Raw genomic sequence first — 72,089 nt, forward strand, 5'->3', positions numbered from 1 at the left:
AAGCTGCTGTAGCTTTTATCTAGTAAATAAATGTTTTCTGCACAGGTTTACCTTGAAAATATACTCATACAAGGATGTAGAGATGGAGATGGTGATTACCAAGTTAATTTCACACCTGGCAATTTTTTTTTTTCTTTCAGTACAGTTATGACTCTGGGCTTCACTTGCATAAAAATATAACAAAAAAAAAAGAATAGCAATATGCCAACAAAGTAATATGCCAGCTATTGGAAATAAAACCGCTTTGATCTGCTTTTGATCATGGCTTATGCCAGTCATATGGAGCACTTAATTAAAGTAGCTGGCACAAATGACGGCAGCCAGCGGGAGAAGTTGAGGATTATTTGTACTTGTGTAAAAGAGAACCAGGGACACTCGCTAGCCATGAGATCATCACCTGCACTGGCAATACGAAACTGGAGGATAATACCGGACCTGAGAAGACTATGGATATATATATTTTTATTCTGCATGTTCACCGCAGACCTCTACAGCACCGGAGTTGTTCAGGCTCGGCCATTTTAGAAGTTATCCGCATATACCGCATCTATTCTCCATTACTAATGTACAGTTTCTCTAAGGGGTGCTGGAATATCACAGCGGGGGGTGCAACGCGCTATAAAAGAACGATAAATATCCACGCTTAAAGTGGTGAAAGGGCAGTTAAAAGGAGTATAATGAGATATGTATGAACCAGTGTTATTTTCATATTCCTGGCGTTACATCTGTATGGGAGATGTGGTGCTGAGAGTGCTGACAGCCTGTTAGTGATCCACTGAGGTATTCAAGGCCCGCTTTTTTGTTTCCATAACAATATCTTTCCATCTGTGTAAACTGCGAGCAACAAGACCCCATTGCTCCATCTTTTGTGCAGCCGAAATGGCCCAAATATAGCAAAGGGGATTAGTAGATACTTTTTTAATTTACTCTAGCAAAACAGTAATATCAATATTGCATGATGATGATGGCGATAGCAATGAGAACCCAACTGTGTTTCTAACAAATTATTTTAGTTAGTGTCCATGAGAAGTCTAAGCTAAATCCCTGCTATTATACACATCAAGCACTGTTATCTATTGAATTATTTACTCGTTAGATTACCAGAGCGTCGGCAAAATGCATCCATTTGAACTTGTGCTATGTTGTGATAATAACAAAGACTCTAATACCCACAAGGCCTTGTGGGGCACTTAGGGAAGTCAGTGCATTGTCTCTTTGTCATGCTGCGGTAACCTGTTCATTGCTGCTAGCAGCTATTATATTAATTAAATATTCGATGCTGAGCAATGTCAGTAGTGTAGCGCTAAGTGGTTGATGTTTTTGTTAGTTTCTGCTGTTCTAATTGCATGACTAACAGAATTCCTTTGACAAGGCTTTAAAAATGTCTGCTAACTCCGGAAAGGCTTTCTCTCCAAAACTTTGTTCCAAGGCAACAGCATTCAGCCATAACATCCTCATTCAAGTGCAAAGTGCGACATTTTTATATCTGATCTTCCTCGTTTTTGCTCGCAGCCTTTTGCCGCTGATAAAGAGGCACTGAGCATTTGAAATGGAAAGTATGTATTAGATGCATGTGCTGTCCCATAATGCATGGGGAACGTACGGTGTGGTCAAGATAAAGGAAGCACCGAACTGAAGTCCTCCTACAGTCGGAAGGTTCTGGCGATTCTGTGCCGTGTGCCTGGCATGGTTTTGGTCCTTGGACCCTTTAGATGCCAATATGCGAATTACTGGTAACATACTGTGAAAGCCAAATTCCAGTCAAATACATTGCAGCAGCGGGTTATCAGACAGGACTGAATAGCTTCAGTGTCAAACCCCTATCCAGGCACGGAGAGGCATACTCCATTTAATCGTCTAAATACACACTGTGTAATACCAGTAATAATTAGAGGAAGAAGAAGAAGAGGGGATGATACCAAAGCCTCATAGAGATAACCTTCACTCCATTATGCATTTAGTTCCTGATGGATGGAATGGAATGGAAAAATGGAAATAAATGCATGAGGATGTGCTTATCCAAAAAAAACCATGTGTTCGTATAGTGGATAGACGAGTATGATCGTAAAGTCAATGAAAGTCACTGTGGCCAATTCCAATTTTTTTTCTGATTGTCAGCCAATACCGCCACCACTGGATCTATCTATACTGTTAACTATGGATCCTCTACAATACATGGAGACACCATCTCCAGAAATGCAATCTAAGGATTTGCACTTCTTATTCACGTCTAAGTTCATAACTGATTCTCTTTATATGTGTATATATCAACAGATATTTCTGAAATTTGATATTTAGATTCTCAAATATCTTTGAATTCATGATGCTTACCTTTTTGTGGGGAACTGGTTGAAAAAATTGTGGCAGAAGACCTAAAATCACATCAGAAAGTGTGGGTTTTTTTTTTGGGCGAGCGGTTGAGGATATAGGTGTGTTACTATACACACCTATACTTACTATACTTTGTGATCTATATTCTGTTCTGTACGTCTGATTATAATATTCTAATTTCTAAAAATAAATAGTTTGAAAGAAAGAAAGTGTGTGTCAGGAATTGGCCAAAGTTCTGCTGCATTCTGTGGTCCATTCAGGCACCACATCTGAAACCAGGTTTGTTTATAGATTCTGAACTGGACTATGGACCCCTATTCAAATTCAGACTAGGGAGGATAACTTTACATTAGCTCATACTGAAATATACTAAATTAAGACTAGTGACATAGTAAAATTTCCGTCTCTGCTAGTCGACTCCTTGCCATGTGCCATCTTGCCTTGACTTCTTTTTATGTTTTTTTCTTTTACAGTATTGACTAGGGCTGAAACGATTCCTCGAGAAACTCGAGTAACTCGATTACTAAAAATCATCGATGCAAATTCTTTGCATCGAAGCTTCGTTTAATCCACATAACTATATACACGCTCAGTGTTTCGCACGGATGATTATTACTGTTGCACAACGCGCTGGAGAAAGAGAGAGAAAATAGCGAGGGGCGAAGAGAAGAGACAGGCCAGAGAAAACAACAGAAAGTGTCCAAAGTTTCGGATCCAGTGTTGCCAACTTGGCGACTTTGTCGCTAGACTTAGCGACTTTTCAGACCCCCCTGGCGACTTTATTTCTCAAAAGCGACTAGCGACAAATCTGCCGACTTTTTCTGACCATGGGAAGCAATGTTAATGTGTTGAATCCCAAAGCATTTGGCAATAAATTGGTTTGGCTGATGCTGGTTTTCTCTACTTGCTTGTCTAATCCAGAGAGGTCTGACGGTCACAGCGCTTCCCACACAGTGTAGCTCCCTCCCTCCACTGAGAGCAGGGACTGTAGGATAGGGTCCACTTGTAATTGCTACCGGCGTACGCCGAAACTGGCCGGGTGGGCGGAGTCAGCACTTAATATTAAAACGGGATGAGATGAAGGCTAGTAAAGAATGCACGTTAATTATGGCTATATGTAATGGCTAGTTAAGAACGTAAATCAATATGGTGGCTAGTTATGATGTCCCTAAGTTAGCTAAGTTTTGCTCAAGAAAATAACCAGAGAAAATAAAACGCTGCAGTCAATTTGTGAAAGCCTGAGCTTCATTCATGTTATTATTATGATAGGCACACACACATACACACACACACACACACACACACACACACACACACACACACACCTACTCCCCTCACAGTGATGCATAAAATACCCCAGAAAGCAAAATATCAGGTGGTGTAAGTAGCAATTGGAGCCTAAAATGCACCAGTCCAATACAGCAGGTATATTCAGTTTAGTTTGATTGCAGTGAGTAGGGTCAGCAGGTGTAGGGCAACCCTTCAACATAGCAAATAAATGTACATTAGCCAGTCTTATGAACTTGTATGATATTTAGGCCTAGTAATAAATATCAATAATAATTATTATTTCACCTCGTTTTCAGTAAATCACAGTGTTGTATGGACAGCTTCGTGCGGACAGCTTTTCTCTTTTGTATATTTACTATTGCTCTTTAATAAAGCAAAAGTATTTCTTATCCGATTACTCGATTAATCGATGGAATAATCGGTAGAATACTCGATTACTAAAATAATCGATAGCTGCAGCCCTAGTATTGACCACTCTTTTATAAATTATGACTGTAAGAAAAGGATAGGAGACAAGAACACAAGGGAGGAAAAAATCCCTCAGGCAATGCAGCGGAATTCAGCATGGAAGTTGTGAAACGACTGAACATGGCAAACTCAAATGGATTGCCCCTCGGGGTTCCCGTGACACTTTTCTGTATAGATAAATAAATGTGTCGATTTAAGACGAAGGGCACGACCAAAAAAAAACAAAACAGAGAAAGAAAAAAAGACATCTCAGGGTCTTTTATCTGAACAAGGAGGTGATTGTTTGTTGATTTCCTCTAAACTGAAAATGACTCTGTCCCAACAATGGGAGATTAAAGCGAGTGCTATTCCCCCCGGGCCGGCGCGGATCACTTCAAACACTTGTGCAGTTTGCGGTGGGTCATTTGAAGGGCTTCGGTTGTGCATAAACCGATTCACAAACCTGTAAGGACGGGCCCTCCAGAGAAATCTCCCACATCGTGCACATTTAGTGTAATTATATGAAGGGTCTGCGGCTGAATGTGCTCAAAATTTCTATTAATATCCATTGTTGATCAGCTATGTATGGCACATACAGTATGACAAATGATATAGCGGTTTTAAAGGGGCTATTCTTCTCACTGTCTCCTCATGGACAATGAGGAAAAGGGTCTCGCGCTGTGGTGTTCCATCATGGATGTCAGTTCTGACTGATGATGAAGCCCATAATTAAATATATCCCATACTCTATACCTATACAGGGTCTATTGTATAGGTGTTTTTTCCCGTTATTAGATAGTTGAAGGTGGGCAGAGACAGGAAAGACTGGGAGAGAGAGAGAGGGGATGACATGCGACAAAGGACCAGGGCCGGATCCGGCATGGGCCCCAGACCACCGGGCCACCAGGACGCCCCCACGCTCAATATTTTATAATTGTGACTTTGAAATCCATCATTGTGGTTTTTTGATTGTCTTTCCCATCTTTTATTTTCACTGTCATCGGAGTTTAATGAGGGGGCTTTCATGTTTGCCGGCTTTCAACAGGCAGGTACTGGGAGGTGGCTCACTCCACTGAATTACATAACCATAATCATATTCTGGAGACAGTGTAAAACACACCCAAGGAGATCATTCACAATGGCATTTAAAGGAAAAATCCACCCTAAAACTCATTAATACTGTTTAAAAAAACAGTTGTATCTTGCATTTCCGGGCCCATTTTGTCGTTTGGTGGTGTATTTTTCTTTTTCCTGTGGATTACTGGACAAATATAGAGAAAGTGACTTCAGGTTTTGAGGTACACATCAGGTTTTGGTTCAGTCCCTCCGAATCAAAGAGCAAGGGCTTCTTTCCAGAGCCGCCACTCTGCCTCATTTTTGTTCAACAATCACACGGGGAGAAATCCATCGTAGAAGACCAGAGACACCGGTTTCCCCACCGACAGAAGCCGCAATAATCCATCATGCGACGCATTTGCGTAATGGGATGCATGATGAATGTAGGGAATCACTAACAGAGGTAGAAGTAGACGAGGTAGGTTGAGGGAATAATGTGTCGTGTATAATCCTAATCAGTTTGCTTTGACTTTCTCATCTCCTCAGATAACTGCGATGGCCCCTTGGCGTCCGCGGTGCGTGACGCGTCTTTCCAGAGCTCGTCACAGTCCTCCGCCAGCAACGCCCCCCACTTCGCCAAGCTCAACAGAAGAGACGGTGAGTGCAGAAGGACCGCCATGTCTCCCGCGTCGTATTTCTTCTGTCCCACTGCCCAAGGTCGTAGCGTTTCATTCCCAAGCAGAGGCTGTAAAACATAAGACCTAGAGAAGAGAGCGAGGAAATTGTCATTTGGCTTTGAAGTGACATTTCCCTTTGGTTCGCCATTTTCATTTATCAACACTCTTGCCTAGCATGTCTCCTTCAGCAGTCATCCTTCTATGTAAGCAGTTGGAGGAAGGTATATTTAGCACCTCTTGACTCGCTTTAGTAATTGCAAAGAGGCAGTTCTGTTTTTTAATTAGCAGTCCTGGTACACACACACACACAATATCATCATTAATCCATTTTAGTCGGCATATACAAGTAACACTTTGTAGTTGCCGTATAAAAATAACAGCAGCTACACCAGCATTGGCATGGTGGGGTAAAGATTCTGAGTCAATACCTGTCTGTTATTAATGTCCATCTGCAGCTGAGCATGCTGATGCACAATCATTTGTTTGCTTTTGTGTTGAGTTATTATCATACCTGGATCAACTTCAAGGATAACCTAAATTAATTATTTCACTAAAGGCAGCAGTCTTTGGATGTGTCATGTCACCTTTGGTCCACACACTTTTTCCAAAACAAGGACTCTGAACCCCTTTGGGAGAAAGCACAACTCCTCGGCAAATTAAAATGACTTTGCTTTGCAATTTCTGTGACTTATTCAAACACAACACAGCATGATTTGACTGACGAAAAGCAATCAGTTTGTTTCATTCAAGTGAACGGTGTAAAACATTCTTAAAATTAATCTCTATTGAGGGATTGATCATAAAAACATCAAAAACCTGGCATTCAATACCTCAAAATGCTTGAGAAACCGCGTTGCCTTAGCAGACTCATTTGGATGACTGCTGTGATAATTCAAGGCCAGGGACCGGCCTGGGTACCACCCAGTCACTCAATATCATTTAATGTAAGAGGGTGAAAAACACATTCAGACACATTTACCTGCCGTGAGACTCAAACCACTCAAAACCAAATATAAAACCATTTTTGATTTTATCATAAGAAAATCTACATGATCTTACAGCCTGAAGAATGAGATTAGATATATTCAGCCATTTTATAGTCTTTTAAAGTATGGTAGGCATAAAGCTCTCAGATGTATTGTTGGAATAATAATAAGACATAATACACTTAATAATACTACATCAAACATCCATTATGGTCTTCCCGGAGTTTCCCAGACATAACTAAACTCCTTGTCCTTCATAACCGGTCGCCACCTTGACCATACGTATTTACTCTCTGGAATTACTCTCATAAATACTGAATAGGACTAAATAGACTGCGGAATATTCTGAGTAGGCTGAGCTGCAGCACAGACACTTGGATGTCATTTCAAAAGCGTCACAAAAAGACCTTTGTCACCTTTGTCAAAAGGCTGTTTCAGGAGTGCAGCCATTATTGATGCAGTCGCCATTGTTGTAGTAGCAGGAGTACTAGCAGTACCAGCAGTAGTGTTCATGCTGTTGTAGTAGTAGTAGTAGTAGTCATAATAATAATAATAGCAGTAGTAGTATTAACAGTAGTTAAGGAGATTTCCCACCAAATCCAACCCAGTGACACACAATGTAAAACGCAGTGTAGAGGCTGTTAGAGGCTGCCAATCCTCCCTGATGGTCTTGTTTATTTATGGTAATTATCCTAATGATTTATTGATCTTAGACTGCTAAACACGCCACCCTTAAGTGTTGAAAATATTTGAATCTATTTTCCCCCGGACTTCATTCCATCACTGCTTGATTAAGTATAACAGATCGCTCCCTTGGCAGAAATCTCCATATTAATAATGTAGTAAACGTAGTTTTTTTCAGTGAAATTAGGCTGCATGTCTGGGCCATCTCCTCATTACATGACCTGTAACTTATTTATAATTCTGCTACTATCAGAAACCCTCCATGGTAGTAGCCATGGACGAACCTGGAGCTAGATCCTGAGTTACCTTGCCTACTTGTAAAAATGTCTTACGGGGTTTGACTTCACTGACATCTCCGGATGAAATAATTCTACTCTGGTCAATCTGTATCCTTTTCAGGGACAAGGTATTGGGAAAGCTAGGCGTGGCAGTTTGACCTTCTGATTGGCCGGTGGCCAAGATTCAAGGTCCGAGGGTGGCAGCGGCACTCTAAATAATGAAACAAATGGAAATGTGAATTGAGGAACTCTTATGCCAATCATGTACATGCCCCGTCTTTCAAAAATTCAGTTTGTAAAACCACGGTCAACCTTCACTACGTGCTCCTGCACCAGCATAACCCTGCTCCCTGGGGGGCGGCTCTGTAAACGATGCTTCCTGCATAACGGAGACTCTGGTTTGATATTCTGCACTCATCTGCTCCCATGGTGTTGTTTCCCAGCCCACAGCGGCTGAGTAATGAACCTTTCTGCCAGAGCTGACCTGTTTCTTCAGCTTGATAGCTGAGGAGCCTGTGGGACTTCAACACATCTTTATGGAACTCACGATACCTACAGTATCCACACACACTTTAATCATGTCCCTGAATTCATAACAATGGCGTACAACTAGGCTGAGGACAAACTAGGCTACGTGTGGGGTGAGCAAAGTCTCAAAATCCATTGGACATAAATGTAGAAAATAGAAATACAGAGGGTGGGACCCAAATACTGATTTCTAGCTTTTACTGAAAAGTACTTTGGGTATAGCTCAGGAATCTGACCCATGCTGCTCTGAAAACATCTAATTTAGCAGTCACTCAAAGTTGAACTCAATTCAATAAGCATTCAATAATTCAATAAGCATTCAATTTTGTTGCATTTGTTTCTGCATGTTTCACAGTTTATTTTGTAAGACATATATTCATATTGTGGTAGCTGCTGTGTAAAGTGTAAGACAACCTCAGATGACATGAAAAAGGCCAATTTCTCCCTGTGCTTTGCTCTACTTCTTTGGGGATAAGCCACAGTTTGAAAACCAGCAATAAATCAGTGGATCAGAGCTGAAGTAATCTCCCATGGGTTTAACACTATCGTATCCACTGTATGATGGGAGAGGGCATAGACAAAATTACTTCTCACTGCCAATGTCTTAGCTCTGGGTTTTATTAGCACAGGCTTCCATGTGCTTTACAAGATGGAAAAAATGTCTCTGACAAAAGACAAAAATCAAATGACAAAGACAAAATCCACATCAGCTGTAAATGTATCTCTTCACATACGAGTGCCCGCCTACATTGTTTTTTTAATTTTATTTATCTCGTGTGCAATTCCCTGCGTGAATTAAACTCTAATTGCACTACACTTTGATCTTTGGAGAAAAATACTGTAGCTCACCACTTATCTTTTTGTGATGCATTTGTTAAAGCTAATAGGTAAACTACTCCTGTATCTCTTGTAGTCCACGACAGGTAAGCACTCCAGTGGTCCAAACACACACACACATACACACAAACACACACACACACACACAGATGTTTACCATCTGATCCCAGAACTATACAATACAACATTTATTAGTTGAACTCTCCTACACTACATTCATACTTTATGTTAACACATTATATTCTCATTAAAACCTTACAATATATGACATTTTTATGTGAGCATTATTGCAATCAGCAAATTAATTGAACATCCATTCACAAGACATGATCCAGTCCGATGTGCATTGATAAGTATGGATGCGATACCCTGCTGATAATTTGTTTCCCTTTTTTGTGTATGTGTGTGTGTGTGTGAGTGTTGCTAGTGCCATCTGTAAGGCAAAGCTGTCTTACAGTACTTTCAGACAGTCTTTGTCTTGTCAGTTGTCTTGCTGCTGTTTTCTTCCTTAATTCAAAAGCCAAAATGCTGCCACACAGCAGACTGAAAACCCGATGGAGCATCCTAACTTAGGTTCTCAGTTTGGCTTGAGTCCATCTTGTCTCTTGCATCTACACAGTAGTGAGTTCAGCTGTGATCATTGGAAGCGTGATGACCCAAGCTACATCCTAGCGCGCTCTGGTGCTCAAACAATACAAAAGAGAAAACCTTCTGACTGTTATTCCTTAGATATTTGACCGCGGCTGAAATCGCAAACATTTTTTCAACTCCACAATACATATCATCAAGGTTTTGTTCCGCTGAGTTTCGTGTCACAAACATCCCTAGTGAATCTCTCTCCAGTCTCATGTCGTTTGGGTCTCTGTCCCACCAGGAGCAGGAGGCTGGACTCCGCTGCTGACAGACCGGGAGCCCTGGCTCCAGGTGGACCTCAGGGACAGGATGGAGGTGACGGCCGTGGCCACACAGGGGCGCTACGACAGCTCCGACTGGGTCAGCAGTTACCTGTTGCTCTACAGCGACACGGGCCGGGCCTGGAAACAGTACAGACAGGAGGATGGAGTAGGGGTGAGTCCTTGCATGGTACCAGATACAGCACTTTTTTTGTTTCAATTGGCTGCATTGCTATATACAGTATGTGCAGTATAGGTCTAGTGTATAAAATAAGCCTTTGGTGTCTGGTCTCTCCTGGAGGACAGACAGAGTCAGTGTGAGTCTTGGCATGGACAAGCTAATGGCGCCCTAACTGGAGCCATGCTTTGCTCAATGCAGTTGCAGCCAATTAGAAGAATTGGCAAAATTGGATGAATGGTCAAAACCCAATGTGGCACAGTGACACATTTTGCAAACCTGGTTTAATAGGTTTCTTTATCCCTATTTGCATGGGACTAATAGTACCTGGGAACATCCAGAGATTTGTAATAATTGCGGAGATTAGCCTTCTCTAGATGGCATTAGTATTACCAGGGGTGGTCTGTAATTTGATTTTGCCTATGCATATCGCTCAGTAATCAGGACAGTAAAAGAGTTTACTGAGGGAATGTGATAATCCAGTGTTAAAAAGTGCTGATATTTCAATTATTTGGAGTTGACGAGTATTGATTGGAGAATTGTTTGTTCACTCAGAGCTGATACGGCTCGGGGGCGGCTGTTCCAAACTAACCAGCAAAGTGTTAGATGAAACCTGATAGGTGTGGAATTATAGAAGCATTGCATAGTGTTGATTTTTACACTCAAAAAAAAAAAACTCTTCAATTGGCTCCATGTCATTGCAAAGAGTGATGCCGCTCTACTGCTCCTCTGGTTATATGGTCCTTATAATCCAGATGCCAGGTGCGCAAATCGGTAATTGTGTGAAATTCAAGATGTGGACGGGATGAAATTGCGGAGTCCTGAGGAGAAAACTGCCAATCACCAGACCAGTTTTCCTCAATCATCATGAATTTAGGCTTACTACATGGAATTCTTGGACTGCATTTTTACGTATAAAATAATAAGAAATAACCGGCATGGATACATATATGATGGCCATTAAATCCCTCTTGAAATGCGCTTGTACACACACACTCGTCCCTCATTTCCTTTCCTCTTACCCCTCCGACCCACAGTTAACACACACACACACTCGCTGGGTTTTTCTGAAACGGTTCCTTGGCATGGTTTGTCTGTTCTGACCAGTAGCTGTTGATATCCATGATTTTACTGCATACATTACACAGAAATACAGAAGCGCAGTATATGCTTTCAGTGCATCCACAGACATATCTCATGTTTTATGTGCAGGAACTCTGTGCGCCTCATCACACTGTTGTTTGTAACGGTATGTGAGTAATCATATGTGTGAAATTAGTTTCCATGGAGTTTATCTCAACATCCTGTTACGGCCTTTTTAGTGCTAAAACATCATCTAACTTCTCCAGATCTCTCCCTGTGAAGAGATTTAGGCTATTTAATATTGATCTGAATCTTAGTAATGACCCAGGGGGGCGACAGGATATACATTTTGACAAATTTACAGACATATTTGCTTTTATTTAGTTAATATGTTAGAGCAAAATTCAAAACAAAACAATAATTGCAGTTGGCTCCTATAATCACTTGCAACCCCACTGCAGGCATATCACTCTTTCAGCTGTCTTGCCTAAACACTTGCAGCTGAAAAAATAGCATTCCAAGGGTAAATTTTGTAGCCTGCCATATTTGCAAAACACACCTTAGTAAACCCCTCTGCAATCATGGGCACTATTTGAAGTGCAGTTTGTTTTGTGCTGCACCATACTTTGCGCCCCTGTTATTAAAGGAGGCCCTTTAACTCTGTTTAACAGCTATTCATAGTATTCTGTTCCATCACCACTCGGCCATCTTGGTAGGAAAATTACAGGTGATTGTAATAAATTAACAGGTGATTAAAATCCAATAACAGCCACAGCCAATGAGCTGTGTATATGGTAAAGCACCATATTGGTAGGAAATGCATGTGACATCATGGGAATACTATGAATTGCTAATGTTTCTTGTATTTCTGGGCCCATTTTGTTGTTTGGCGGCGTCTTTTTCTTATTCCCGCAAATAATTGACCAAATTTAGACCATGCAATATTGTCTAAATTCTAAGACATTTCCAGAGCAGCTGCAATGCAGTTTGACAGCAGATCATTTTTACATGTAGATCATTTGTATCTCCATGCAGGTTCTGGTGTCAGTCCTTCAGAATCGGAGAGCAATCAAGAGAAAGGGCTTCTTGCTGGACTCACCATTTTGCACTGACAGTAAACAATCCATCGTAAAGGAGACAATTTCTCCACCAACAGTAGCCTCAATAGACCAGAATGCAATGCAGCTACAAGACATGTTGTGTTTTGAGTAAGGGACGTGACGCTCACTTTCCTCATCTGGAAAAACTCTCAATCTATTATAACTATTACTCTCTCCAACATGTTTAACCCACAGCCGAATGCAACAAGTTCACACCCCTTCTCTGGGGGTTCTCAAAAGGCATTCTGGGAAATTTCCAACTGAAGTAGATGCAGATGAGGCAGGTTGAGGGAAAGTGGGTTCATCAAAAAAGTAAATTACCACACTACCCCATTTTTTCCTTGAACTTCATCTTCATCTCTGATTTGCTTCACCACTTTCAAGGCTGCAGTCGTGCTGCTGACTGCAGCCTCATCCATGTAATGCCAGGAAAACTCACTACCAATATCTCTTATGATAACATAACATGCAGATGGTTATTTTAGTTTGCATCCTTCATCCTGCAAAGCGTCGATGTACTAAATCCCGACTGTGATGCGTTGGCTCGCCGAGGAAGATTTGAATCAGAGAGTCTAAGGGGGGAAATGACATTGCTAAATAAGACCTCTGGCCATAAAGAAAAGCATGAGTCAGCGTCTGAGCTCTTGTGTCGGCTCAGCAGTATAAGGGGACCGTTTCAAGCTCTTCTTGAAAGCATTCACACATCTTTTTTGGTTCACGGTGAGGGAGAGAGATACGGATAATCGTAGTGATCAAAAAAAAAAAAAAAACCTGTAGATGTTTCCTCAAAAGCAAGCAGGACTGTGCAGAATTTTCATTGTAAATTGTGTCATTGAGAGCCGGAGGGGCTCTCAATGACACAATGACACCTTGGAGTAGTGATTTTCTCTCTGCATATTCAATTTCTATTCTGGCACTCCAAACCATTTTTGCAGGCATTGGCTAATCTAGCAACAAGTGCTTTATTTTGATGCCACTAGCCTTCCAGCGGGAAATATTTTACTCAACCGACCTTGCAGTGTGCGGACTTATAAAGACACGATTAGATAGCCAGTATCTACGGATGACAATTTCCCCTGGTATATTTGAGAATTTTCCATTTTCATCTCCCTGCAGCCCCTCTTTGGAACACAACCTCATCTTTGAAAACCACTGCTTTCGATCAATATGTTTGTAATGGTGCCTACGCTGACATGCCAAAGCTTCCTCAGGTTTGGAATTGCCACACATCACTCTGATACCTTCATTCATCCTCATCTTTAGCGCCTTGTCACTTAGTGACAGTTAAACTTTGATTCTGCTCAGGAAAGAAGTGCTGAGTGAAAAGGATTTCTGAGTGCCTGCCTCACCGCTATCGCTGTCTTTTCTATTCCCAAAGATGCTTTTAGATGCTTTCATGTCCGGAGCTGTCATATCAGTTCTGGTTTTCAAGGAATCTACAGCCTGCGAGCTCGCTGTACTTAGCTGTACTACAGTAGAAATGCAAATGCCTTGTCTGTGGTGGATTGAAGTTGACGGGATGAGGCGGAACATGTGAGGTGTGTGGTTTTAACTTTTATGAAACCCACGTTTTGTAATAGGAAGCAGGATACTGGTCCTACATACAGTACATTAACATGTTTTGGACCAAAGACTGAATACATGGTTCACGGATGGTTTTACAGGCTGTGACAACGCGACATCGACTTGAATCAGAGTTTTATAGACATGACAAGCTGCTGGCTTTGCCTGAAGTCGGCTAAATTTAGGTTTGGCAGCCACACGTCTGAATTAGCTGAACGCGAGACAGGTGTGTGAACAGTAATTATAGACGGGTTTCCTGAGCATGTTCAAGGGTGTTCGATTCTGAGCGGGAGACAAGATGCTCTCACTTTGGTGCGTCTCAAGGTTTTTTTCCATGGCTTGCGTGTGCATAGGCGCAGAAAGTGCCAGACATGAAATGAATGAATGATGAATGCTATTATATGTCTGACAATATATGAAAAATAAGAGTTATCATCGCCGCGAACAGTGCAAAGAAGAGAACTGTCATATAACCTTAGTCTAATAGCTTGTCTCAATTCAAAAGAATAGCATATCAAATGGCCAATTTCCTATGCTATCTAATTATTATATATAATTCATGTGGTGAAATTAAACATGCTCTTGTTCCGCTGCTACTCCCGGCCACATAAATTTATTTCTCTTCATTAAACCTTTCATTTGAATCCTCTCTGGGGGGTTTTCGTTCCCCTTTTCGCCGAAAGACTTTGTCCTTGATAAGAGGAGGAGAGTGTCACTCTCATCCAACCTATTGTGCTACAGAGGTTTCAGAGGGTTCAACCTCATCGTAATTCCCCGTGAAAGGTGTCAGGGAGCCTTTTGAAGTTGGCACAAGGTACTTTTTTCTGAAAGTTTTTTTTTTTCCCGCTCCTGCGAGTCGGAGGAAGCGAGGGAGAGAGAGCACCTTCGGAAAAAAAAAATATAGTAGTCATTGTTCATTGACATGCTGCTGGTTATTTTCGCAAAGTCCCAGGATCAAAGACTATGAAAGGCCAGAGCAGCTGCGGCGTCGGTCCGCCTGCATACAAATGAGGATGAGGCGGCCCGACAACAACGGTGCGAGTTTCATTAAATGCCGATCTGCATTGCGCTGCGGCGTTTTATGCAGGCAGCGATATGTCTTTAGCGTTCATTTTGCTTCCCCCGTCGAACAGACGTCTAATTTGGGGCAAGTGAGCGGCTTTTTTCTCTTTTTTTTTTCTTTCTTTTACCTCTGAGTAACCTCCTAATGGTCAGCCGGATCATTGTATTCCTCCTCCAATCCTCTTCATTCCTCATCTGTTCTCCGCTCCTCCATTACATGGAGGCTTGGACAGCCCACAGGTGATCAATATGGAGTCTATTACCATTTGAAGATTGGGTGGCTTAGAGCATCACTCGCTGGTCAATGGGGAACGTCCATGGATCTAATTGATGAAGAACCTGTGACTTATTCGGTTGTTCGGGCAAATAACTTGAAGGTGTTGAATTTTTAATTGGTCATGGATCTTCCGCTGACTGAATCCATTCGGCTCTCCGCAACGACTGGCCTTCAATGGAGGCCTCAGCTTGATGCATCCAGATGCATTCAGGGCCGAAAGTTTATTTCCATTCCATTCCTATCGCCTACTTTTGGGGGAAAATCGCCTAAATGCGCTGAAATTGAAATTAGCTTTACTGGTCCATGTAATGCTTCAGCGGAGTAATCCTGTTCATTGGAGATTACCATGGCCATTCATACAGCATTTGGTGACATCAACCCAGAAACGTTACATTCTCATGCTTTTAGGGTTTTATTCGGAATGTATGTGCAATGTTGAAAACAAAAAAATGAGTTTACTCGTAGATATTTTAATTTAACACAGATTAGGGTGTTTGAGCTTCATTACAGTACTGTACCTCAATAGAGAACTGAGCTCTATGTGTATTCTTGTACAATATAACCATCAGCAAGCCATGCCTCTTGCTGAAGTAATGGTACATGATTTGTGATAGATAGATGATAGAGTCGTATCTCTCACTTCCCTCAAAGTTGGTGTCCCAGGTGCTATTCTGTGTTTTCCCCCTCACTGAACGGAGTAAATAATAGATTTCCTTCACTGATGTTTGCCTATGTGCAACTGTAGCGGAAAATCAGAGGCAGCGGAATCAAGGAGTGCTTACATTTCCCCATGGGAGAGTTTTGCTGTCTTAGCCTCCGCTGTAAGCCTGGTAACCATTGCACTCAGGTGCTGTCTTTCCACGACACGTACCCAGGTCCGCTGGGCCCCAGGGACCCCGCACAGCACCATACTGCTCCTCAGCAAGGCTTGGGGAGGGGAGAAGACTGTTTGTCAAGTAAACACTAAGCCACCCCCATCCCTGTCAATAGTTATTGGATGTAGGCAAAGCTAAGGATTCTCTTGCAGGTTCTCTTGCAAATACATCTCACTTTGATATCATGCTTTGTAAGGCTGCGTTCACACTACAGCTGAAAGTATCTTGATTCTGTTTTTTTTCCCCCTCACATGTGACACAGACCTGATGTTTTCTAATCAGTGTGAACAGCACAAAGCAGCATGGAGTCACATTTTTTCAATTCCCATCTGGACTACATGGATGTGTGGTGGGACTGAACAATAATTCAATATTATTGTTTATCGTCTTTCAGTAGAATGATATTGCAATGAAATATTGAGTCATTTTGATCCACAAATCTGTTGTCTAAATTAATGCTAAATAGACAATACTAATTAAAATCTCACAAAATTATATCTGTAATAAATTAGGGAATATTACTTGAAAATGACAGTTTTATCGTACTTTATATTACTATGCAGTTCATTGCAATGAACCACAATTAGATTAATTACCATGTCATTTTGCATGTTAGCAGATAGAGTTATATATTGACATCAAAATTCTTTCATGGTATTCTCGATAAGGCATGTATCCTATATTATATATATAAGGCATGCATCCTGTATTATATATTGCATTTGAACGCTCAAATCGGATTTTGTCAGTGTTGCCATGACAATAAGTAAATCTTAAATCTGAGATGAGTGTCTTAAATTTTGGCACCACGACAGCTTGGCTGAGCAATGTAAGCATGAAGGACAACAAGACACAACAAAGACACAACAATGTAAAGAAAGACAAATGGCCGACTTGACGCCTCAATTCAGTCAAAACTCAAAGGCAACACAAATGTGTTGGAAACAAGTGGGAGAAGTGTAGGTAGAAAAATGAATGTTATGCATTTTGTTATTCTTACAGTCATCAAAAAAATCAGATATGAGCAGTAATTCAGAATTGAGCATGAAGGCCTGCAGTGTGAACGCAGCCTAAAACTGAGCTTCACTGTATGCGTCTGTGCCAAAGCACAACTGTGTGTCATGTGAGGATCGGCTTGCCTGGGGACATAATTGCGCACGACACACACTCAGCTGATTTAAATCATAAGGACGCCGCTCATCACAGGAGAGGAAGAGTAAAGAGTCTTAATGAACGGGGAGGGAGGCGGCTCAACAGTCGATACAGGAATAGAAATAATGAAGTCACTGTGGGGTTAGGACTGTTTATGTGGACAATGACTAACCTCAGCCCTCCGGCCCTCTGGGAGCTCTTCTGCACCCTCAGGCCTCTATCCGGAGACTCTGCTTCATCTCCGCGCCGTAATTGGGAGGATGTATCGTTGCATATTTTTTCCGATTCATAACAACAAGGAGCACTCTGGGGAAAGGCTTAGCTTTCGTCAGATTTAAAATAGTCTAGTCATATGGGATTATGGAAAGCGACTGTTTTTTTTTTTTTTAAAGCTACAGGCTACACACTTCAGGCGACACAATTCTTTTTAGATTAAATGTTCAAATAATTATGTGTAATGCCATTCATTCATTTTCCATACACGCTTGTTCCTATTCAGGGTCACGGTGTGGGGGGGGGGGGGGGGGGGGTTGTGGAGCCTATCCCAGCATGCATTGGGCAGAAGGCAGTGACCCAGGATAGGTCGCCAGTCCATTACAGGGTGAACTCAGACAGATAAACAACGCCTTTGGGCAGTTTAGAGTCTCCGGTTCACTTGACCTGCAGGTCTTTGGACTGAGGGAGGAAACCGGAGCGCATGGAGGAAACCCACGCACACATGTGAGAACATGCAAACTCCAGAAAGGACCAGGGACCCATTTCACTAAGTTTGCAACAATATCATCTTTAAATGAATGGCTATTCTAAAATGAAAGACATTTAAAGAGACAATAGGTCCCTTTAATAGAGCAAATCTCATTCAATGGCATGAGAAAATATTTGAGCATGTGAACATGCGTGCAATCCAGGCAATAATGAAATGATGCTTGAAGTATGTCACAAGGACCCAGCATCTGCAATACAATATTAAGGGTTACTTGCACTAGTGGTTATAAATAAAAGCTATTACTATTCAAGGTCATTGCAAACTTTGGACAAATTGTGTCTTTCAAGCCGGATTATAATCAATAAGATGAGTAGACATTAAAGTTGCATTGCACTTTACCTCCATGCCTTTCAAGGTGCACTTAAGGTATCTGTAGCTACAGACTGCATTAGGGAAGGCTTACCCAAGCTCTCTTTTCTCTCTCTCTCTGTCTCTCTCTGTCTCTCTCTCTCTATCTGTCTCTCTCTCTCTTTCTCTACTCTCTCTCTCTTGCTGTTGGTGTCAGCAGAAGTTTACGGTCATTCCTTTGAGAACTTCCTTTATTAAACTACTGCCATCATAACCACTGTAAATGCTGTACTATAACTGCTGTTCCCCTGCTATGTTGTCTTTTTCCTTAAAGGAATACACCAAGTTTTTGGGAGTTTGATCTATTGGTAAACTTCCCCATTAAGTGATGAGAATGTAGACACCAAATTCATCCACTGGTTTTGCATGGAGCCTACCATCAGGCTCCATGCAAAAGCAGTTTGGCATATAGTATGTTAAAGGATAATTCTGGTAATTTTCATCCTGGGCCTTATTTTCCTAGCTTTTGCCATGATGACGATTGATTGTGCTCAAAGTTTTATCACTTCACTTTACTTCATCATTTGCTTTACCTACCTCAGGTTTGTTGGTAGCGCTGCTCTCCAATACACACCCAAAGGGCAAACACAGTCTCCAACAGAAAGCAATTAAAATACGTCCTTTCAACACAATAACACCCATACAGCAGTGGGACATGCCTACATCAGATTTTCCAATTATCCATTGCCTGAATGCATATTTTGTGGAATTAGACATGTTATTTTAACTAGCGTGAGCTAGTTGACAAATAGACTGTTCAAGTAGGCTACTCTGAGGCTGGATTCATGCCAAATTTTCCTTTGGATAATACTAGTGACCTACTATCTCAATATAGTGTATTCTACAGTGTTAGCATGGAGCCTATCACTCCACATGCAAGGAACACCGGAGCCAGCGATCTACTAGGGATAGTGTATGATTTTGGTGTCTATGTTCTCATCACTTAACATGGACATTGACCAATGAGCCAAACTCCAAAAAACGTATTTTTGTATTTCTTTAAGGTACACTATGTAAGATATTTGTAAAATAGCACCCCCTGCAGGTGCAAAGATGAATGACGAATCTAAATCAAAACAGCGCTGCATACCCACACCCTTACCGAGCGAAACAAATGCAGTCAATACTCAAATGGTTCAACACTGACAACACAAGTCCGTTTGGAGTAGTATATTTATGATAGCACCTGCAGAAATTACTCATGGCCATGAGGCATGACTTCTGCCATAATGTTACCACCTACTTTAGCAAAGACAGCTATCAGTAACAGCTGGGGATCAGTGTGGGTTACACTCTAGATTACTACCATTAAGGCTAATAAATTGGATATGGCATATCAAAACAGGCCACGCTGACCAATTATTAATGTGCTTTAGCAAGGCTTTTGTCAAAAGGCCAGATGATGATCATAAACAGAGCTGATGTGCGATAATGTTATCTTTCTCCTATGCGCTGTTAGGTAACTCTGCTCACTGTAGATATATTTACAGAACAGAATACAGAAGACAACATAAAACTACACCAAATCTAAGTCCTCAAATCCAAATTTTTCAGTGAATTGGTCGGCTAAACTTAGTCACGGTTACCATAATAGACGTTGGTAGCATCCTGCCACTACAGCGGCACAGCATAGCAAGAAACCTATTTTTGTGAATCAGTGGCACATGGCGTAAAGTGCAGTCAATGACGCAAGGCGCACAGGGCGGCACGACTGGTGTTTGATAATCACCAGTGAAGAAACAAGGTGGGATTAGGAGGAATACATTATCAGTGGGTGTGGTAGGGGTTGGCGTCAGTCATGACTGATCAAATTGCCTCTTCCCTCCAATTGAATTCAGTGCGCTCTGTGCCACGGCGCTCTGAAAGTTTGGTGATGGAGAGAACAGTCCGGAATCATTCCGCCACATTAGCTTCTCCCAAGAGGAAGCTGATGTCCTTGTGCGGGAGGTGCAGAATCGCCACAAGCACCTTAAATTAAATTATCTTGGGACGAGATAACACATTTGGTGACTGTGTTGCTGTGGTCCTAGGAGAACTGTTGCTCAATAGAAGAAACGGTTCAGTGATATTAGGCGAAGAGCCAAACCGAAGTTGGCGGCGAACCTCAGGGACTGTTTGGCTACCAGAGGGGGACCATCCACCAGCCAGTCCCTGACATCTATAGAGGATGCATCCTCCTCCACAATCCCCACTCTACTGTATATACTGTAGTTAGAATGAATGAAAAATGTTGTATCTTGTTATGTCCTGCTTGAGGGATTTACATCAAAGACAAATTGGCCAACATATAATCGACAAAAAGGGGTTGGTAAGCTCTTGAATAGGATCTGCTCATGCGTGCATCGCTTAGTAAAGCCACGAAAATAGCACCGAACACGACTGCGTCGTGCACCTTCGGCCTGGTCTGAGCAGGCGGGCAGCAAAAGCGTAAATCCCGGTAATCCTTGACACCAAGATTGCACTGCGCTGCTTGATCGTTACTGACAAACCCTCTACTGTGCCTCTCCTCCTAGTCAAGTTTGCGGCGAATCACCAAAACGAAAATAGAGCCCATAACATTAACCTGGTTAGCGCTGTATATAATGGAAACACATAATGAACCAACTGGACTTTGCCTTTACCAGGCTCGGGTCGGCACAGCTCAGCACGGCCTGGTTGGTAATGGAAATGAGGTATTAGATGTAGTTCTAGAAATTCATCCTCCCACTGTATCTTTAGACCTACTGAGCAGATAGTAGGCTAGATTATGCTGTGGGAATAGCATGTCTGTTGGTCTGTCTGTCTGATCTGCTATCATCTATTTCTTTCTGTGGGCCAACAGAGGTTTGTAGGGAACGTGAATTCGGAGGCCGTCGTCCAGAACAAGCTCTCCCATTCTGTCAGAACCCGTTTCCTGCGTTTCATCCCTCTGGACTGGAACCCCAGTGGCTGGCTGGGCCTCAGAGTGGAGGTGTATGGCTGTTCCTACAGTGAGTAATGCTGCAGTTACACCACCACATACAGGAGTTCATTTATACAGCAAAACCTGCAGTTACACCACATAGAAGAATTCATTTATACAGCAAAACCTGGAGTTATACTAACACATGGAAGGGGTTAAATTATCAACTACTGTCTATGAAAAAGAAGAAAACCCATTGGTTATACATGCATTCTGCACAACTAAATGCATCTGAAAAAGCCTTTCATGTTCTCAAATGCTGTTGACAATGCTGACAAAGTGGATTACGCACAGGTAATGTATTAATCAAGCCTAGCGCAGCCCGAAAATAAATTGTTAAATGAGGGATAGTCTTTTACATTTAGTGATAGTAGGATTTTAATTTCCCTACAGCGACTTTGTCCCAGAGTCTCACAACTCATAACACATTTGAACACAAGGACTTTGCGGCATATTTTCTGATCTCATTGAGTTATCTTTTTATTAAGGAATGATGTTAGAGGACAGCTATATAGAAAGTGGCAGATAGTTGGGGGGGTGGATGTTAATACTGAGCGGGCTCCAGGGCTATCATGCTTGAAAACATCAGCTGCTGAGCAGACACAATGCCAGCAGCTAATAGAGACAGACAATGACAAGCCCGCAATTTGAGAGGCAGCCTCTTCCTAGGTGCTGCTAAATAAAATAAAGGGGAGTCACTGGGACGCCTCTCCCACACATTGTGAAGCAGCACTAACTGGATGAGCCAGTGAATTACTGCACTGTGAAAGACAGTTATAATTATCCCTGAGTGAGCAGTTTTATAATGCCCACCCGTTCCACAGCATGATTCCCTGTATTAATGTTGGATGAATGTGTGCTGTGCTAATAAATGCTGCATGATTTGGCCCTTATTTTCAACTTAACCGCAAAATGAAACTCCTGAGTGTCTTTTCAAAGCAAACAAAAGAGTAGAAGAAGGGAAAAACCCTCGGAGCCACCCGTAACCGCTGGATATGTCAAAAGATGATGAAGGAGCACTTACAAGAAGAAAGCCCAAGGAATTTCTAATGGGGTCATAATCATCTCTGGTGAAGCTCGCTGATAGGAGCAGCAGAGTTTTATAAGTCGTTTAAATGATTTACAAGTATGCATATAACCCAAGTACGATCAATTAAATATTGAGAGGTTACATATAATTAGCATTATGGTTGGCTTTATAACTTGAAATAGCCTATTGCTAATATATTTGACATGATAACAATTAAGATCTGTGAAAGTGGGTCATGAGTAGTAGTAGTGCAAGTAAGAAGCTATTCATGTAAGCGATACACTTCTGAATATGTGATTATGAAGTATTATGATTATGATTATTAAACTTTTAATGGTTGTAGCACTAGACATTTAACAAGATATCAAATATATTCCTGCATTCCTCATCTGCTATCAGGTATTGTTCTTAATAGAACACCAATTATTGCTTACTGTCTCTCTGTGTGTCCAGAAAAAAATCATTTTGATGTCGATTCAATTAGCCACTCAGTCTTACATATAAATAAAATTTTTTGGTTATTATTTACAATGGGATAATAGTAGGGATGGGACGATATGTAGCGAAATTCACAATCACAATACAAAAATGTGACAATACGTATCGTGGGGCAGAAAAATGAATCGTGATATTAGCTCCATTTTATTCTGCTGTAGTAATCACAAATGAGACGCTTGACCATCACAGTTTCACAAGCTCTCCATCCAAATTATATTATTTGCACTTTGTAATGACATTTTGAAATTGTTGTTTACATTCTAGCGAGCCAATGGCATCGCTAGAAAGATTTGTGGCTCAGAAATAAACAGAATTCTGCACAGTCAGACTTTGTCATCATTGAACTTTTATTTATTACATTGTATCATGGTTGTATCGAATCATGAAGCCCATATTGTGTATTGAATCATATCGTGAGATAAGCATATCGTCCCATCCCTAGATAATATGAAATATGGCAGCTAAACTCTCTCTGTCCAAGCTTGACTTTGATACAGTTTCATAAAAAGTCTGTTTCAATAATTCACCCAAACACAGAATTTTTTTTCTCCATTTATAGTTTAGCGAGCCATTTTTTGTTTTCTTTCTCTCTCTACATCACCCTCCCTCCGCTCTGCATTAAAATTGCAGATGTACTGTATGTTAGAGAACGCACTATATATTCAAATAGTCCTGCCTCCGCTGCTGAAGAAAAACAGCAACAACTTCAAAATTGCTTCTGTTGTAGCACACTGCTGTGTATTTTTCCACTGAGAACTTATCCACATGGGGACTGGCATATCAGCGCGAGTGCGATTCACAGAGCCAGAAGAAATGTGATAAAAAAAACATTGTGTGAAAAAGTAATAGCAAGTGCAACAAAGTACCAATCAGAAGTTTCGGTAAAAGCCATTTCCCCTCACACGAATAGAAGAGTCCACTTCAGCTCCGCTCCGAAGATGTGACAAAAAGGGAATGCCGAGCTCAGTGGTGATTGAGCGTTCGAGGCATTTCTCCACATTGATTTCTTTGATTTCTCTTGATCCCTCCCAGAATCGTACGTGGCGGACTTTGACGGCAGAAGCTCCCTGCTGTACCGGTTCAACCAGAAATCCATGTCGACGGTGAAGGACGTGATCTCTCTGCGGTTCAAGAGCCGCCAGGCCGAGGGGGTTCTGCTCCACGGAGAGGGGCAGAGGGGGGATTACATCACTCTGGAGCTGCACCGAGGAAAACTGGCCCTCTACCTCAACCTGGGTGAGGAGCACACCTGTTACCTGCTGTTTAGGTCGACAGAAATTCATAATGTACCTGTGAGGAAGTGCCATCAAACTGACATTAGTTAAGAGAAAAAAAGCTTTTATGAAAGTATAATTGATTTTTTTTATCATATTGTTGCTTGATAATAATCACCAACTGAAAGTCAGTTTACCCGCCTTTTTAATTACCGCTACATCACTGACTACAAATAGCGTTATCTGTTGCAACTCAACTTCATTTACCCTTAATTTTCCCCATAGGGAGATTAGAAGGTAAAAAAAGAAAAACATTATCTCTATTCACACATTTACCTGCTGTTTCAAAAGCTTCAGTTAATATAGACGACTGTATATACTGAGTGCGCTAAACCTTAAATCGCTTCAAACGTAAGCAAAACAAGTTTGTTGCACGTCATCTGAGCCCCACATGTCTGCTGAGTGTTACATTTAAATCTGAAATGCCATGTTGTTTTGGCAGCTCAATTAAATCACCATTATAAATTCAATGTATTATTTAAATTTGCCTGCCAGCTAGAATGACTTAGTGGGTATCACTGGTAAATGTGAAATATCGTGTGACTTTAAAAGTGATCGCTACAATGTGAGCGAAACCTGGCCATGTCATGTTATAATGCCTGCATGTGTAGCTGTGCAGGTACCGGCAGAGTTTAAAGGGTTAATACAGTCAGGGTGGAAAACCTGAGACTATTACTCTCCCCAGTGTGTGTGTGTGTGTCTACATGAGTTTGTATCCTTGCTCTTCCAATTACCAGTGCACCTGAGCTCCATTGACTGGCTGCCCTCAGTTTAAAGGTTCACACCGGCAGTGCGCGAGCCGCTGCGAGTGTTTTCACGCTGTTTGTGTTGCAGACGACACCAGGCTGAGGTTCAGCAGCGGGCGCGTCGCCGTCACTCTGGGCAGCCTGCTGGACGACCAGCACTGGCACTCCGTCCTTATCGAGCGCTTCAACAAGCAGGTCAACCTCACGGTGGATTCCCATACGCAGCACTTCCGCACCAAAGGGGAAGGAGACTCGCTGGAAGTGGACTATGAGGTGGGTCCTTACAATCTGTAAGGTCTGTGTTTTTTGTGTGTTGGTTTGTTTCCTTACCTCCACCAATGAAGCTGGAATGAGGTTATGTTTTCTCCCCGTTTGCTTGCAAGATATCTCAGTTACTAAAGGATTTGGCTCAGATTTTGTGGACAGGTAGCCGTTGGCCAAAGGATCAGTTAATTGGATTTTGGTGATGATCCAGATCTGGGATTTCTGCCATTAATCGATTGTCTTTTTTTGTGTCATAACTCTTATGCTACGTTTAAGTGCTGGTGGGAAAGTCCGACATCTGCGAATTCCAAGTCAGCTGCTAAACAGCGTTGCATTCACATGCTGTTCAAACCTGGAAGACAAACAAAAGAAAATTTGTTGTCATCTGTAGTGCTCAGCGCTCATTGCCATGGTGTTTCTGCACTGCACTTCACAGAGATCACCTGTCAATCAAACAGTGTGGCGAGTGTTGTGATATCTTTTCCAGTTGATGAAGCTTAAATGACGCTCTTTTCTTAGTCTGTTCAGCCATGGTGGCTATCGCTGCTCCTGCTAACTAACCGGCTGTTTAGAACAGCAAATGATGAAACTTTCATGAACTGGCTTTAGGTTGAATCACTATTGTGTTATATCATTCAGTCGCAGTCGCAGTCGTTGCTACTGTCTACCCTGCAGACAGTAGCAAAACAGACATTTATGTATATGAAAATGTTGCAGAAAAGAATATTCAGCCATGTACTAGTGTGTATTGGAGCAATTTGTGTATCTAGTGCTAAGGGCTCCACCTCTCTTTTGTTCCCTTCATCAAAGCTGAGCTTCGGAGGCATCCCGCTGCCTGGCAAACCTGGCACCTTCCTCAGGAAGAACTTCCACGGCTGCATCGAAAACCTCTACTACAACGGAATCAATATCATAGACCTGGCAAAGAGACGCAAGCCGCAGATATACAGTGTGGTAAGGGCTTTTTATAGTTTGAATATTTATGCAACTGCCGTACCTCCGGCGAAAACCCAATATGATCACTTATGCAAGAGCTTCTTCAGTCGAGCAGGGGAGGGGAGGTTAACAACACCTAACCTCATAAAACAAATGAACCGCGAGAGTTGTTGCATAACAACTTGAAGGACCTCAAGCAGAGGGAGAACAGGTCCTTGGTTTAGAAGCACTTAAGAGCCGAGAAAGTGGGATTGTCTTTGTTCTTACTTTGGAAAGAGGTCAGCGCTTGATGGTGGGGTGGTATGTACCGTATCCACTGATCCATTCAGCGTAGGTTATTATTACCTCCTGCCGCTAGCCTGGGGGCAAATTGCATTATTGAAGGTAGCCACTTCCAAGGGTTGTCAAGGTCTTGTGCTGGTTAAAATGACACATCCTCATGAATATCAACCCCGGAGCGGGAAGGCCTCTGGCTCACCGGGCTTACACCTGAAAGCGCCGAGCACTTCACAAACTGTCAGTTGCACACCGCACACCATCTGACACCACCTCTCACACAAGGAGCGGCATTAAGGCAGCGGTGTACTTTAAGCAAAATCCAACATGCCCGAAATAGAAATACAACTGCCCACAAATTTGAGCATATTCACTGAGGGCTTGTACTGTTCATTTAGTTACACTTCATGCCATCAAGATTAAAGAGGTAATCGTAACTGACATTGATGACAAAACTAAGAGAGCAACAACAAGGGCTGCTTGAGGAGGAGAATATGAGGAGTTAGAAGCCGTTAGCCGAGCCTCCAAACTATTCATTTAGAAGTGTTGACCACAAAATGTTAGAGATAGAAACAAAGGACTGGAAAAGGAAACGCAGACACTTTTCCACAAGGCACAAACACAATCAGCGATATTTTAGACCAACTGCAGAGAGTGTGGGCCGGTGTGTGAACAACTCCACTCATTCGCACCGCGGAGTCCGAAGCAAACAACACATTTTTCCCCCCTCAAACGTGTTGCTTTGTTCGCACGTACCTGCCCAAGCAAGTACACCGCAGCCTATAGCGCAAATAAGTTATTCCCAATAAGTGACGCTTTCTGCCCGCCCCGTAAGATTCCCCTAAATCACTCGAGAGTCCCCACCAGATGGTTTCTCTAAGCCGTCGCTCCTCGCCGCCTTCGCCTCCCTGTCACCGGGATCGATGGTGTGTTCCACCCAGCGCTGCGGTGACCTTTTCCCATGTACAGGAACTCATGTCCTCTGTACTCACTCTCCTGTCCCTAGGAGTCCCCCGCACACACGGCACTGACATTCAACCCACTTCCCTCCAGAGTCCATATCGGCCCAGTTCAATATCCTCTCCGTCTGTTTCCCTCTCTCCCCTCCTCTCCTCTCACCGGCTGTGTTTACATGCAGGGAGGAACTCGACTATCGGCCGTACTCTGGTTAAGGGCCTAATCCGGTTAAGCTGTTTACAGTACATGAACCTTTGATACCCTGCGCCTGCGATCGAGTCTCACTGTTGCCGCGATTAAACCAATAACCAGAATATTTCCCCCCTCCCTCTTTGACCGAGCAATAGTAGCTTACTTCTAACACAGGGGAAAGAAATTACGATCCCAATGAGTTTGCACAGACAGCAAAAAGCAAAAGCGAAAGGAGCGAGATGTTTCCATGCCACAGCAGCCCATTTAATGTGGGACTAAATCTCTCTCCAGACGGCATTAGTATTAGCAGGGGAGGTCTGGTGATTGGTGATTTTGACCTCGGGACCGCGGGAATTTTATGCCGTCTGGAACAAACATTCAGCAAATCAGTGATTTTCTCCGGCTAGTCCAGTAAAAATTGGAATTACCTACTGTATTCGGAGTTAACGGATGTCTCTTAACAATAATGTGGCGCCAGCTGAAAAGAGTTGCGGCAGGTTCGCCGGACTGTGGGCGATGCTGTGTGAAACACTCGCACTGGAAATGATTATACCGTTTGGATGAAATTACCAATGTGCACAGGTGAAATGACATGTCTGACCTCCCCTGGTAATGCTAATGCCATCTGGAGAGGGCTTATGCCAGGAATCTTTTTCATGAAACCAAAAGTGAGAGCAGTAAGATGTTTCCATGCCACAGTAACATGTTTAATATGGGAGTAAGCCAGACATCTTAACCAGGTTTCTCATAATCACAGTATGAGTTTACCAGGTTGTTCTAACCCAGTTATGATGTGTCGACCCAAAACCAGGTTAGTGGCTAACCAGGTTAAGGTCAGGACTCTCTGTGCATGTAAATGTAGCCGCTGTTAGTAGTCAGCCAGTTTCACTCAGCTGGCCTTGCCTCCCAGCAAGATAAATGTTTGGTTTGTTCATTTTTGCCCACAATAGATCTCTGCCTTTCTCTCTTTTCTCTGTCTCTCTCTTTCTGTCTCTCTCTCTGTCTCAAAGCAAGGGAGGATTTGGCGTCGCGGATCAAAATGTCAGATTAACACTGCATTCTTAATTAACCTTCTTGTAATATGTTGATCTTGACTGGGACAAGGTGACTGTGGTTCCCTCGCTCTCCAGGGCAACGTGACCTTCTCGTGCTCGGAGCCCCAGCTGGTGGCCTCCACCTTCCTGAGCTCCAGCAGCAGCTTCCTGTCGCTGCCGGCGGCGGCGTCCGCCATGGGGGGTTTCTCCGTCCGCTTCCAGTTCAGGACGTGGAACCCGGACGGGCTGCTGCTCTCCGCCCGGCTGAACCCGGAGCCCCAGAGACTGGAGCTGCGGATCAGCAACAGCCGGCTCCGGCTGACCCTGCACACCTCTGGCCAGCAGAAATCCGAGGTCTCCACTGGTGAGGCTACGGGCCACACAGGCTACTGTTTAGTGAAAACCACAGCACCATACATGAATAAACATCTAAGAATAGACAGGACACGTTATATCTAGCACGCAAACAGATGCAGTTTTTAATATGTGTGACAAAGTGATACTCTGTGGGTTTGATATGTGTAATTATAGCAGTGGCACTGCATGACGTCAAAAATATAAACATGTTTCCATGGTAAAAAGGGAGCCTGGCTGAAGAATTTGTGCACCGCTGAGATAGGAAATTGGGAAATGTACGTCATTCATACAGCATGTACCAGAAATACTCTTGGCTGAGGTCCAATTATCATCCTCGGCTAACTTGTGGACTCGTAGTTGCCCATATAGGACAGCGAGGTTTGCGTCAAGTGTGCTGCAGCAGTGTCAACACCGGGCTGAATCCTCGGTTGAAGAGTACAGCACGTGCATGCCTAAGCATCTGCCTCGGCCAGAGGGGGATTTAGCTTTAGCTGCGGTAACTGGTCTGTCAGCTCGGCCTCCTGTTGCGGCTCCCGGCTTAGCAGGCAGTCAGCTGATAATAAACAAGTCGTAAAAAAAACGTGGCTGGTATGACTGGTTCTCAAGTTTGTTTTCTCTCTCTGCTTCATTTAAAAGCGCAGCAAATATTGAATTCATTTCTGTCTCATTTCTATCTCATTTAATTTAATCGAATTTGCATGACTCATATTTACAGTTGCATTTATGTTAACCACTAAGCTTTGTTGAACTTTATTAGCACGATGCCACTCAAAGTACAAGCCTGTTTGACTCCAGTGTTTTCTAACATTAAAAGACTATTAACTGCCACATTCTGCCAGTCCATGTACAAATACATACAGTACATACAGACATACATACATATTCAATCCAATAAAACCCCACAGTATATATTCAAAGCCATCAATGAAGTGACACCGGGGGCACCGTACTCCATACACACATATAATTCTACACTGAGCCTTCAAGAGGGAAAAAATGCAAATTGAAAAATTGGTATTTGTCAAAAGTCCCGTAGACACTTGTGTTGCTTGCCACCAGCAGTACCCAGTCAGTTTTCAGTAAGGAATATTAACAAAGCTATAAAAAATATATATATAAAGAAACCAATAGGAGGAACAAACAGAAACTCTTTCCTCATTATGTGACAAGTGCCTTGTGAAGAAAAAATACAAATACAAATATTTGCAAATTGGTGAAGATTCAGCATCAGTTTTAACCACTTGATTCAAATTTCTTGTCCTGAGGCTTTTGACAAATCCTAACTTTTCACCTAAAACATTTTTTTTTTCATTATTACATTAGTGCATAATCATAATGTTCCAATGGCTATGTTCACATGCATGGAGTAACCTGGCTATTGTCCATACTTGAGGTTAAGGTCTCATTCAGGTTAATCAGTTTCCATGAACCCATGAAACACAATATTCTTCCCCCCTACTTGACTGAGCAGTAGGTTACTTCTAATACTGGGGAAATAAATGATGATCCCAATAGTAATAGCAATAGTAAGTACTGCTTGGCATCATCAAAATGTACCCCTAAAGCAGTAAGTCCATGCCAGAGTAACTGGTTAATATGGGAGTAAGCCAGGCACGACCAGGTTATTCTAACCCTGGTTGTGATGTGTCGACCCAAAACCAGGTTACTGGCTAACTGGGTTAAGGTCAGGACTCTCTGTGCATGTAAATGTAGCCGCTGTTAGTAGTCAGCCAATTTCACTCAGCTGGCCTTGCCTCCTAGTTCCCCAGCAAGATAAATGTTTGGTTTTGTCCATTTTTTGCCCACAATAGAGAAATGAATAATGCATGTATATGGATTTAGTCATTTTTTTCCTGGCGTAGCGAGGCAGTTATTCTAGAGCGGAGTCAGTGAGCTCCTGTGGGACTGATCGTATCCTGCAACAATGTCCAGATGTGATCAAGAACAAACAGAGGTCATCGTCCATCTGTTGCGCACTGGAGCTTTTTCTGAGGCGGCGCTCGCATGGCACACTGTCTTTGTTTGTTTCAGACAATAACTGTCTGACAGCCAGCGTATTTAATTGTAGTGAATGGCAATTCTCCTAGCTTGGAAGCTGCCTCTCACCTCTCTACCAGATGGCAAGCACAGAGGGGATTGTTGACAAACTGCAGACAGACACAGCTTGGATGCCCTTGACTGTTAAGGCCTGCGTTTCATTACACCAAAAAAAACAAATCTTGTACCTCTGTGGTTTGCCATTGGGCTTCACTCAGGAAGGAAGAACAAACAATTTAATTAGGAGCAAGAGATTAGTGTGTTTATTTGACAATGGCAATGAAAAGATATGAAATGGACAGAAAGAAATCTCTGTTGTGTGTGTGATGCAAAGTCTGGCCAAATCTCTCACCAGACTAATGATCAAAGTTGAAATCTAAATCTATAATCTGCGCCCTGGTTGTCCTTAATAACAGCTATTACAAGGAGAGGCTCTTTAACTGCTTTTCTTACATTGCAGACATATTCATCAGTTATTGCAATCGCACTCAAGAATTGACTTGAACTTTTTTCCATCAGGGCATAAAGTGAACGACGGACTGTGGCATTCTGTGAGCCTCGACACAAGGAATCTCCAGATCACCTTGACTCTGGATAACGAGCCAGCCTCCACTATTGAACTGGGGGAGCAACTGGATGCGGAGGACAACATCTACTTTGGAGGTCAGGACACAGGACGATGTATAGAGTGCTCACATTTTATATTTCTGAAGTCGTGAACAGAAATCTGCCAATGAGATGAGATAACTTCTTTTTTTCAAGTGCAAATCAGCTTGTTTCAACAGCTATCTGGAGTAGAGCGACATTATCTTGAACCGAGTGCCGTGAGCAACCTTATGTCAAGATACTGTCATTTGTGTCAAGTGAAATTGCACTGAAAACAGATGAAATCATCTCGCCCCAGTGGCAGATCTGTTCACTTGTTTTCACACAAATACGATTTGAAGACCCAGTCTGAAAATAAATCTCTTGTTAAGATGGATGTGTTTCTGCAGCGTAGGTAAACAAATGTGACCGAAACTGTGTGCAACTTTAAATTCCAGTACAGCAAATGCAGTCCAAATTCCAAGTTGATATCTCACAAGTTACTACAGTTGCTACAGTAGGCTCTATTCTGCATCTTAGCGCTTTTTTTAAATTCAAAGTGCCGCTTAAGCAGAGATTTACTTAATACATCACTACAAACTTTAGCTTCCCAGAACTTGCCATGTAAATCTCAAATCTTCTGATAGCTGGCATTTTACTAAGCCGCTTTTAAGGCCTCAACTTGCATAATGGAGTCTTGGTATTTTTTTTTTTATTCTGGTCTCTCTGCTTTTGGTGGCTGGTTTCCCATTACAGATGTTTAAAGCGGCACACGGTTGTCACTCAGATGCACACCGTTTATATCGTTTTTCGGTAAATAGAGGTTTGCTTGACTGCCGCTAGTAAACCGGCACACAAACCTCTTATAACCTCAACTTATTTTGTAAGCCTATTTTGTTGCATTAATTTGGCCGAAGCTGTTTTGACAGATGTTGGATTACATAAAAACTCCCTGCTGTGTTTCATTAGGTTGTCCCTCGCCCACGGTCGCCTCTTACTGTAAGAACCCCACACTGGCCTTCCAGGGGTGCATGCGGCTCGTGTTTATCAACAGCCAGCCAATGAGCCTCAATCACGTCCAGCAGGGAATGCTGGGAAACTACAATGAGCTTCAGTTTGACACGTGCGGCATCCATGACAGGTATGACAATTACCTCCGGAATGGGAATTCAGAGCCGGTGGCCTCTTGACATGATGAGCTTAGACAGTTTCCCACAGAAGGTTATACTGATCTTAAACTTACAGCGGTCAAGTCTTAATGACAATCCACTGGCTGTCACAATACCTCTCTCTCTCTCTCTCTCTCCCATTTCATTCTCCTTTTGGTATATTTTAGTCTGAAAGTTAGTCAATGTGTGATAGTCTCAGAAATGAGCTAATCAATACACTTAGATTGGATGCAAATAATGATAGAAACAAATTTATGTCATTTATGTTGAATGTCTCTGTCACAGCATGACACTTCAGCCCAATATAAATGTCAACATTTGCAAGTCAAGACTTGAGCTTTGGACATACATTTACTAGTAGTTCATTACTTCAGCCAATGTGGTTATGTTGTCATCTGTTAGTAGTCTGTCTGTCAGCAGGATATCTCAAAAACGTATGAATGGATTTCCATGAAACTTGGTGGACAGATAGGCCTTGAGCCAAGGAACAACTGATTCAATTTTGGTGGCGATCTGGGATTTCTGCCATTAGATTATTCTTCTTTTTTTTTTTTTAGCCATAACTCTGAAAGTAACAGAGATAGACACTTGATTCCAAATCCTAAGGGTGTGTTTGCAGGATCAAGAAATCAATTTAACTTCAAATTGAAGTGATAGGAATGATGTCTTTGAGTGTAACAACAAGTCGGAGAATTGTTCAGTGTTGATGGAGATTTGCACCCTCTTGAGTAGCTTCTATATGTTTTTCAACGAGGTATTATTTTTACATCGGGCGCTGCATGTGTTCTACGTGTTCTAATATGCTTCACTCTCAATTTTGTCAAAACATACTGTAACAGAAACAGTGGGCGATAATCACATGTCAACTGTGTGATTGGCTTTTACTTTTCTATTTAATATGTTTTTTCATAAAGTTCCTACCCCGTAGTGTTTGAGACGGAAGCAGTAGGAATGGGCCTGCTGTTTTCATTTTTATATTGGGAACTTGCTCTCAGCACTCTACAACCTACAAGCCTTGTATGCTCATTAGCCAGATCTGTCACTTTCACATAGGATGCTTAGGCAGTGACAGTAGGGTGCTTCTTCCGCTGTTGGAGAAGCCAGATATTATATTCAGTCTGGTCAATAGGGGGAAAAGCCGCACACTCAACTCCAATGCAATAGTTTTATTACGTATTATGAATCGACTTTTCGGCACATATTGCCTTCTTCAGATTAAAATATCACATCATCTCAGTGACATATATAATCTACAAAGCAGGTGTTCCAAATCAGTGACATCACAGGGCAATCTGCGTAACCCTAGAAATAGAGTGTCTAGAAAGGCCATTCATCGCCAAGAAAAGCCATTCACATCCATATGTCAACAATATTCAAAAAACATTAGAATGCATATGCAATTAAGTAGATATAAATAGAAAAATGTAGTAGGTCTGCAACGGTAGAGAATTCAATAATGCCAATGGGAAATGCATTAAATCTTACATCAAGAGCAGAGTAGAAAAAGAGCAAAAATATCCAAAGTCTTCATTAGTAATGCCCATTAAGTCCATGTATAATAGTTCCACTCACCCACAGAAACAGCTGAAAGTAGAACTTCCACCTTCTGAAACCAATGGCTTTTTTCCTGGGTGGGGGGGTGGGGCAGTAATTGTCTCACATAGTCCTCTGAGATAATGGCTTTTTGCTGAAGGGCTTTCCTTACTGTTTAACCGCTAAAACTTCACTGACCTCTTTATTACCAAAGTGAAAATGTTGCATGTCGGGTGTTATAGTTTAGTGAGTCGCAATCCCCCCGCTGCGTGTCCGAAGAAGAACAGAACAGGAATAATTAAATCAGCACCTGAGATAGTGTCTGTTAAACAATCGACTGCCATCGTAGTATTTAACAGCTGAGTGGGAATTAGAATGGCCGTGTTGTCACTGCAGTCCCCACTAAAGCTACTCTCCCATGGGATTGGCTACAATAAAGGAGGTTGGAATCTATAATTTATGCGGGCCTGAGTGGCTGGTCATTCTGAAATTTAAGAAGGCACTTAGAATCAAAGTTTCTTTTCAAAGCCAATGAGGCATTTCACTCTGCCTTTTTGTGCCTGGCGGCTTTTGCAGAAAATGAACATGCCCTCCGTTCCTCCACATATACAAATTACATTTATACATGAACAAATTGAAGAAATTCAGTTACCTTTTATAATGTAGAAACTTAAAAAGGTTGCAACGCAAGTACACATTTGATTTCTCTGCAGCTGGAGAATAGGAAAGTTGAGAAGGAGGATACTGTCCTTACTCTTAAACTATCAACAACTAAATATTCCAGTTCCATTTCAATTATGTTCGTACCTCTGTCCCATGTGTATGCTCATTGTTAAATATTGCTGAAGATCTGTGATATATTACTGTAATATAAGAGTAAGCATTGCTGTTACTAATTTTTGGTCATATGTTCAAAGGGCGGAGAAAGGCTTTTGTCGAAGGGTTTGAGCGCTCACATTTGGACCCAACAGGTCAAGTTCAAATGTTGAGGTTTTGCCAAAGCTTAGGCTAACTAATCCTAACACTAGAGGTGGGGACTCAGGTCACATGACTGTGACTCGAGTCAGACTCAAGACTTGACTTGATGCCTGAAGAGAAGACTTGAGACTTGACTTGACTTGGGTTCTGGTGACTTGGGACTTGACTTTGACTTGTACTTTGATGACTTGAAAATGTTTCTAAAGTCTTGACTTGAGATCTTGTGTTTGTGTAAATGACTTAGATTGAAAGTGATGAGATTTGTTCCACCAGATGACTGAATTTAAATTCTGTTTTCTGAATTTGTATGGAATGATTGAATTTATTGAAGTTGAAACTGATTATAGAAATCAAACTCATGATGCTCTTACCAAGTTTTTATCCTTTTAAAACCATATTGCATTGAAAAGTCCTAGATATTTAGTTTTCTTTAAGATATTAAATTGATACTGGACTCTTGATTTGTTCTGACTTGACTTGGTGTTCTTCATTTAGACTTGAGACTTGACATTAATGACATGGACTGGACTTGGACTTGACTTGGTAATCTACATTTAGACTTGGGACTTGACTTGAGACTTGTGCCTCTAGACTTGAGACTGACTTGGGACTCGGAACAAAGTTGACTTGGTCATACCTCTGCCTAACACTAATGCCAACATTATTCAGTTCCTACTAAACTTTCTACTTTCTACCTATTATCTGATCATCACTCTAAACTCAACCACTCCCTTCCCTTGCCTTAACCTGACCCTTACCTTCCCACTGGTCATGGAATTCCTGGAATATCACGGAATTTTCAGAGGTGTATTCCAGACAGGGAAAGACAGGGGATTTGATTGAGTCTCTGGGGAAGTCAGGGAATATCAGGGAATTTTACAAATGGGTCACTTTACAGGAATATACCAGAATACATTTTCCAACTTGTTTCACACATTCATTGCATTAGATGATGAAGGTGGAAACTGTTTGTGAAATAGTCACTAGTTTCATGGAGGTCGTTTTCTTTCCAGATGCCTTCCTAACCTGTGTGAACACGGAGGCCAGTGCTCCCAGTCCTGGAGCTCCTTCTCCTGCGACTGCTCAGGAACCGGCTACTCCGGAGCGACCTGTCACACCGGTTAGTTCCCGTCCCGTGCCCCGCACGTCATCATCACCATCACAATGTCTATCACGGCCAGTAAAATGGTCTGTTTGAGCATTCACTCTTCTGACACCCAATTTCACACCTTGAAATCTGACAGATTAATTCACACCTTTTCCGTGTTGCACTTAGCCGTTGAAAGAGCCACCTTTCAAAATGAGCCTTGAGGCATTCCTTTTCACACATTCTCAGTATGTATATGGAATGTTCTGTGTGTAGGACAGAACGTATGGTGCGCATATACAATTTCTACCTTAGTTTCTACCTGCAGTATGTACTCGAAAGACCTTTACGTGTGAGTTGCAAAGTTTTTCTATAGGTTAGCGTGAAGGAGAAGTGCTTGTGCTGTCTCAGGGAAAACAAAAAAAACAACTGTGAGTTTCACCGGCCCATGCAAGATGTTAAAGGTGTGATGTGTAGCGTTCTGGTAACTATACTTATGTCTCAAAATGAATACGGTAATGATTTGTTGATGTAGAAATGCTACACATAGCACCTTTAACCTGTTACATGAGTTACAGAGAGAAAATATGCATTATTTAACTCATCCCTGAAATACCCTTGTGGCTTTTTTTAGTATTATTATCTGCCAACCGCACTATGGTATCTCATTTCTCCTCTGGTAGCTAACCTTTTACCCTATATATGTATTTTTTCCCTCCAGCCATCTATGAGCCATCCTGCGAGGCCTACAAGCTGATTGGCAGCTCCTCGGGCTTCTACTCCATTGATCCAGATGGGAGTGGCCCCCTGGGGCCCACGCAGGTCTACTGCAACATGACAGGTGAGTTCACCATTGTCCATCATTGGCCCCAACCCTTAACCCAAAATATTGTTCCCATACTCTTCCTAAGGGCTAATCCAGATTTATGACCAGAATAACGGTGCAGATTGTATTACATGCTTCTGTTATATAATCCAACATGTCGTGTGACCAATGCAACAAATCTCTATGCAGAGTCATTATCTAAGCTCTGTATATCCGGGGCTAAATCTGTTTTTTTCCCTTTATCCTCTTTATCCCCCCCTCATAGAAAAGTCAGCCACATTATGCCAGTTGTTTCACATTCCCTCATTCAAATGAGTTATCATGATAATGACTGAATGAACGGCAATTAGCAGAGGCAGGCTGAGAAGTATCTCCAAGTATGGTAAAAGGTTGAATTGCAGTGCATCAACTCTAATTAGTCTCCCAAAACTCATAATTTTCCTGAGGAATTAAGGAGGAATACCGTGGAATTTCAGTTTTGAAATGTGTCCTATCCCACACAACTGTTCAATCCATACTGGTAAACTGCTGTCTCCCATAGCAAGAGACAAGACAAGAATCTCTCTGTGAATCTGTAAGGCCTCATTAATATATAGCTCCATAGAGAATGCATAGCTAAAGGTGGGCATGGTGACTGTGACATTGTCCAAGATGCTTTTCCAGGGATAAGGCCCATTACATGCTAATTGCTGCACGCAACAACGCAAAGGGCAGCACAAGGGGTGTTTTTTGCATTCTTGCATAGCAAAATGTATAGTCCAAAATTTGTAACGCAACACTAACATCTGCCTCAATGTCATGCATTTCAGGTAGGGGTGCTAAATGAAAATTATTGCTAAACGAACACCAATGAAGAAGTCATTGGTGTCTCAGTCAGAAGAGACACTGGCTGATCTGGTGAACGTACTATCTTCTTTTCAACTTTTCCTTTTGGCAGGGTTGCAGAGATTGTATGAAAGTAAACATTCCTCTACAGTAGCCATTTTTTTCCCCCTGTTCATATGTCAATCCTCCAGATAATGTAATACTTCCACACTCCGGACTAGTGGCTTTGCTCCCCCTTGAGGATAAATAGGGTGTTACCTTAGACATGGGTGTAGGAAGCTGCTGGATGTGCGTGTATGTAAGCAGGCAGTTGGCCTAGGTCGAGAACTTACCGTATGCGTTCTATGTAGCAGGCCTTAGGCTACATTTTCTGGTTAGTTGCTGCCAATGAACACAAGTCGGTTATTTTATTTCTAAATGACAGACCGCTGTTTCACATCTAATCATATGGCTCTGCAGTCAATAAGTCTGGTCGATTTTGTTTCTAATCAAATTATCGACACCTTGTGCCAAACAAACATGACTCCTTGGTTACTGCAGACAGTCAAGTCAAGATTACTTTTATAGCCCTTAATCACAGTTACAGTCTCAAAGGGCTTCACAACGCCCACATTATGAAACAATAAATGAAAAGGAAAACCTCAGACCCTCAATGAGAACCAGAAAAAACCTCATTAGGAACCAGTGGAGGCAGGACAGGATAGGCATTATGTGGTCAAATGTTCTTGTTTCTTTTTTTGGCAGAAGCTTGAAAGTTACTTTGGCTTAAATAACATCACAATAAAATCATTTTGAATCATTATTTACTCTGCTTTGTGTTGGGATCTTGATTTCCCCTTATATAATATAGAGCTCATTTGGAGCTGGCTGTGAACAGAGTTGGAAGTTTTACTAGCCCACAAGCTTGTGGCTAGTATTTTTCAGTTGTAACCATTTGATTTGGCTGTCCTTTAGGCTGGTTTCCTAAATTCCTTGTTGCCTGGACCAAATATATTTTAAACCTGAGTGTAGATAATTCCTTACCAGTAACTGCAGAAAAGAGTTGCTTTACTTGTTCACAGATTTGTGAGTCTATACAGAATGGCTGATGCTGTCAACTGCCTCCTTAGTGGAGAACACTGCCAGTTTCATGACTCGTTCACTATAAATTATCGTTCAAATGCACGATTGATTCATGAATTGACCCATAACTAACATATTATGTGGTTTTGTATTTAGATGAGAAGGTGTGGACAGTGGGTTCATGATAGCATATGATGCTAACAGTTTAATATACAGTATGTGCTTTTGTATGTGGAGGAGAAGGTGTGGACAGTGGGTTCATGCTAATAGCATATGATGCTAACAGTTTAACGTGGTTTTGTGTAGAGGAGAAGGTGTGGACAGTGGGTTCTAACAGTTTAACATACTGTATGTGGTTTTGTATGCAGAGGAGAAGGTGTGGACAGTGGGTTCATGCTAATAGCGTATGATGCTAACAGTTTAACGTGGTTTTGTGTAGAGGAGAAGGTGTGGACAGTGGGTTCTAACAGTTTAACATACTGTATGTGGTTTTGTATGCAGAGGAGAAGGTGTGGCCAGTGGGTTCATGCTAATAGCGTATGATGCTAACAGTGTAATATGTTGTATGTAGAGGAGAAGGTGTGGACAGTGGGTTCTAACAGTTTAATGTGGTTCTGTATGCAGAGGAGAAGGTGTGGACAGTGGGTTCTAACAGTTTAATGTGGTTTTGTATGCAGAGGAGAATGTGTGGACAGTGGGTTCTAACAGTTTAATGTGGTTCTGTATGCAGAGGAGAAGGTGTGGACAGTGGGTTCTAACAGTTTAATGTGGTTTTGTATGCAGAGGAGAAGGTGTGGACAGTGGTGACCCACAACAGCACAGCTCCAGTCAGAGTCCAGGGATCCTCAGTCCAGAAGCCTTACATGATGAAGTTCAACTACAGCGCCTCGGCTGAGCAGCTGCGCGCCGTCATCACAGGGTCAGAGCAGTGCCAACAGGAAGTGGTTTACAGCTGCAGGAAGTCCCGACTCTTCAACACCTGGGGTGAGTGTCGGTAATTTTGTGTATCCTCGCAGTTGAACTTTCTCTCTAAAGAGTTCTGTCAGAAGTATTTTGCACACTTCACTAAGCAGACATCAGCACTGCCCATTTATTACAGGATATTTGTCCAAACCCCATCTGTATATTCCCTGTTATGTTCTATTAGACAATGCTTGTATGCAGGCACATGGAAAGCTGAATAATGCATCCAGTTTCTCAGACTCCCGCTCCCCCTCCCCCCACCTCACTCCTCCAGCCCCTGTAACGCTCGGGGAGGCCCAACTATAAGCTCATCATTTATGAAAAATTGATGTGGCCATATCTCTCTCGGAGGTGAATACCATGTCACCGCAGACAATAAACAAGTTTATTATGCCTTAAAAAACAGGATCACTAATACAAAAAAACCTGTCTATTTTCAGCCCAGCAGATATGAAACAAAACATAATTGCTTTCATTGTTTACTTGAATGCTTCAGTAACTGCCACTGTTGGGTTTTTTTTTTTTTCCATTTAAACACAAGGCACTGTAATTGGACCAGCATGACAGCAGCTACTCAACGCATTTGCTCTACCAAGATGGCAACAGGAATACGGAAGCCCTTCACATGTGTCTCATATTTACAACACCCACATAGACTGAAGTTGCCAGCCCCATAAGCAACAGTGTATACCACCAGATCCAAGTGCAGTTTCAACACCCATAAAACTGGAACTATTTCCCATGTGTTCAAAGATAATTAATCCTGATATGTATCTCATCTCCCTTTTACAGTAATCAAATCTCTCTTGAGTTTAAGCACGCACCAAAAGCAATTTCCTTGTGATGACCTTAACCTAACCGGAAAAACAAGACAACATCCCACTTGCTTGTCAGTTTGAAAGTAGATCTATGGTGCTTTATGGCTCGGGTGTTGCTGAATTATTAACCTGGCCTCCGTCCCAGACATCCAAATCTATAATTATGTCCCGTCTCAAACCATTCCTGACACTAATGAAGAGGAAACAACTTTATTTATGGTGATTCATTTGTGTGAATTCAGTGAAGGCATCGTTATGTGTGCGCTAGATTTCAAAATACTCAAATATACTCAATACTCAGTACTCAAATACAATTACAAGAACAATTTATATGGGGCAAGCTCATAGCCTTTTAACATTTCACTGGTCATCAGTCACTTTCATTTATGATTAAGAACCACTTGTTAAGCCTTTTCTAAGCATTGTAAACATCAGTTGCAACTTTACAATAGGCACCCACATAATGCGTATTTATGTTTTACAAATCATTTGTTAATCATTTATGAATACTTAATTTAATATTTAAAAATGATTAGCTTCAATGATAAATTCCTCACAAATTAACTAAGGCAATCAGAAATAATTTCTTAACATATGATACAATATTATACAATACATAAATTATTGGCTTATTAACATTTAATTAATTATTAAATAATTGATTATTAAGTAAAGTAAACTATATTCACTATTAATTAGTAAACAGTGTAGGGAATTAAATAATCATTATTTAGTTGTTAACATTAATTCATAATTAATTAACACTTAGTAATGATTAATTCACCTTTCATTAGTGATCATTAATATAAGTTAATATGTTACTAAAGAAACATTAACTATCCAGATTCTGACAGTGTTGACATCATCATGCTTTTGGCCAGGATTTCTAAGAGTGGTTGTAGTGCTTGGAGGTCATCTTTCACTTTTTTTTAGAAAAACAGTTCTGAAGTTGTAAACTAGAGCTGAACAATTAATTGAAAAAAAAAAATCGAAATCGCAACATAAACTTCAATTTCAAAATCACAGCGGCTGCAGTGAACTGCTTAAGAGAGGTGTGTCCAAAATGTATTTTTGAACAAGGTGTTTTTTGAGCTGCAGGTAATCGTTGGTCCATGAATCATGTACAATATTGGTAAAAAAAATAAATAAATTCATCAGACTCAAACTCAAAATCACTTTTCTTTAAACAATTTTAAAGTATGTAAATGTATACAAGAAAAACATGTGATGATATGAATCGCAGTTTAAATCGCAATTGCAATATTCTGCCAAATAATTCCAATTCAATTTTTTGTCAATATCTTTCAGCCCTAGTGTATAGCAAGTTCGATCACAATATATAAACATCTTAAGTAAGCATCAAAAACAGGTGAAACTAGCACAGAAAAAAAAACATCTTGTATTCACCAGTGCGATAGGCGATTCTACACATTAGGAGCTTTTGGGGGGGAGGAACTAGTTTTTTATTTTCATTTTCAGCAGTGGTGGCAGGTTTCTTGCTGTCCTGGCCCACTGCTGTTGAATGGATGTGAGGGAAGACACTGATGAGCTGAGGAGCTGCTGTCCTGCGGTGTTTGTAAAGCCGGATTTGAAGCCGGATCACTTAGACCGGTGGGGAAACCGAGCCTTGCCTGACTGACATCACTAAGGCCTTTGTGACAAACAACCCGCGCCTTAGCGATGCCGAGAGATACCCCATCACACTGCCCCGAGCGCTACCCACAGCACATTTTCTGCCTCTCTGTGGTTGTCATGTGACAAATGCTGTGCTGCAGATGGTACCCCGCTGTCCTGGTGGCTGGACCAGGGAGGAGAGAGGCGGACCTACTGGGGAGGCTTCCTGCCTGGAGTTCAGCAGTGCTCCTGCAGCCTGGAGGAGAACTGCATGGACATGAACTACTTCTGCAACTGCGACGCCGATGCCAACAAGTGGTACAGCGTATTCACACACATGCACACACACGCTCACAAATACTGAGTGAATGACTTCCCTCTTATCTTACCAGGCTTTCCATCAGTATCTCTGATTGGACCAAAATAGCACAGGAGCGGTGACATTGATATGAATTATTGGCCACTTCTTTTCCAATTTCCTTTCCAGATTGGATGTTGCCGCGCTCTCTTCTGTCATATGTTTTGGTAGATTTCTAAAGTGCTGCATCGAGAATGTTTCCTGATTGTTTCAATCTCCCATCAGTTTTCTGCTCTTGCTCTTTTTATTACAGGGCTAATGACACAGGAGTCCTCTCCTACAAGGATCACTTGCCAGTGAGCCAGATTGTGATTGGAGACACCAACAGAACTGGATCCGAGGCCATCTATCGCGTCGGTCCTCTGCGTTGTTATGGAGACAGTAGGTGAACTGTTAAATGTTTTACACAGCCGCTTATTGTTTAATGTATTTTACGCACTCGTCATTACTGACAAAATATGTAGCCTTGCGTTAGACATTAAATAAAATATTAGTCTACCAATTTCTTTGTTATTGAAGTGTGCTCTGTGTCAAGCACTGTCTGTTCTTTTACAGTCTGTGAACTAGCTGTGAGGACATTATTTCTTTCCTTTCCTTTTCCCTCCTTTCAACACGTTCAAATGCTCCATTTTCCTTTTGACACTCAACCTTTTTTCCCCTCATGGCTGTATCATCTGCTTTGACGCAAAAGTCCTGACACCTGCCTATCAGAGAGGATCTTCAGTGGGTTCTCTTTGGCTTTCTTGTGTGTCTTTCATTTTTTTGAAAGTTCAAGATTTTCTTCCACACCTTCTTTGACATAGTCTGGGAACATACTATGTGGACACTTAGCTACTTTGTTTACCTTTCTCTCCAGCTCTTTCACAGTCTATTGGGAGCACATTCTACCAGGAATTGTCCTGCCTCCACTTAACACAAGGAAGGCCAACCCGTCAATGACGGGTATTTCATTTTTTTTCATTGACATATCTCAACATGTACAAGCTGTGCAAAAATGTCCCTTCTTGACATTTCTTAGAACCATCTAGGCATAAATTAGGCGTAGGTGTTAGGTTTTCAAAATCATACAAGGAAAGTGTGTATGATTGATTTTACCCCGTTTTGTCAAGCAGTCACAATTTGACAGGTCCATTTTGACAGACAGTTTCCATGGCAGCCTGATCTCATATAAAATCCATAGTTATAGTTATGCCAAGTAATGCACCCTAATTTCGTGTGATATGCTATGAATAGGGTGAAAGAGGAAGCAGAGCTCAAGTGACTGAAACAGGAAGTAGTTTGACATTGAAATAGCACAGTGGAGGAGTGGATGGGCATTTTCCTTCACCTCCAATGACCCAGGTTCAATTTTCCACTCATAAGATTTGATTTGGGGTTTTTTTTATTTTCTTTTATTTTCGTGTCATGCACACAAAGTGCCCAACCCTCATGGGTTTACAAGACACCAAAGAAGTTCTCTACTAACCCTAACCTTATCCAAAGTTGTTTTAGTTGCTCATGTTTAGCAGTCTATCCTTTTGAATTTGCTTAATTTATCCTTCTGGTAATTATGAATACAAAATGATGCATTTGTAATGGTCTGTTTTATTGAGTTAGGCCTATTTGTCTATTTGTAGTCATATGCTCTTGTCCATGTGTTTTGTTTTTGCCCACAATGAAATTTAATGGCCCATAATTATGTTGATTTTTGTGGTGTGCCATTGTTACAGCCTTGATATTATTTCTATACCCCGAACACACCGCTGCCCAGACACCCAAACTGCTGATGTCCCCACCAACCCTGTCAATGAGGCAATTACCAATTTCATTGTTTATATAAGTGAACGGGTGGAGAATTCTAACAAGCTATCTTCATTTTCATTTCAAAAGTTTGGAAAAGGCTAAAAGCTAAAAGTTATGATGGTTAGTCTGGCTAACTCCAAACGTGTTAATTAGGTGCATGTGTACATAAATGCTTTCTTACCGTTCACTGACACAAAACTTGATTTTTCCACCATGTAGAAAAGGTCAAAGGCTATCATTACATCATAACTCGGAAACTCGGGTAGCAAGGTTTTCTCCGCTTGTGAACGCAGGGTTTGTGTTATTTCTGCTTGCATGCATTTTCATACTACATTTATTCCACATTTTGTATTTAGAAAGCTATCCAAATCTGGGCCATGACACTCTCCTTGACATGGTTTGACGTGATTTGAATAGGTGACTTAATCTACAACAAGCAAGACAGACAGTCAAGCAACAAAATCACTTACCTCCTTCCTATTCAGGTTTTTTCACTCTATATGGAGTGGAGCCTTTTACTTTCCTCTGCTCCTTGCCTCCTTCCTTTTCTTTTCCTTGAGAGTCTATATGGAGTGCAGCCTAGGAATTATGCTATCTCCACTTTACCTCTTACCTCCTTCCTTTTCTTTTCTTTCCTTTCAGAGTCTATAGGGAATGCAGCCTCCTTCTACCAAGAACCCTCCTACCGCCTCCTCTAACGTCGTTCCTTTTCTTTTCTTTTTTCTTTTCTTTTCAGAATGTATCTGGAATGCAGTCTCTTCTATCAAGAATCATCCTACCTCCACTTTACCCCCTCCTCTTACCTCCTTCCTTTTCTTTTCTTTTCTTTCAGAATTTATCTGCCAAGAATCGTCCAACCTCCACTTTACCTCCTCCTCTTACCTCCTTCCTTTCCTTTTCTTTTCTTTCAGAATCCATCTGGAATGCAGCCTCTTTCTACCAAGAGTCGTCCTACCTCCACTTTACCTCCTCCTCTTACCTCCTTCCTTTCCTTTTCTTTTCTTTCAGAATCCATCTGGAATGCAGCTTCTTTCTACCAAGAGTCGTCCTACCTCCACTTCCCCACCCTGCAGGCAGAGCTCGGCTCTGACATCTCCTTCTACTTTAAGACCAGCGCTCCTTCAGGAGTGTTTCTGGAGAACCTCGGCCTCAAGGACTTCATCAGAGTGGAGCTCAGCAGTGAGTGAACATTCCAGACCTGCTGATCGTAATAAGAGACCTGCAGAGCATGCACAAATGACTTGAAATAGGACTGAAAAGGACAAGGACACGGGCATGCTCATAATAAGTAGCGAAAAGAAGAGTCATACCATATTTCCACCATACAAGTACCCAACACAGACATATGAGAAAATATTTACAAAAACACACGCGCACACAAATTCTTTTTCAGGAGAGCCATGCCTGTATGAAGGCTCAGGATCAGTGTTGCAGCGTTGTAAAGAAATGTATTTTCAGTTTCACAAATCACCATGGAAACTAGTGATCAAGCCTCTATGGAAACCGTTGAAAATGTATTATGTGAAAGCCAAGTTAGCAAAAAATGTGCACTTGTTATGTATCTGCATGCATCCAGACAAAGAATGATGGATACACCCGTCATGTGACGGATGGCTCTGTTCACCCTAACTGTCATGTCTGTGCCCCCCGCCGCCCTCCCAGCTCCTTCGGCGGTGACTTTCTCCTTCGATGTGGGGAACGGTCCGGTGGTCCTGGCCGTGAAGTCCCACGTTCCCCTGAACGACAGGCAGTGGCACTACGTGAGGGCAGAGCGCAACGTGAAGGAGGCGTCCCTGCAGGTGGACCAGCTTCCCCTCCGCTTCCTGGAGGCTCCGGCTGACGGACACCTCCGCCTGCGGCTCAACAGCCAGCTGTTTGTGGGTAGGCCTGGCCTCCGCCTCACCAGCTGAGGGAGTCATTGATTTCATTAAGCAGCTTTTAACAATGGCCTCCCCCCCCCACCCCCAACACATACAGTATAATGCCATGCCGTTATTTTGTTAGCCGTTTCACCCGCCCATCAGCTATCTCCAGATTTACAGTGGCCTCAGATACACAGTGGGTCATGGTATGAATTATAATGCTATTAATTCTGTTTTTTTTCTCATATTCATTTTCATTACACAGTAACTTTCTGGTTATGCCAAAGAATTACACAGTCGAATGGGTTCAGAAATTCCCCATAAGCCTCCCAGAGATGAAATCTTTGGAGGCCATAAATTCTGATTTGTCATTCTTGGGCTCTGCTGTTACTCTGGGCTATAATGGCTTGAAAGGTCAGCCCAGCATTTTATCCTAATAGATATTCTTCCATATTTGCATACTTAGTCTTAATGAGGCCTCACACACTCGAGTGCTCCCAGAGCCGCCTTAGATGCTTACTGGAATTAAATGAAGGCTTGTCGTAAATCCCCATCAGCCTTGAAGGGAATTATGATTATAAAGTAGTTATAGATGCTGCGTAGCACAGTGGCGGGCGTTAGGGGCGGACTAACGGCCATCCTTCTCCCAGGGGGAACGGCGTCCCGGCAGAGAGGCTTCCTGGGCTGCATCAGGACTTTGAGCGTCAACGGCGCGACCTTCGACCTGGAGGAGAGGGCCAAGCTGACGCCGGGGGTGAGCTCCGGTTGCCCCGGCTACTGCAGCGGCTCCAGCAGCCTCTGCCACAACAGAGGGAGGTGCATCGAGAAGAGCAGCGGCTACGTCTGCGACTGCTCCCAGTCCGCATACGGGGGGCCGGCCTGTAAAGAAGGTGGGCGATGCCTCTATCGAGTCCAAAAAAGGGTGACAGTTAAAGGGTTAAAGGCCTACTCTGTAGTCCAAACTATAAGTAAAACCTTAACTCAGCAACTGAAACTCAAAGAAAAGAATCAGACATTTTTTCAGACTGATGCAATTCTTGATACAAGGACCGATTATACATGACAACTACATAACTAGTTGCCGTCCATGTTTCAAATTTCAGCCGGTAATCGTGAATGTAGGTTGAATCACTACAGTGCTATCTCAATTAGCGATAGAGAGTAGCTAAACAGACATTTATTTAGCGTGATGTATTTGTGTGTTATCTCTCTAAGCCAGAGGATCTGGGCCTGAATAAAAATCCATTGATGTATTTATTTCATATTTGATGGCTCTCCTGCATAATTTTCCATCGAGCCTCTGAATGTATTTCTCTGTGAAAAACTTTCCTTGCCCTTCAGTGAGTAACTGTATGAAATGCTGAATCTATACCCTATTGTGTCTCTGTTGAGGCCTTTTCATTCTCACCTTCTGTTCGACTGTAGGAGGTTAACAGGTTGCTTTCACATTCTGTTCCTATGTCGTGACATGTTATGAAAGTGTAAAATCATACCTTGTCCTACAGAGAATGTGCTCAGGTAGCACTGTAATTATTCAATATATTCAAATGAATGTGTTTTGGTGAGAGCGGGGAATAGTTGCCTTATAATCCTGCTCTTTTGGGCCAGTTTTTTTGCCATCATGACTGATTTTCAAGATCACGCTGCTGAAATGTTTTAAAGTGAATCCCTTTCTTTATGTTATTAAATCTATAAGTGTAACACCAAAATCCGGTCTGAAGGATTTCGGTGTTACACTTCAAACTGAAAGGTTTAATAACATAAAGAAAGCGATTCAGATTTCCCTCCAAATCCGACCCAGTCACACACAATGTAAAATGCAGTGTAGAGGCTGCTAATCTTCTCAGCGATGGTCTCGTTTGTTTACAGCAGTTACACTAATGTCTCAAAATTAGGTGGTAATGATTTATTGATGTTAATCTGCCACACCTTTCACACCTAGCACCTTTATAACCTGTCCTATCATTTGCAAGCCTTTTAAGATGTCTTAACATGAAATCGCACGCTGTATAACGCAACCTCCTGGCTTCCTCTGTGTCCCCGCGCGTGCAGAGGTGTCGGTGTCCTTCGACAGAGAATCCTCGGTGACCTACACCTTCCAGGAGCCCTTCTCTGTGATGCAGAACAGGAGCTCCCAGGCCTCCAGTGTTTCCAGAGACACCAGCAGAGCCAGAGAGAACGTGGCCTTCAGCTTCCTCACCTCCCAGAGTCCGGCCATGCTGCTGACTGTCAGCACCTTCAGCCAGCAGTACATCGCCGTCGTCCTGGCCAGGAACGGTACGCACACACGGCTTTGACATTTGGCAGCGAGGAGAAAAAAACACATCCAGATTTATTTACGTCACAGTTGGCTGTGGTCAGTTTGCAGTTGTTCATTTGATCTTGCTCCGCTTGTTGACCCCCGTAATGAAATCGGGGGAGGGACTGTGGATTCGTCCGTCCGTCCCTCCCTCCGTCCATAATTGCTCTGTTCCGGCATTTTCACAATTACCCTGATTGTCCTAAAGGGGCAGAACAGCATTTGTTTAATTGTCTGTACTTCACGCACAATATCTTGGACGCTGCTAATCAGATTTTCACAAAACCTAAGGGAATTGTGGGTCTCATTGCTCCATTCTGGCAGTGTTGTTGAACTTTGGTAGTAGCTTGGGTTGTGTATCTTCCTCCATGATAAAACCCCAAAATCAGCGATTCTCTGTTATCTGTTGCTCCGGTAGAGACGATTGGATAAGTTTTTTTTCTCTCTCCATTCACTGCCATCGTACGGAGGAACAGGTCTCAAAATCACACTTCTAGCACATAAAGGAACGTGAACAAAGCAGATTCTGACAATGTATAAAAAAACTAGTCGTGTCACTCACTTGTGGTGAATCGCTTTCTTTATGTTTATTAAAGTTAAAACTTATGCAGATGGAACAAAGAAAATAGTACATTTAAAAAATCTATATAATCTATATTGCTTTGATATATTTAGAATCCAAATGTTGATTTACACTTTGAAATCTGTGTTCAGGTACTGTACAGCAGTGTTCGGGTGGTTTTAAGACCCTAACTGTGCCTTGTGACTGTCATCCTGTCCCTGGATTGTGTTTCCAGGGAGTCTGCAGATCTGGTACCGTCTCCAGATGGACAGAAACCCAGACGTGTTCAGCCCCAGCCTCAGCAGCCTGGCAGACGGACGCCTCCACCGCATCAGAATCCACCGAGAGGGCAAAGACGTCTATGTACAGGTGAGCGATGTTCGCATGATGAAGAAAGGCAATTAATGGGATACAAATGAAGAGAGCTGAAGCAGTTAACCTCATGCGGGGGGAAAAAATTAGATACTGTACCAGTAGTTAATCTGTGATACAAGTGAGAATTTAACATCAAATGCCTAATAGCATGCAGAGGAATGTGGGATGTCTAGGCTGCTCCCACATCATAAATCATGGATGGGGCGAGGATGAATCATGCCAGACATGTCGCACACATGCACTAAAATACATGTTAGTAAGCTAACAGTCTGTCCAGCCGAGCGTGACGCGGTTCAAAGTGTTCTTCACAGCCCCTTACCGGTGTGTTTTCACTCTCTCACTCATCTAGATTGACAAGGACATGGACCTCAGGTACAGCCTGTCATCCGACGCAGAGTTAATCTCAATCAAATCGCTGACTTTGGGTAAAGTCACAGGTGAGGCCCTGAGAGGAATGGAGAGGACATTTTTGGCTGACGTGCTTCGGAATGATGAAACGTCACACTGGAGCCCACCGCCGCATTCAAGGCGTTCTTTCACACTTAATGGTGAAAATGAAACAAGTCACGGTTGCCGCTTTGATAAAGAGGCCGCTTTTGTAATACATTACAATTCAGCGTCAGCCAGGGAAAAGGGCAGGTAAATGACCTTACTGCATAATAAAACAATTTCATTTTTTTTAAGGGGAAGAATTTGTCCAATATCTTTATTATTTGCTGTAAGGCCAACAAGCTGGTGGGAGGAGAGTCATTGAAAATCCTCTCGCCTAATCAGGCTCTTTTCTGACCACACCGCACGTGCCGCAGATGTTACATTCAGCATTATCACTTTACTCATTAATCAGAAGCTAAATGGAACTCTTAAGTAAATCATGCCTCATTTGTTGAACACAGAGACTCACAATAGCTTAGGGAGTGAGCCAATCTATGCTAATTGACATAATTTGCATTTCAAAGCAACGGTTTCCATTTTGAGGTGTCTCTGGGTTGAACAAAGCTGAACTCGCGGTTAAATTTAGTCTGCGGTTAGATCCTTTTAAAAGCCGAGCAAACTGGACTCCGGTCAACCAAAAGTACAGTACTCAGTCATTTACAAAAACCATATCCCAGAAAACATCAAACAAGCGCGCGGGACGCTGAAATATCCTGCGACACGCCAGGGTTCGACTAAAAAACTTGTGAAAAAACCCTGAGTGAAAAGAATGAGTAGTGACCCACTTCCAAACTGGAATACATTTCCCAAAGCAGGCCCGTTATACAGAAGCCACAGTAATTTTCCCTCTAGGCCCCGGGAACGCCTGCTGTATCTTTGAGCCACATCCAGTAAGTAAAGCGCTGTGCTCATTTGACTGGAGCAGAACAACACCACCAGCCCCCACTGCTTACAATGTGTTCTCCGCAGGATCAAAGGAAAGACATTTACCTTCTTGGCTGGGTTATGTCTCCCAGGGATCTATTAAGTTAAAATGAATGCTGGGCCCCTACAAAAAATAAAGACCCCCTCATAAACATGGTGACGATGATCTACAAGTTCGGTGGGGGCTTTGTTACTCCCTCTAAATTACCCGCACTGGGAAAATGATGGTAATTATAGATTTCATACCAATTAGATGGAAGAATTTAGAAAAATAACATGCGGCTGAATTTGACCCCTGTGCTTGCTTAAAATCCATCACATGGGGAAACAAAAACAATAATCCATGATTGCACGGAGGTGACGGCCAGATACACCCACACATCCATCTCCCATTTCCATTGAATACGCTCAGAATAACATCATACAGTACAGTGAATTTTCCCTCTTCATTTATTCTAAGCCAACTGTGACCTCCTTACACTGTTAGCGGGTAGTCGCAGTGATTAAAAGCAAACGGCAAGGAATTATTTAAATAAACGTATAGCCGAAAGTCTAATTTCATTTGCATGCATTTCATTTGCATGCATTTCATTTGCGATAATTAGAGGCCGCCGCGGCCGCGAAATCAACTCGGACGCGCCCGCGTCGGAGAGAGGCGGCCCGAAAGGGACGCAGCAAAGAGAGATTAGATTGCAGGAACGCTATGAAATTCAAATCTGATTCATATACTTCCCATGCAGCTACGGCTAATTCATCGTAATATTTCATGTTCATCTCCGGCTAAATCAATAGAAGCGATGAGGCCCGCTGAAAACTTTTTCTTCTTTCTTTCGTTCTTTTTTTTCCCCCCCTAGGAGTGGACGTTATTGACGACGAGGTGAGACAAGCGGGGTCCAGAGGGTTCATCGGCTGCTTGTCGTCGGTGCAGTTCAACCACGTGGCTCCACTGAAGGCGGCGTTGCTGAATCGGGGAAGCTCTCTGGTCAGTGTGCGCGGTCAGCTGGTCGAGTCGAACTGCGGCGTGCTTGCAGACTCAAAAATATCAGGTAAGCATTCTGTATAATAAATACACTCAGGATGTTTTAATTCAGATTCATAGTCTAGGTGCTGTTCAGAAATCCCCCACTGTGTTGTTAAATTTGATGGCCGCAAACTGATGTCATAACCATGTGCTGGTACAGGTATTTTTACAGATTCAAAGTTATTTTTTAATTCTCAGTGTAATGCCTGAATTGGTTCCCCCAGAAAAAGAAATGTGTTTCCCCTGGCGGTGTCTTCGCCTCAATTTCACACCAGAGAAGAAAATAACAACATCAATTCAAATGGTGGATATCTCTTTTTTTTTTTTTTTTTGCCAAAATGAGATATCTACCATTTCAGAAGTGTGACACCTGCAGTATTAGGACAAAATGACTGAGGCATGAAAGTAAACTACAGAGTGTGACTACTATTGAAGTTAATAGCTATGCTGAGCACCCTGCTTACAGAATGGTAACATTTCAGAGGATGTAATCATCTGTGGGGGTTTTTTTGTAAATACTGAGCAATGAACATCAGGTATTTTTTTCCAAAATGGACATATTAAACTAAAGCATTTTCCCAGTCTTTTTTTTTTTTCATGTTTGTTCATGTTTTGTTTTGTTTTTTTAATTCGAGCTCCACCCCCCACCCCCCCACCCTTCCCAAACAAATGAAACTGACGAACTAATCTATTTCTTGTGATGTCACCTCTCACTATTTCCCAACGATCTGCCACTGGATCACTCAGAGACAGTCGACAGAGGCAAGGAGCCATTAAGAAATGCTTCACAAAGCAACTCGGCAGTAATTGGAGGTGAGTTTGCCGATCCCGAGTTGTTAAAGTGCTCAATTGCCAAAGTCAGTCTCCTGTGAAATGAGGCTCAGCTATCTCTGCCTCATGTGCTCTCCTCCGACATTTTCTTAGAATAATGTGTGTCTGTCAAGACAGGATAACATGCCACAATTTAGGCATTTCCAACGCTGGAGAGCGGCTTCCTAAGTAATTACACAGGAGGGATGTTATTTGCACTGTAAAGTAAAAGGTCTTGTAAATTGACTTTCAGTCAGATATGATTGTATTCTATGGAGATAATGGATTGATTGTCAAGGGAAAAAGAGAAGACCAAATAGCTTTCCCAAATACAATTTTCAGAGTGGAAAGCCTGTTTGTTCAATGACTACCAAGCATTATTTCATTGTTACCTGAGCTGATTATATATTCAAAGCGGCATTGCTGGATCTAGATATCCATTTGGCAGAGAAGAGACCTCGGTAACACTTTCAACTATGTGGATAATGCGCGCACATTCATAAATGACTAACTAATGCAGTTTAAGTACATTATATAAAACAAGTAGCCCCTATTGAGAGTAACCTGCATTAACTAAATTACGGCCATGTTGAGGTGTTTTCTAATTTGCCTTGTAATGAGACAAAACATTTTATAAGCCTGTTATCACTGCTGCTATAGAGGCTATGCAGTTGTGTCACAAATCTTCCAGCAGCCACAGCTGGCACCATCATGGAGGTCCACCGGAGAACTGACTGTGCACAAATAATGTCTAAATTTATACAAGCTGCAGTCCAGAAAAAGAAAGCTAGCTGAAAAAGCTTGTTGTGGTGTGGCTGTAGATGCATTCAGTAACGTTCTAAGCAAAAGTGAGCAGTCTGATAAGGTCAATTTGTTTCCAAATGTAGGTTACTGTGACACAGTAAACTGTCTTGTCTTTAGCCCTAGTCTCTACTCCAAAACAGTTGTAGCTTGAGAAGAGTCAGCTCAGTTAACCTGAACACTGTTGGTATTTGGCTTTGTTAGCTAGCCAACTTGCCAGCAGGCTAATTTAGCAAAGCTGCAATGTTAATGTTAACATGCAACTATTAGCCACTATTAATGCCAGCTTCTACTAGATACATTAGGTAGTATGCATTTACAACAAGACAGTCATAATTAGCTTACCAGATATGATGGTTAGCTAGCAACAAGCTGACATTACACAAAATCGATCATATTTATCAGTGGTGAAATGATCAGTTCCCAGTCAAAGCAGCACAGAAATTAACCATGTCCATTGAATTCTGTTGAGACAGCAAACTCATAAGTTTAGAAATGCAATCAGCTGTTATCAGCCGCTGTTACCCAAAAGCTGAGGACCTCCAATATGGCCGCCACAGAGTACATTACGTCACCTGAAAGCCCCCTATAGACAGACACTTCCATTGTGCTTGCTTACTGTTACAGCGGCTTACAAACGGTAAAGCATTGTCATGTCTTGTATAACCCACTTATACGGCTGCCTTGGCTGCTCCTCAGGTGTGGTCACAGCGGTGGTCTTCATTACTGTGTGTGTGCTGGCAGTGGTAACGCGCTTCCTGTACCAGCACCGGCAGGCCCAGAGGAGCGCCAGCATCAAGGAGAAGGAGCACAGACACAGCATGGAAACAGCTTACCGGGCAGAGCTGCACCTCCACAACTCAGTCAGGGACAACATGAAGGAGTACTACATATGACGGACACACGGCGGTGTCCAGCCAAGCCTTTTAGCCATCGCTTACCTCTCTTGTGTTTTGTCCAGCTGTCTACACAGGACAAGGTCCCTGGCCTTTTTCTCTTCTGAGGAACAAACGGACCGTCTCCGATAGTAAAATGTGGGAAGAGAGGGGAACGTCCCCCCCCCCCCCCGCCCGCCCCAGCTCCCACCTTCTCACCTCTCATTTGTGTGTAGATTCTCAGTAGGACAGGTATTTTAGCTGATGATATTGGTCTGTCTGTCCCAGCCCAGCCAGCGCTGGCAGTGGGGGCAAGAGACAGTGCCGCAAGAGAACGAGACATATGGGTACAGTGCAATGGATCTGTCCTCCGGGAACACCGGAAGACCCTGGGCAGGTTGGCAACGTAATGAATGAAATATAGAAATGGTCCCTCAGGTTTCTCTGGCAGCAACAGAGGAAATGATGGACAGCGGTGGATATGTGGACGGGAACAGCAATCCAAGACGAGTCTCCTAATCACAAAGCCACCCAGGTGAAAGAAGCCATTGGAAACGAGCCCAAGAACTGCACATCGGACCGGAATCAGAAGTCCAGCGCCTCACCGATTATAGCTATCGATGCAAATTTGGCCAGTGATATCAATGCACATACGCTGTCGTTCTCGAAGAAGTGCCCATTCTTCGCCATTATCTTAGAAGTCAAATTGTAAGGCCGTATCTCGAGACGTTTGGTGACCAGAAGAATTACTGCATAAAGAGGTGTCTTTCTGAACATAGTCAAAATTTAAGTAGATGCTTGTCAAGCCAGCAGGTTCGCCTGTAACGTTTGACTTGGTTTCCGTTTTTTGTTAGCCCTTCCAGATTTTTAGACTGTGGGCTGGATTGTTCCTTGGCAAGGGTGCATTAAAAATAACATTGAACTGTACAGTAGCATCTGCTGTCTGTCCCCTTGCACAAAAAAAAAAAAATCTCATTAAATCCCACTCAAGTGACTCCTGGTCAAGGCTCAGAGGCATGTTCTAAGAGCTACAATAAAAAAAAAAAGAGATTTGCTGTTTTTTGTCCTCGCTTATCTCTCGATTTTTTATTCTTTTGTGATTTTTTCTTCTCTCTTTCTGATAAAAGTGATTGTGTTCCACCCTTATTTTGCATTTGGTATATTTTGAATTAGTTTTGCATTTTATTTTGAAGTTTCACTAGGCTCCCTGTGGTAGATAAATGGATATTTGGCAGTGTCTAACAGGTGCTTTATGACTTTGTTTTGCCTGTCATGAGAAAGTGAGCTGACGGTGGGCAGCACAGTTGAAAACATACATACTTAAAGGAAAAATCCACCCTCGGATCCTCTTACACTGTTTATATATCATCAGTCTGGGATGTTCAGTGCATTCCAGGAGTTCTTTTTTTTGATGAAGGGTTGATTCTTTTTGATTCTGAGGGACTGACACCAAAACCGTTGATGTGTTAGATCGTAGAAACATTTTCTGCTATTCAACTCCATTGTAGCTGCTGGAAATATCTCGACATGACATGTTGTCATTTGGTTATTCATAGGAAAAAGTAAAATACATCACCAAACAACACCAACAATATGAACCCAGAAATGCAAGGTACATCACCAATAGTTGTTTGTTTTTAACAGTGTTTAAGTGTTTTATGGGGGATTTTTCCTTTAATCTTCAAACAAATGTTGGAAGAGAACTTATTTGCGAGTTAGAAACGTTGTGGATGAGCAAGCATGTATCAAAGACTGTCCAGTGCAATTCTAATGAGTAACAGCAAATTAAAAAGTAGACCGCACTCTGGTATTTACACATTTTTAATAAAAACTTGGATTACATCTTGTAAGAGAGCCCAAAGACATAACACAAAACTTGAACATTTAACAAGTACAGTGCCAGTTTAAAACGGTTTACAGACAGCACTGGGAGCAAAATGATAAATGAAAATAAAATATTGCAATTGCTAAATAAGCTTTCGGCCAACAGTCTGCTGAAGGATTAGGCTCATCTTACTATATGCAGAATTTTTTTCATCAACAACTGTTCTCAAACACTCAATCACAAAGTAGAAATTGACAAAAGTATTGTCTCAAAACTTGTTTTTTTTTCCTATTAAAGTGTCCTTGACAAGTTATAAATAACCTCTGAGACCTTCTTTTGTACTCATGTTGATATTGTGGTTATTTAAAGGACCGGTTTTGTATGGCTATAATTGTACAAGTATATTATGAATATATGTTTAATAAAATCAGATGTTCTTTTAAAAAAAAATAAAAATCAAGCAATTTTGATCAAGTCTTTTGCACTTTCTTGCCCTCTCTCACTCTTTCTCTTTCTGTGTTGTATTTGGTTTGACATTCATCTGAACAAAAACCTTTTAAATATATAATCTAAACATTGATTGATTAATATATTCATCCAAAAGAATTGGTCATACCATGGCTGAAATCTATGTACTGCAGGAGAAAACAAATGTAAATCTGACTCAGTCCTTAACATTGACAAACAGAATTGAATCTGACCTAATTAAATCACACAAGCAGGGTATTAAATTGCTTTGAGCCTGAGCCGCAGGTGTGGAAAATTGTATTGTGTCTGTAAATGAATTGTGCTTACTGCAGTATTTGATCCTGACAAGGTTAGCCAAATACATCATGAATAGCCAATGTACTTATTCATCCAATTAAGCATCTAATTAAAATTAATACATTCATTGTTGGGTTTATTTTGAGGTGTGCTGTTAAAGGAGTGTGTTATCTTCTCTATTCCTCAATTTGTGGCAGCCAATCCCAGTTGTTAATTTTACCACTTTATTCTTCATGAAACTACTGCAAGCACATCATCTTTTTTAAGTGACAATATATAAACATATATATGACATAAATATGCCAGACTCATGTTGCCTGCGCTCCCCAACAACAATTTGCATGTTGTTGGGTAGTAAAATGAAAGCGTTGCCTGAGAAAACAGTGGCAAGATGCGTATGCAAAACAGAGTGCAATGAAAGGAAAAGTTCAAGCTACATGTCACTGTAGCTCCGCTGTGAGAAGGCGTTCTCAAAATGGATGCCTTTTTGTTTGTTTGTGGATCTGTATCTGGTGCTGCGGTTGTCTTGAATGTGGTTTTCATTATTTCTTGTGTCGCTCATGTAGCTTGGGGCGGAGATCCCACCAGATTTGGAAAGTACTCTTTGTGCCTATGGCAGTAGGCACAAAGAGTACATACCCAGCTAACACGTTACGTAACGATAACGTAGCTTATTGGTACTTTTTGGTCATTTCACGTACCAACTGACGACGCTGAGCTACTACAGCTCATGCTAATTTTATTACCTCCACTCCCCACTGCAGACTTACCAATCCACAATGTTGTAACTTTACGTGCTCTGATAGTAAATATCTAACGTTACAGTCAGTCATCAAATAGCTATGCTAACATAGGCTAGGTTTTCAGGTTAACTACAAATTAACAAACCCAATGAGATGGCAAAAGCTGAACAGCCAACCCTAACCCTAACAGTAATCATTTCCCGGGTGACATTAAATAAATGAAAGAAAGAAAATCTGTAACTGACAGGCTTGTTTTTGTTCATCACATAGTTAGCCTTCTGTTTGCTAATTAGCGTTAATGCTCTCAAATTGTGCCAACAATGTCTTTTAACTAGCTAGCGTTTGTTTCTAGCATAAAGATGAGCAGGCATGCTGATATTTATTTAATGTGACCCGACAGAATAAGCTCAAGTTAACATTGTTTACCTTCAGAGAAATGGTTGAAGACAGCATCTGGTCCATTCTAATCACATCCCAAAAGTTTAAGAGTTGACGCAGTTATCAAGTAAAATTCACTATAAAAACACCCAAAGCATTAGCTAGTGAACCAAATAACAAATCAGTGTCATTGCCAAGTACTGTAGAACGCATTTGAAAAACTAAGGTATGGACTTCCCAGTAACTACAATACAACTGGTGGTTTGTCTCCAATGAATGCTAAGACTCATGGCACTGGCATATCAGACTTTTTCTTCTCTTTAGATTTCTTGGCTAATGATTTGGCCAAGAGAGTCGTTTTAAAGTCACATTGAAATAAAAATCAATTTTCCCATGCCATAATATATTTAACAATAAATGGCAAAACAATTTTAATCAAAATCCCATTACTTTTACTTCCTGAAAAACAGTGTATCTTTAATAGTGACCTCATTGTGTACCAGTAGGTGTAAATAAAAACTCCAACCAATAATACCATCATATATTTTTGAACAATCCTTAGATTGCCACAACATGCTGACTAACACCTGTTACCAATCCTTAGATTTCTTGGCTAATGATTTGGCCAAGAGAGTCGTTTTAAAGTCACATTGAAATAAAAATCAATTTTCCCATGCCATAATATATTTAACAATAAATGGCAAAACAATTTTAATCAAAATCCCATTACTTTTACTTCCTGAAAAACAGTGTATCTTTAATAGTGACCTCATTGTGTACCAGTAGGTGTAAATAAAAACTCCAACCAATAATACCATCATATATTTTTGAACAATCCTGCCCCTCCCATCAAATATAACTGCCTAACTGATCTCCCATTGGTTTACACTTTTGAATGATCCCTCCCTGCGTTCTGTTCCGTCCCAATATCCTGTTTCAACAGGAAATACATCACATTAAGCAAGCAAGATGCTCTCAAAATGCTGTTTCACTGGGATTTTAAGTCCAAAACAGTCGAGTGCATCAGCTGGCACTGGGTGCTACTGATCAGAGGGCTCCACTCCATGTATAAGTAGAGCAGCATCAAATCTATCCCAACCCCTGTAGCATTGTTCCTGTAAATCACATTATTGTTGCTAATGAACAATGAAAATGAAACAGTTTACTTTGCCCAGTTCATGTTAATTTATTAAAATGTACAATATAATAATTAATTGTCATTGATATTAGTTCATTATTAAAAAATATTGTGCTGACAGTATTACAATTTATGGTAGTTTATTGGTATAATTTAATGACAAATACAATATTTGAATATATCTTTAGACAACATTGCCACAACATGCTGACTAACACCTGTTACCAAATTTTGTCATAGCAACGGAGATTTCACTTGCAATTGTGAAAATGTTGCAATGTCGCTACAATAAAACTTAAAAAAAAAAAAATTGTCACAATGGTTAGCTGGGTATCATTATCCTCCAGGCAGCAACACCTCGTCTTGAGAAAGTTTCTCCCTAGCACTGCTAAAGCCATTTTGCTCAACAACATTTTTTCACAGTGATGTGGCAACCTTTCATTCAGCACCAGGATTAGCATTTTTTTACCCCCAAAAATGCTTTCTACATCTGGGTCAAGAGGGACATCAGAAGTGTGATCTCCTTTGTACCTAACAGGGTCATCTTTACAACTCCACTGATGCTTTCAGTTCAACATCAAGCAAGACTCCTACTGGCACCGCACCAGCAGATCATTCTGAGATGGCTTTCATCTCTCTGGAGATCTGTGCAACTGTTGTATATGGGACGCATCTATTTCTGGACTTGGAATTGTGCAGTCCTCATGGAGGACTACCTTGATATAGCTGAGAAAACACACCAAGAGGATGAAAGAGAGCAGCAGCCCTTTTTTCCCCAACCCAACTTAAGAGTCAGATGAGAATCACAGTCACAGTGCTTTTCTCTAGATATGCCCATATTATACACAATTCTTTGCATATGTTTCTGAGATACATAGGGTCTGAATTCCCACCTGCCAAGCAACAAATGCCGTTAAAAGTTGTCTTGGTGAATTAATCAATAAAGGTCATCCGGTAACTTTTTGAGACATCTGAATGTCTCAGTTATATACAGTCTTTGGTCTTTGTCTGTTCTCAGACTTTGTCCCTGCTGACCACTGTACACTTTCTTTGACTGTAAGCCAATCAAATCAAAGCAAAACAGTAGTGTCTAAACTTCTGCATACTGTTGCCAACTCGGTGACTTTCTGACGCCTCTGGCAAAGTTACTTTCCAAAAGCGACTAGTGGCAAATCTAGCTTTTTTGGACCATGGGGAACAATGTTAATATGTTGACTCCCAAAGCATTTGGCGACAAATTGGCACAGCTGATCCTGATGCATTTGTGCTGCTTGCTTGTCTAATCCAACGAGGTCTGATGATCACAGTGATTCCCATACGCAGCCTAGCCCCTCCTTCCACTAAGAGCAGGGAGCTGTAATAAATATATTCATATCCAAATCAGTGTGACGTCATCTGGCGACTTGTAGCTACTTTTTTGGCCTAGTTTTCCTTGGAAGACAGTTGGCAACACTGCTTCTGCAAACTGTTCCTTCTGTTTCCCCTCTGCCTGGATGGTTAACTAGCCTAACGTTAAGTGAAACTTATTAGTATTCCTATGTGGCCAGTCACTTCATGATAAATGATGAAATTGATCCATTGTAGAAATGAGTGAGCACGTTTTAAATTAAAACTCTGAATCTGTTCATGTCTCCTTATTGAATATTTCATACAGTACCTGATTCTGTACATGAAAGGCATTGAAAACAGATAGGGTGACATATTTCTATGAAAAATGTAGGCCTATATGAAGTATTTTAGCTGGTAAAAATGATTCTTGGCGGGTCTTTTTTTTTTAGGTGAGACAAAAAATTTCAGACACTGCCCACATACATGCGGAAGGTCAAAGTGCAGGAGCAGGTGGAGATCCAGTGTCTTTCTCAGGGACATGTTGACAACGACGGCCACGCTGGCTACTGTGCGCATCGAACCTGCAACCTGAGCTGTCTCTATATTGGACTTTCACTACTCCGTCCATTTGTGAGTGAAAGCTTTCACAAGCCTGATCCTGTTGATTACATAAAGATAATCAATACCGCTCTGTTCTGACTTTGTATTTCTGTGACTTTGTGAGGCAGTGTGGCAGCAGCATGGGGCTGCTTGGTATGGGACTGCTGTCCAGATGCTGCCCTTTTTCTGGGGTAATTACTGTATTTTTTTGCAGTTTAGCACAATTTGACAGTACTCTAATCTTACAATAACCCTTAACCCTGATAATCCTTCAAAGCAGCTTATTGAATGAGTCTTCTGTCACGTTCATTATGTTGATAACATTAGAAAATCCTTGCAAAACGTAATATTTTTAGATGCAACTCATGGAGCTTTAAAGTAATTCACTCACTCATTCACTCACTCATTCACTCATTCACTCACTCACTCACTCATTCACTCACTCACTCGTTCACTCACTCACTCACTCATTCACTCACTCATTCACTCGCTCACTCACTCACTCACTAATTCAGTCAGTCACTCATTCACTCACTCACTCACTCACTCATTCACTCACTCACTCATTCACTCACTCACTAATTCAGTCAGTCACTCATTCACTCACTCACTCACTCACTCACTCACTCACTAATTCAGTCAGTCACTCATCCACTCACTCACTCACTAATTCAGTCAGTCACTCATTCAGTCACTCACTCACTAATTCAGTCAGTCACTCATTCAGTCACTCACTCACTAATTCAGTCAGTCACTCATTCAGTCAGTCACTCATTCATTCACTAACTCACTCACTCACTCACTCACTAATTTAGTCAGTCACTCATTTACTCACTCACTCACTCACTCACTCACTCACTCACTCACTATTTCAGTCAGTCACTCATTCACTCACTAATTCAGTCAGTCACTCATTCACTCACTCACTAATTCAGTCAGTCAGTCACTGTCTCACTAATTCAGTCAGTCACTGACTCACTCACTCGCTCACTTACCTGCCCCTAGTGGCCGTTAGGAGGCATGTCAATGTCTCCAGACACACTGAACCAGGATCCTTCACTCTCCTCTTCTCTGCAATACTGCTGAACTGTGTAAGCCGCTTCTCATCTATGACACTGTGTGTCCTTGTTATATCACTTTATAGTTTAGTTTTATAGTTACCACGTATCCAAACAGCAGCTGATTCAATAGCTACCAACAGGCCAGTCATTCATCTGACCTTGACTTGAAGGCACATGAAAAAGAAAAAAAGACAAAAGCCGTAAAAAGAATGGATATTGCTCTATCAAAAAGTGTCTGTCTTTTCCCAATTCTGGGTTTTCACATAGTCAGGCTTGAAAATAGGATAAGTTTATGAACCAGAGCCAGGAATCAAAATGCTTTTGCTATCAGCTCAATCCTCATGCAGCTGATATCTGGTTTGTCCGTAGAATTGCATAGTTTTGAACTTTTAAATTTAATTGCCTGTGAATTTTACATCTATAAGCATGCTGCTGTGCCAGTTGCTTTTGTGAAAAATATTAAATTCCAATAAAGACCAAATGAGGTAGAGTAGTGCATAAGCCACTATGGTCCCATGGTAACTTGGCAACACCACTTTTGGCTTTAGCTGACGCAGGCAGGCAGGCAGGCAGGCAGGAGGAAGTCAAGAACAGAGAAGAAAGAAAGAGACTGAAAGAAACTTTGAAATGCTTATTGCGGATGCTGTTATGTCTTTCCTGGGGAACACTTATGTGTAAAAGTATAATAACTGTCAGAAAATAAAAGCATGCTAAACTGTTCGCAGACTAATATTATGCATTATTAGAAACCACTTTTGTTTGTGGTTACATTTCCATACCATTAAAAATATTCTTGTTCTTTTTTTTTTGTTCAGATTTCAATCCTTGAACCAGTAATGTACCCTGTGCTGAGCACCAATACAATTTAAAACATATAACATTCAGTGAATACAGAAATAAAACTAAATATTGTCTTCTTCTTCTTCTTGCTCCTATGGTTGCTGTCTCTGCAGGACAAGTTGGAGTGTTCCTCATTTCACTTGGAGAGTGTCTGCAGAGTGTCCATATAGTCATTATGTTATTTTGGTTAAGCCTAAGATGTTTAAGATAATACTTGTCTTTTAAATTTAAAATAATATTAAAGATGAGGGAAGATTTAAAATGAAAGTTTATCAGTTATTCTAGCTATCTGCATTACTAATTGCAAACTGCTGAAACTTGGCTTCTTCCAGTTTGGGGATAGGTTAGTTAAAGGTCCCATATTCTCCACTTTCCAGTGTTTTATTTTCTGTCTTGAGGTTCATTCAAAGCTGTGTGTGTGGTGTCATGTACCAAAAACACTCTCAATCCATTTTTACACGTTCATTTTCCAGCATCTCTCTGAGCCTTACCAAGAACAGGCTGTTCCTGTCGCTGTGTTTTTAAGGCTCATTAATATTAACGACCCTCTGTTCTGATTGGCTAACCGTTTCAAGAGTGAAACATGAGACACCGCAGCCCGGCAGCTACAGGTAGGGAAAACTCTCCGGTTAATAAACAATGACAACCGCTCAACCGCTTTGAAAAAAACACTTTGTTAGTCTATTATTTCTTACAGAAATGATAATGAGCGAACCTTTGTGACATTGTTCACCTGCTGGTAAGGTTTTGTTTTGTTTAGGTCTGCATGATTTTGCAGACCTCAATTAAAGCACTGCTGAAAGATTCTGGTACTTTTTTCTACTCCACATTTGTCTCAGGCTCCCCAGTGCCATTCTGGAGTTCTTTAAGAAAATAAAACAAAGGCTTGTGATTTGATTCCTGGGCCTGCTCTCCTCCTTCCACATTATGACCTTAACCAGCTGTGCCAGCCAAACAATGCACCAGTCAAAATATCAGAAGTAGCTCTGCAGCCACACTACACCACAGCGCATTATATTCTGATATATGAGCTAACACACAAATACTGACAGAATTGTTAAAAAGATTAATTTCAGGAATAAAAATATGACTTACTGCTCTGTACCCAGACTAGTTTGCATTAAGTGTTGACTGTCTGGCAGATATGGCCCATTTCCCCAGCAGGCCTGGTTTGCATCTCCAGAATGGGGAGTAAGTAAGTAATGAGCCAGGGAAAGTATACAGGTATCATACACATTATATGACTGAGGAGGATGGCAGAAAGCGCTTATTGAACAGTCAAAATCTGGCATCTCAGCTTTGCTAATGGCTTCCAGAAAGAGACTGCTGTCAATCAATGTCAATCTCTGGATTCAGTCCTCGTTAGGTTTGTATATTGAAGTTTTGTCCACCAAATTGGTAACCGTCCAGAGGTTGCCATGCAATTTTTCAGATCAACAGCAGGTAATTATCTTGTGCATGTTCCTTATTCTGCTTTCACGGCTAGTTTGCCAACTTTTAGGTGGATGCTAGAAGTGGATGCTAGCCTGGACTCATATTGCTCTGATATTGATGTTGCTCTGTCAGATCATTATCCAAGCATTTGAAGAAAGTTAATACCAAAGGAGGAAAGCTGTTGAGGCAAAATTGACAGAAGACACATCAGTGTGTGTGCACACAAAGCTATAGACATGAATAAAAATTCACTTACCGCATTTGCTATTTTACAGACCTTTGCCATTTCCCCTCCCTCCTTTCGTCCTGTTTCTTCAAACATCAGTTTTCTCTTACAATAGAATGAGACAGCAAACAACTTTGATTAAGGTTTGGGTTAAGGTTATGGTTAGGCAACTAAAACAACTTGGTTATGGTTAGGGAAAGGCTTTGATCATGGTTAACCCTCAGAAGTCTAAGCCATTTTTTTTACGTTTTGGTATGAACACACAGTAAAGGACTGCAAAGCACTGGCATCCTGTGCAGAAACTATACTTGCAGTCGCTTCATGCCACAGGAACGGAATATAAGCTCCCAGCGTATGAGCAGCCTCTGATTTACTTACTTACTCACACCCTGGTGCATCCAGTAGATAAATAAGGGATTTTGGCCAACAGCTAAGAAGCTGAATTGAGTCATTCTCTTGCTCCGCTCCTCAAGCTACTTGCTGCTTGCCTGCTCGTCTCCCTTTCTGCCTTTCACCCACCCCCCACCCCCCACCCACCCACCCCCGCTCTAAAGTCAGAAACTACTATATTTTCAAAAGTAGCAGGCTCTCTATTCTCCCGGAATATTGTTCACATCCATTTCGTTATGCTTGAGGTGTTGCCTTGCCGAGGCTTTGTATGTGCGGATTATTACTCCAATCCCTTTCATCATCGCTTGTGCTTCACATACCAGTGGAGGAGTGATGGCGTGGCGACAGTTTGGCAGTGGGAGGGTTTTTTTGTCTTAAATTTTGTCTGCTGAATGTCAAATGTACAATGAAAAATAATGTTACTGTCATTTTAATCGGCTCTTTCGCTGTGTGTTATCTGAATTTCTTAATTTCTTTGTGAGATAAAATGCAAATAAACTTGGACTTGGCTCATTATTGGGTCTGTCTGTTTTAGTGATTGCACTGTTAAACAGATACAGTACTGCCAAATAGTAAGACACTTGACTGAACACTTCTGTTTAAATCACAAGCAAGCAGACATGGCAGAGTAGCCTACCACAGGGGCTGGGAGATTAAAGCAAATTAAGCCTCGATCATAACAATGGCCATTCATTTGTGTCTGGCAGAATAGACAAATTTATCAACCACAGCAAAACAAAAAATGACCACACAAGCATATGGGTTGTTGCACCACTTCTCACCGGGAGAGACTGCGGTGCCTGGCATGAATAGAGACAAGTATAGCATACGGCTTAAAATAGTAACACCCGTTCCCTCAACTCAGCGTTCCATCTATACATTGTTCTATCTTAGGAGCTGTTTTCTCTCAGCCCGTTATTACCTGACAGGTTTTACAATACAGGATGTCAGCGACTGGATGTGGATCTGGCTCTTCCTGTGTTGTAACGCCTCTCTCTCCTCACCACCTGGTCCACCTTCACTGTACTTTCTGGGGAAAAATATAATAAAGGCGGGTGGACCATTCTTCTTCTGAGAAACAAGAGGTGTGTCTAGTGAAAAGTTTGGTTCATAACACTGTTTGTTATTTTCATAATCTTATCTTTTTTTTTTATCTATTGTAAATAGCTTGCTGCAATCTTCCATTAAATAAAGTATCTGTATTTGGGTTTTTATTTGGGCTTTGGGCTGCTTTTTGTGTGAACAGTTAATCCAGCGCAGATAGGGCCGCCTCCAACTTAATTGTACTTAGTTTAGTGATACAAAGATAACAACACTGAATGTTAAAGGTATAAGCCATGTGGTTGGAGATGTAAAATCCTCTCACTATTGAAAAAAGAAAGGGTTCAAGTGGCCATGCTACAGGAGACCCACCAGTGCTTCCCCTACCATAGTCATTAGTAGGCAGGCCGCCCACCTGATGTGAAAAGCACCCACTAATCAGCCACTGCACTCAAAACCCTTGAAAACACGTTTGTGCAACAAAGGTTCACTTTACTGTAATATAGCATGGCTGGAAGAATCAAAATATAAACAATGGCTCCGCAAAACGGATCTTGATTTGGAGTTGTGCAATTTTTTTATTAATCTCAGATATCATTGACATTTGAGCTTAATTCAGTTAGATTAAAGCTAAACCAGTGATATTTTTAAATATTCAGTTGGCTGTAATAATATGCTTGTTAATAAATCATTTCTTATTCTTTGTATTGCACATTTTGTAAGTATGAGAACAGAGATGTTAACAGTTTATTTGAGTGTTGAATAAAAAAAAACAGTTCAAACTCTTACAGGATCAGGTGATGGAAAAGCCGCCCTCCCCCAGACTTTAATTGTAGTTTAGATCCAGAACTTGACCATGATCCTCCCCAAAAAAAAACATCTAGAATGGCCCAAGCAACAAAGGAGCTCTGCTGATCTGGGTCTGCTTGATGCATGGACAGCTGTCAAAGAGAGGGATTTCACATTTTTTTCCCGGCCTCACCACTCATTTTCAAGACGGACCCTAGATAAGACCAGGGCATGTTCCATCAATGTGTGTTCCCTTCCAGATCAGTCTGCAGTTAGCATTGAACTTCTACCACCATACTATGACCCGTTATCCAGACAATGGCGCCTTAATCCTGCTTTGGTTAGCAACCCCTCATTTCTTTTATACACAGTGGAAGCTGTTTTTTTCTTCAAAAATGCTTCTCCTGATATTTCAGCCTCTACCGTGTCAGAAATAGCTAAGGCTATATGAGGGGTGCCTTTATTTCCTGCAAAGAGAATGAAAACACCGGAAAGCCAATTAGATTGCAACCTTAGATAGGGAATTCAAATCATCCTCCTCCACATCAGTGTTAAGAAAGTTGTTGGTGGCCCAATCTGCACTGGATTGACTTTTAACACAAAAGCAGTCAGCCATATTCTTTGCCAAACAGACATTTGAATTGTACCAAGCCTGGCAGACTGCTTGTTCAATCAGCTATAAGGGCAGAGCAGAATCTAATGTGATTCCATCACTTAAGGATGACAAAGGAACACAACGCTTTGAAACCAAGCATATCGGTAAGATTATGAAGGAATTTTATCAGGGACTGTAGTCACCTGAATGCCACAATACAAGGTTAAGGGAAAAAATGAAAATATTAATCTCCCAACCCTCCTGAAGAATGCAGTGAAGATCTTTGCAGTCCAATCACAGAACAGGAAGTTCTCAAGACCATCAAATCTCTACAGGGAGGGAGAGCTGTTACCCATTCTTATTAAGCCTGATCAAACAGGATTTATACAGAACAGTTGCTCACACTCAAATGTTAGATGCCTTCTCAACATCCAATTTTCACAAAACACTGAGGAGAGAATCCTAGCTGTCTCATTAGAGGTATTCGATAGAGTGGAGTGGGAGGATCTCTGTGACAGCCTTGAAAGATTTGGGCTAGGCTCTGTTTTTATTAAGTGGGTTTACAACTCCCCAACGGCAAAGGTGCTTCTCAGTGGCTCCTCCTCTGATGTTTTCCCCCTGGGGAGAAGCACCTGTCAAGGCTGCCCACCATCTCCTCTATTATTTGCACAAGCAATTGAGCCACTCATTGACACTGTAAAAAGTCACCATGGGTTGTCTGGTGTCAGAATGGGAGGGATCGAATGTAGGATATCACTCTACGCTGATGATATTTTGTTATATCCAAACCCCAAATGCTCGATCCCTGCCCTTCTCTCAACTATCAATCAATTTGGTACATTTTCGGGTTATTAATTACAACAAGTCTGAGGCTCTGCCACTAGGTGACTTAGGTGACTAGGGACCGGTTAGTGCTCACCAACTTCCCCTTTAAATGGTCCGTTTCTACCATTTAAAGGGGAAGTTGGTGAGCACTCTCTGGTCCCTACCACCTATCTAGGCAGCAAGGTATCTGCAAATAATTGAATTTTGCAAGACCTTGCCAGATGGTCTGACCTTCTTCTGTCATGGATAGGTAGGATAAGCTTGATTAAGATGAACGTTCTCCAAGAATCTTATACCCAATGCAAATTTTGCCACTAAAGATAAGCAAGTCCACCATTTCTGATATTGAAAAATCTCTTTCTAGTTTCATATGGCATGGGAAGAAACCTCGCTCAAAGTTGAAAACATTACAATTGCCATCAGAGAGGGGTGGATTGGCACGACCCAATTTTTTGGATTACAACTGGGTCTGCCACGCACAAATACTATCCGGCTGGATAAAATATTTCTTACACAAAGAACAACCACCTTTAGATACATAGTGTTGTGCTCCATTGTTTTTATTTGGTTTTCTCATAAGTGACCAAACCACCAGGAGTTAGAAGCAATCCAATCATGTCCAGCAGGCTCAGGGTCTGACGAGATATCAGCACATACTGATGTCAGGGAGGATTCCCCTCAGCACACACACACACTCTGATTAGAGCAAAGATTTCCCTCCAGGAGTAGGAAGGAGTATATTTCAAGACTGGTATTCAAAAGGGATGAGAATGGTTGATGATCCATATGAGAAAGGTAATTGAATGTCATTTCAGCAACTCCAGACCAAATACAGCATTCACAAAGTCAGTTCTTTGGCTCCCTTCAGGTTAGGCACTTCATTGACTCCAATTTTAAATTCCCTTCATATCAACCATTGAAAAGTGCTGTTGACTCTTTTCTTCTAAATTTTAACTTATCGTATTGCCCTAAAAAATTCACATCACTTTTCTATGAAAGGCTATACTCCCTTGACTGCCTTAACATTGATAGGGTCATCGGGATATGGGAGAGAGACTTGAGTGTCCAACCTGGAGAATAGGTGTGGTCTAATGTCATAGAGATTGCAAGGAAAACATTTTCATGTAACAGGCTAAGAGAAAGCCAACCACTAGATCTCCCCCCTATGAGTGAAATGCCAAAAGGAGATGGGGACATATCTTTTCTGTCAATACAATATCATAAGTAGATATTGGAAAAATATTGCCAAAGAGCTTAGCTCCACTTTCCACCTAGAGGTGAAAGCAGAACCAGTTCTGTTTCTATTAAGCTTACCTGTGGAGCAGTTCTCCTGGTCACCTAGACAGTACACTTTATCCACTGCTCTAGTGGATTAAGGAAGAGGCTCCCTCGTCACACAATGGTATAGGGAGACCTTTAAAGTATTTCCTATGGAGTGTCTGAGTGGCACCTTAAAGGGCAATGATAATAGGTTCTGTAAGGTTTGGCAACCCTTTCCTGACCACCTTCCTGGGGTTTTGTGTATCTGTTATTGAAAGAGCACCCAGCCTTTGAGTGGCACCCGCCCAATAACCCTTAACCAGTGAACATTTATTGTATTTAATGATTGTTAATCAAGGCAAATGGTAATTTGTATATGTATATGAATGTCTTTTTTTTTCTCTTCTTCTTCTTCTTCTTCTTCTTCTTCTTCTTCTTCTTCTTCTTCTTCTTCTTCTCTGTAACCCATTTTCCATAGTGAATTCTCTGTGCTGTCATATGTTTTTGTTTGTAATGTGAAAACAATGGTTACTTAACGGTTACTGTTTATGTAGACTACTAAGCCTAACATCTTTACACGCATAGCCAATTAATATGGCAAAACACAGAGCTACAGAGTGATTATCCAATCTGGATAAACTATGATCGCTTTTATTAAAGCAGGGAATTGTTGCCAGTGATGTTGGAAAAAGTACACAGCTGGAGTGAAAAAAGGCATGCCTTGTGCAGCTGTTATTGAATGTGAGCGAGTATGAAGTGGGTGTCAAACTGGGCGCACTGGCACTTATAACCAACTTTACACTCAGCCATGGACATCAGTTGGGTATAACAAGGTGCTGCATTTGCCGTACCTCATTCTAAGTGTCCTCAGCCAAGTCCAAGTTTGATCTCCTAGTTTTTATCATTATAATGGAGAGCAAAGATCAAACAAATTGCCAGAAATCTATTTGGAAACCAAATCTAAAAAAAAAAGCAGGGAGCACCAGGACCAATGTTCCCTCTGAGCTGATAGTTTGGTGACCTAATTTATCACATTGACCAAATAATATTTTGTCAGTCCCTATGTGTCATAACTTATCACATTAAAATCTTGTCAGTCTCATGGGTCCTGATCCAAAGCAGTTGACCTGGTAGAGGCTAAGCACCTGCCTGACATCACTGAGTCAGGTAGGTTCTGTTCCTAGAAGCGGACACAAGACTTAATTTGAAAATTGTTGAAATTAAGCAAAGGATTAATGCTATTCATTATATAGAAGCCATGTGAGCTCAAAAAAAAAAAATTCACTCTTTGAAGTGGAATGTAAATCTCATTATTGAGATATTATTCTTTCCAGATACATAGTTGAAAAAAGTAATATTTTGTGACTTTTCTACTGGTTGCTCTTTGAAACATTTTCAAAGGAAAGAACTGTGTTTGCTGTGAATAAATATTTCTCAAATTGTAGCTGGTGTCTTGCATCACCTTCATCCTCATAATCCAAACTAATGCCTCTAGTAATGGCATTGTGCAAGGTGCTCATTTGTTTCTAAATATCAATGAGGCAAAATAGTCTTTGTTATAAGGAAGAAAGGTCTCTTTACACGGCGCTTAATTTGCATAAACCATGCAAATCAAGCTAGTTTTGCAGAGAAACCAACACAGCAAACTAGTCCTTAAAATAACATTATCATCAGGATTCTAAAAAGTCAAAAATATAATTCTAATTTCACCTAGCTTTGTTTTCAACATTGGCATCCAGCTTCTTCTGATCACAGTAACCTTATTTAACTGTTATACAGACTGCATGTTTGAAAGTTTGCGTCCTTGGTTTCCCTTTTCTTTTTTCTTTTTTTTTCTAAATTCCCCTTGCACAAATAAAAGCCCAGGCAAAACCAAGTTCATGGCCTTTTAGCATTCAAATTGCAAAAGGTTAGACAGGAGTCAGAATATTTTGAGCAGACTCCTAACAAACTCTCGGGCTGAAGGTACCAGAGTGACTCAACATGTCTGGGTTCATCTCAATTTTATGTATTCTTTTGGGTCTATTTTATGCCATCTGACTGAGGTTAATCTACCCGACTGAGGTTAATAGCCTGCTTCAAACAACAATTTTGTCCAGCTCTCATGATTGTGTCTGCAAAACATCAAAATCTATTTTCCCTTTGTATCCGAAGCATATCGGTTTACCCAACACTGGCAACTGTGTCTTCATGTGTACGGCTCGGCATCTTTTACTATCACAACATAGTACCCAAAGGTTGACTATTTTTCACCTGTGAAGAGAAACATCACGGATTTGATTCACTCCAATAAGCAAAATCAGTGCCGAGGAACTTTACTCTCATTCTGTCAATAA

The 72,089-nt window shown here is 41.5% G+C and overlaps 1 protein-coding gene across 3 annotated transcripts; it reads left to right on the top strand.

Annotated features, from left to right (window-relative positions):
• The first annotated feature begins 5,666 nt into the window (after positions 1-5,666).
• LOC139924515 (contactin-associated protein-like 5) lies at positions 5,667-54,535 on the top strand. 3 transcript variants are annotated; one of them, XM_071915572.2, is made up of 23 exons: positions 5,667-5,781; positions 9,989-10,182; positions 21,233-21,380; positions 23,913-24,116; positions 24,989-25,173; positions 25,975-26,118; positions 28,656-28,923; positions 31,473-31,616; positions 32,508-32,679; positions 36,232-36,338; positions 37,027-37,146; positions 39,802-40,002; positions 42,575-42,731; positions 43,025-43,152; positions 45,562-45,732; positions 46,216-46,434; positions 47,066-47,305; positions 48,468-48,692; positions 49,512-49,645; positions 50,001-50,088; positions 51,862-52,065; positions 52,764-52,841; positions 54,339-54,535. In XM_071915572.2, exons 2-23 carry the CDS (start codon positions 10,057-10,059, stop codon positions 54,533-54,535), a joined length of 3,660 nt encoding a protein of 1,219 aa, XP_071771673.1. In that variant the 5' UTR covers positions 5,667-5,781; positions 9,989-10,056. The 3 variants fall into 3 exon arrangements, with proteins under 3 accessions (XP_071771673.1, XP_071771682.1, XP_071771662.1); XM_071915581.2 differs by having other exon boundaries at positions 51,862-52,059; XM_071915561.2 differs by having other exon boundaries at positions 51,862-52,045; positions 52,738-52,841.
• Positions 54,536-72,089: the final 17,554 nt, after the last annotated feature.

The sequence above is a fragment of the Centroberyx gerrardi genome, chromosome 10, assembly GCF_048128805.1.
Source record: "Centroberyx gerrardi isolate f3 chromosome 10, fCenGer3.hap1.cur.20231027, whole genome shotgun sequence".
In the NCBI taxonomy this organism is placed as follows: domain Eukaryota; kingdom Metazoa; phylum Chordata; class Actinopteri; order Beryciformes; family Berycidae; genus Centroberyx; species Centroberyx gerrardi.

Coding starts and splice junctions, on each gene's coding strand:
- LOC139924515 (XM_071915561.2), top strand. CDS start 10,057: ATGGAGGTGACGGCCGTGGCCACACAGGGGCGCTACGACAGCTCCGAC. Junction 26,119..28,655: donor AGCCGCAGATATACAGTGTG/GTAAGGGCTTTT, acceptor CTCGCTCTCCAG/GGCAACGTGACCTTCTCGTG. Junction 52,046..52,737: donor GGCGTGCTTGCAGACTCAAA/AATATCAGGTAA, acceptor GTGATGTCACCT/CTCACTATTTCCCAACGATC.